The following is a 71,360-nucleotide window of genomic DNA, read 5'->3' on the forward strand; positions in this document are numbered from 1 at the left end:
AAAGCCTTGGAAGTGACACACCATCACTTCTGCCATATTCTGTAGGTCACACAGACCAACATCACATCTAGTATGACTCTTTGGATCACTGGGGCGTGTCATGGGAGTTGGCTGCCACAACAAAACAACCTGTAGGCCATAGGAAAGTCTCCATTTACCCATCCTTTTTGTTTAGAGACAAGGCACCATGTCCTTCTGATCTTCCTGCCTCCACCTCCTGAGTTCTGAGGTTAGAGTCATGTGTGACCACACCTGGCTTGTGCAGTCCTGGGGATCAAACTCGGAGCTCCATGCTGGTGGGCAAATAATCTACCACCTGAGACCCACCCACAACCCCCATTTATTCCAAATGGATAAATGGTCCCTAGCAGCTTGAAAGATTTGTGGTCTTGAGTCTGTGCTGAGTGTTGTAGGGCTAGTGCAGGAGGCTATTGTGGAAATGGGTATAGCATGGCTTCTAATTGGTCTTAATAAAAATCCAGAGTCAGACATAGGGGTTAATGCTGAAAGATCAGAGAAGCAGAGCAGCAAGCGCTACTAAATCCTCAGACCAAAGGGAAAATCCTGTGCCTACAAAACCTCAGACTGAATGCTCTCTCTACGAAACCTCAGTCTAAATCCGAGCTCTCGTCTCCTCCCGCCTAAGTTCCTGTCTCCACCCAGCCACATCTCCACCTCCCTAGTGATTGGATCAAAGGCGTGGAATCCCAAGTGCTGGGATCACCTTTGTGTAACTTCTATTTCTCTTTTAGACACATTCAATCTCACATAGCCTAGGGTGGCCTTGAACTCTCAGAAATTCACCTCTGTCTACCAAGTGCTGAGATTTAAAGTGTGTGCCACCACTCCCTGGCCTCTATGGCTAACTAATGGCTTAGCACTGCACTCTGATCTTCAGGCAAGCTTTATTTGTTAGATCACAAACAAGATACCACCATAGACGGGGAATATATAAGAGGCACTCCAGAGGTCCAACTAAGGCACAGCAGAGGACCAGGGTGCCAGCAACAGCTGCAGGCATCAGCAGGTTATGAATCTGAAACAGAGCTAAAGGAATTTCTGCAGGCTTGGGACATTTTTTTCTTCATTCCTTCTGAGTGATCTTGTCTGTTTCTCTGGTTTAAGCAAGCATTTCGTCAACATCACAGTGAAAGCCACAATGCTTTCTGCAGTAGATTCCTGGCTGGAGCTGTCTGACCCGTTCTGAAGCTCTGCCCGAGACCAGTGATGATGATTTGCCGGTCTGCTGCAGAAAGCCGGCCCTAAATTCCTGTACAGAGCCAGGTATCAAAACCCAAGCTTGATATATTGTCTTGTCGGATAGAATTAACCTTACCAACAACATCTGAGTTCAAACTCAACACTCAGTAGAGCCAAACGCAAGCCAATATTTCCACCGACACAGCTGCCATTCCTTTCCAGTGCTCCAGATCAGTGGGTGGGACACCAAGGACCCTCGCAGGAAATCTGATAGCCACGTGTCCTTCAAGCACCGAATCTTGCCTGTTTCTCCTGTGTATTCCTGAGACCTGACTTCCTCTGTGTCGAATGTTCTCGTCCATGCCTACAGAACCGAATGGATCTTGTGCACCATGTGAAATCCGACAGATCACGTTCCTCCATTGTTTTCAGTGGCTGTCCACCGCTGCAGGCATCAAGCCCAAGTCCCTCACTAACATGTCTTAGGTTCCAGTGCGGTCTAGTGTGCTCTAGACTCTGGCTGAGCCGGCCCCTCTCAAACATGTTTCTCAGCCTTATGTTTCAAACACTTTGCATTCCATGGACTTCCATTTCACCTCCTCTCTGGTGGCCCTGCTCTGACCTTTATGAGAAGTCTAGCCCAAGCTCTGCCTAGAACTGGATATGTAATACAGGATAGCCTGAAATGCAGAATCCTCCTGCCTCTGGGATCACTGATGTCCAAAACCATACCCATCCATTCCAGCCGTCTTGAGTTAGCCAAAGTGTCGTGGGATATTTGTACACTGTGTGAAGATATTTTGCTGTGATTGGTTTAATAAAGAGCTGAAGGTCAAGGAAGAGGTGTAGACAAGACTTCTGAGCAGAGAGAGGAAGTAGGAGGAGACTACAGAGGTGTGGAGAAGACACCGATGAGATGTGAAGAGAATAGAATATACAATATGAAATAAAAGTAAAAAATCACATAGGAAAACAAAGATTTTTTTTTAAGCAGGTTAATTTAAGTTGTAAGAACTAGTGAGGCAAACCTAAGCTAAGGCCATACTCTCATAATTAATAATAAGTCTCCATGCCATTATTTATGAGCTGGCAGTCAATGAAAGCTTGCTACACCAAAAAGCCAGCAAGGTCCTTACAAACTTCTTATGCAAGCTGCCCCACTGTAGGCCACCAGGCCACTGCTAACCCGTCTGCTCCACACCAAACATCTCCTCCTGTAGCCCCCAATCTCACACTGGCCACCCAGTGCCAGCTGTTCTTCAGACGGAGCACTGCGGTCACCTTCTCCAAGAAGCCTTCCCTAGATCCTCATTTTTGTCCTCAAAATACGCATGGAAACTCATTTGTCCTATCCTATCAAAAGTTATAAATTTTTCTATCTCCCCTTTATATTATTATCAAGTTCAGGGTCTAGGATTATGTCATACTTCCTTTACCTAATCATGTTCAAGACTTTTTACAACCTGCAGTACCCCCACCTCTCTCTCTCTCTCTCTCTCTCTCTCTCTCTCTCTCTCTCTCTGTGTGTGTGTGTGTGTGTGTGTGTGTGTGTGTGTGTTGTTGTTGTTGTTGTTGTAGGAAATACATATGTGACCTACATCATACTCACACATGATCATAAATGACTGTTACTAATTTGTGCATTGACTGGGATTTGTGTTTTCTCTGCTATTTTATAGCACAGTCATTCCATTGAAAAAGGAAAATCAAAAATGAACAATAAAAGAGCCTCATTCCGATCCTCAGGAGGATCCCAGAAGGTGTTATCAAGAAAATCAGAGCTCCAAGACGGTCAGTCCCCTGAAGAGCCTGGGACAAGATGAGGTGGGTGGCTGTCACCCTGTCCAAATTGGTCTGATTTGAATGTTTATGCTGTTGCTTGTAATATATATATATATATATATATATATACATATATTCAAAAAACAAAAGAAAAACACTTTTTTCTGCAATTGAGAAAACTGAGGCTTAGATGGGAAAGTCAGACCAAGGGTGCTGACTAAAACAGTGGGGTCAGTAGCAGAGGAGAGATGGGGTGGGGATGGAGTGGAGTGGAGTGGAGTGGAGTGGAGTGGAGTGGAGTGGAGTGGAGTGGAGGAGCCTGGTCAGACCAAGGGTGCTGTCAGTGGGGTCAGTAGCAGAGGAGAGATGGGGTGGGGATGGAGTGGAAGGGAATGCCACCAAAGATGCTAACAGTGGGGTCAGTAGCAGATGAGAGACGGGGTGGGGGTAGGAGTTGGAGTGGAGGAGAGGGGCGTGATCAGACCAAGGGTGCTGACCAACACAGTGGGGTCAGAAGCAGAGGAGAGATGGGGTGGGGTTGCGGGTAGAGTGGAGGGGAGGGGAGGGGTGTGGTCAGACCAAGGGTGCTGACCAACACAGTGGGATCAGAAGCAGGCAAGAGATGGGGTGGGGGTGGGGATTGGAGTGGAGGGGAGGGGAATGCCACCAGAGATGCTGACAGTGTGGTCAGAAGCAGCCTTTCACCCCCCATTCCGAGACCGGTATGTATGGACACACTTCAGAGCAGGCAGAGGTTAGGGCAGAAAGCCTTCTCTGCCTGCTTCTTTTTATGTTCTTTAAGAACCATATCTGTGCAAAATCATGGCTGTGTCAGCAGCCAGCGGGTGGGAGTGGGGAGGGGTCAACATTTTCGGAGGCCCCTGTCAAAAGTGTGACCCTAAGCAAGATTTCTCTGGATTCACCTATCTGTCGTATTCCCTTGAAATAGCTGGAACGTTTCCAAGGTTTCATCGTTGTTCTGAAAATTCTTAAGCAGGTTTGTAAAGTTTAGTGGCGTCACTCGGCATTAGTCTGCCTGTGTGCTGCAACAGAGATCCTCTTACCACGAAGATAAACAGGGAAGGGAGCCTCGGTCAATAACTAATTCTTCCCAGCAAGGGCTGGAAGGGCAGTGTCTGCTGTTTCAGTTTTTTTGAAGAAATCATTCCATTTTCTCTTCTGGTAAATAAAAGAATGACCCGCCACAGAAAAACACAGGAAGAGGTCAACTGGGGTCAATGACTCTCATAACAACTTCTTCACAGGTCCTACCAGTTTCCCTGAACCCCCAGCATTTGTGCATGGGAGGACAATTTCCAAGAATGTATCATCAAAATGACGATTGACCTAGTAGTCGCTATTATTTCAAGGTTGTAGACCCCTCTGAAAACTTGATAAAAATTATGAATTTCTCTGTGTTCCAAGGGTGGTGTAGAGACTACATGGATCATATGGAGTCTACAGCTTTTGCCTTCTGATATCTTTCCCTGAAGTGCCCCAGTAACACAGACTACCAGAACATATTGGGTTCAGCTCAACAGGGACAGTCAGGCCTAACTCTTGGTATGGTCCCTCTTAGCACAGGAAATGGGTGTGCTCAAGCAGACCCTGACCCCCACCACCGCCAAGTTCTAAGTACGCTTTATTCTGTTAATGTATGCGTTATTCTTTGTCTGCCCTTGGGAACCTAAGTTACCCCAGACTGCAGAGGTTTGACTTCTTTGTACCTCAATACCCCAACACTGTTTGAAAGAGAAATACCCAACAAATAGTATCAAATGAATAAATATGTCCCTCTTTTTCTTCTGGGTAAATCATATACATTTTTTTATTTCTAAGATTAGAATACAATTTCAACATATCTCTTTTCCCTTTCCTGCCTCCAAACACTACCACTCCCCATAAAAACACACACTCAAATACTTGACCTTTTTCCCATTATTACCACATGCATATATATATATATGCACATATATACATGAATATATATATATTCCTAAATATAACCAGCTTGCTCTGTATGATGTTACTTGCATGTTGTTTTCAGGGCTATCTTGGCACTAGGCAACTAATTAGTGTGCTCTTCCTTGGGGAAGACCACCTCTCCCACTCCCAGTTTTTCCTCGGTTGCCTGGAGTTCTCTGTGTAGGGTCTTGTGGGTTTTTCCAGCCCACTTTGGCATGCCCATCAGTGTTGCCCTTGTCCAGCTCGTGTTCAGGCAATCATGTTTGTGAGACTTTATGGGTGTGGGTTCTGACATTACTAGTCAGTCTCACAGCAAAGTCCCAGATCATCTGGCTCTTATAATCTTTCCTCACCCTCTTCTGCAATGTTTTCTGAGCCTCGGATGTGAGAGTATTTTGTATTCGTTGATACTGGGCTCCACAAGTCTGTATTTTGATTGGTGGTGGTCTATCCATAGTGGTCTCCATTGGTTCCAAAAAGAAGTTTTCTTGATGAACGGTAGAGACTAGATTTCTCTGTGGGTAAAAGAACAACCTTTAAGGATTACTGTTAAGGGATGATGATGCTTTAGTAAATGAATCGCCGTAGATTCTCCTCCAGTAACCATGACTTCACCACCACTGAGTAGGTAGCTAGGTTTTCAGTATGTGGCATGCTCTTCGTTTTGTTGAGTAGGCTCTTAGCTCCAGTTCGAGAGCATTTTTATCAATGTACAGTTATCCACTGTGTTTGATGGGTGATCTTCTACCTACTATTATCTTGAAATTTATAAAACGGCTCTGTCTGCGGGTTTTCCTTAACTTGGTTGAATTTAGTTATGTACTATTCTCCTGTTTGGTGCTTATTTATTTGTTTGTTTTTTATTACTGGTGAGGTGGCCTTACTATGAAGCCATGTAGCCCAGGCCTGACCCCAAATCTGAGACCCTCTTGACTCGGCTTTCTGAATACTGGCTTTCAGGAACGCACACTGTCTTAGTTAGGGTTGCTATTGCTGCGATGAAACACGGTGACCAAAACAACTGGAGGAGGAAAGCGTTTATTTAGCTTACGAATAGTAGGCCTCTGAGGGAAGCCATGGCAAGAACTCAAACAGGGCAAAAAAAAAAAAACTGGAGGCAGAAGCAGATGTCAGGAAGGAGTGTGGCTTACTCGCTTGCTCTTCATGGCTTGCTCAGCCCACTTTTTTATAGACCAGGGTGGAACCCCCACAATTGGCTGTGCCCTCCCCCACCAATCACTAATTAATAAAATGCCCTATCTGATTTACCTGCAGCCCAAACTTATGGAAGCTTTTTTTCTCCAATTGAGGTTCCTTTCTTTGGATGCATACAGGCTTGTTCAAGTTGCCCTAAACTATGCAGCACCCACCCCCAACCCCACTGCTTTCCCTCCTCTACTTTTTCTAGGTTAGTCCATTTTCTCACCCAGACCGACTGCCATCTCCTTGGCCAGTCCAGCTCTAATTACCCTAAGGGCAAAATGCAATCCCTGGCAGTGAATTTCAAAATAAACCTAGGAACACACAGCATCCAATAAACTTGGGTGAAGACAGAATTAACGCTGTTTCTTCAATTGACTGCGTTGAGGTAGCAAGCACTAAGTGTATAGATACAAATACTGACTGCTGAAATCTTAGTACAAATGAGCCTGCAGTTTTGACTGCGGTCACAGGAGCGTGGAGAGTCAGTGAGGTAGAGCTCACAGCCACTGTTTCCTCAAAAGGTTTGCATATGGCCTTGGCAGCTTGTTCTCATTTACATGACTTCACAAACCATTTCCTCAAATAGCAGCAAAGTCAATTTTAGCATATATGTGATTATCCCAGATTTCTGCCTTAGATGATGAATTAATGAAGTTGAATTTTCTTTTGCAAATCTGCATTCCTGGATATAGCCTAGGGCAGCGGGATTTTTGTTGTTTCGTTTTTGCTTTTGTTTACTTTATTTGAAGGTTTATGGCTCAATACACAGCAACATCTTAAAACAAGAACCAGGAAACAAAGCTCCAAAAATGTTTGAAAAGAAATATTTAGCACCAAGTATATACATTTAACATTCAGAATTCCTACTCTGCACTTCATACCAACAAATTGTCTTACCAGGAAAAAAAAGAAAAGTAAAAAAGCTGGCGGGGGGCCCTGTAGAAGCAGAAGTTAGGCATACACACCAAAGCCTCTACAAATTAATCACTATTGTTTGGGGGGGCTGCACGTATCTCCCTAAGAGTATGGCTCTTAGCCACGCAGGCACAGTTATTCATAGCCCGCACGGCTATGGGGACCATCCCCCTGCATGCACACTCACGCAGCCCATGTCACATGGGCTGGCTCGCTCCACATGTGTCATTAATTGTCAAGAATGCTGCTCGGAGCTGGCTGATCGGAAGATAGGCAGTGCAAAGGAACAGGATTTGAGACAGCCCAGGGTTTCCTCTTCAAGTAGGTTTAAAACATTTTTTTTCTCTCTCTCTCTCTCACTAACTTCCTTCCTGTTCTAACTGCCGGTACTCAGAAGTCAGAGTTGACAGGCAGAGGTACCCGACAGAAAACGCGAAGCCCTGAATGTAAGTTGAATGCCTGAGGTGGGGGAGGCTGCAGGAGGGCGCAGAGCCCACGCAGGAAATCTCGGAACCACGCTTCTGCCCTGCAGCAGATGAGCTCCGGCTGTTCTTAAGAAGGCTGGTTCTTTAAAACAAACTTCACGATAAGAAAGTGCTAAGGCGACCGACCGCTGGAGCAGAAAAGGGGAAGTCGGGGCTGGGACTGGTAGACTAACTGGAGGAGGTAGGCAAGTACCCTGCTGTGAGAATGTTCTAGAGAAGGGTTCTGGGAATACCTGGGATGGGGCGGGGGCGGTGCACTGAGCTGTTTCCTAGCTTGGCAGGAGCTGGAATTTGACCAAGCTCAGGAAAAGAAAAGCCTTACCTCCACGTTGATATGTACTGTGCTGGTGGATAATGGGTTGTGCTGGGGTGGGGTTATGCGGTTTCCTGTTTTTGAGCACACTTTAAAGAGAATGTTTGAGAAGAGAAAAAAAAATGGTTCCAAGCTGTCAAGTACTGAGGCATTAGCAAAAGCAGGGAATTAAATTCCTGCAATGGGATGGGCAGAAACATAGTCACGGTTACTGCCCAAAACAGAACAGCCTTTCACACCAGGGAGAGCTAAAGGGAACCCAAAGATACAGAGAAGGGTGCTGGAGAGAGAGAGGCTAGGAGAAGCTTAGAGGGCTCAACCATGAACAGGGTTAGTGGGCCTTCGGGCTGCCATGGTCTGAACTTTGGCCTCATTAGAAGTGCTTTCTGGATGACTTGATGGACCTTCCTCTCCTTATCACCTCCCAGGCAGCCTGTCCTAATATCCCCCTCTTCTGGAGTAAGTTGTGATGTGGCTGAGGGAAACCCTGAGCAGTTCCTCACTGCCAGTGAGAGAGGCAGACTACAGGAAGGCTCCCAAAGCGTCCGTTCACAAAGACAAGATCCTCCCGAAGTCAGGGTTGGCACATGGAATCCTCACATGAGGACTCAAGAAGAGATCTATGGTGACCTGTTAGCTGGGGACTGCTCACCGGCAGGGGCCGTTCATCTTGTCATTTCTAAGAGTATTTCCCTGCCAGTTTCAAATACAGCACAGGGTAGTGACAAAATGAGCTTATTCTTTTGGGAGGCCCGAGTCTCTGATAGACCGATGGTCCCCTCTCCATCTCCATGGCCCAGGCTCAGCTGATGAGGAACAACCATGGCTATGCGGCCTCAGCCTCATGGGCATCTCCCAACCCTTGGAATTTTGTCCCTGGCCATTTTGGGGACCATGGGTCTGTCCCTAGGGAGATCGACTCTGAGTAGTCTCACAGCGTTGTTTGCACTGGAAGCTCAGAACAACAGAGTTATTCTGAGGGGAATTTATGGGAATATAATGTGACTAACTTCAGCTAGCAGGAAGGAGGAGTCCTGTGGGGAGAAAATTATGCAGAGAGAAGACAGCCAGCATTGGCTCAGAGCCCTCTGTGTGCCAAGCTTGGTATTGGGAAACTCAACATTTTCATACTGAGCAAATGGAGACGATTACTAAGTCACGGAAGTGTTCGGTAGTTTGACTGAAGTCATGTAGCGGGTAGGGTGAAGGAAACGGTAGCCTTGGGAAACGTCCATGGAAGAGGGTTTCTCTACACCCATGTATAGAGTGCCTTCGTTTGTGGGGCAGCACGCTGTTATGAACTGTGCTGAGGGATGGTGGACTGGAGTCTCATGCAGAGCCTACAGTGGCAGATCCCAGGTCTCACTTGCTCCTGAGCCAGCATCAGTACTTTCACCCATACAGCAAGCTCTTACCAACTTGTTCTCTGTTGATAACGCTTTGATTTCCTCAACCAAGGCTGGCTAAAACTCCACCAGGTCTTTGAAGCTTCAGGAGTCCGATAACCTAAGTTCGACCGGCCATTGAAACTGTCTTTGACTTCTAATGTTTCATTCATTCAAAACCTTGGAGATATGTTGCGTTACTCAAGGCTAGCTTTTTTGTTTGTTTGTTTATTTTTTGTTTTTTGCCTAGTCATGGCTTCCATGGCACAGCTGACTTTGAAGACTGTTTTAAAGTATTATTTGGGAAAGAAGAGTGTCTCAGTGTGGGCAGTTGGAGAAGCACCGTAAATCTTAGTCTTATCTCCTTCTGCACCAAAAAAAAGGGCTGGAGAAGCATGCTAGGAATGCAGAGGCAGGAAATAAGAAGCCGTTTCCCTTAGGAAGGGAAAGGTGAAACTCTGTTTCTGGAGGAGCCCTGGCGCACACCTTTAATCATAGCTTTTGGGAGGCAGAGGCAGGGGTTTCTCTGTGACTTCCAGGACTGCCCAGACTAAATAGTGCGACCCAGTCTGGAAAAAAGGGAAGCCTGGTGGGGGGGGTGGATTTTTGAAAATAGAGAAATACAAAATTTGATTTAAGAACTATGTCCCATTCTGGACATAAGAACCTTCAGTGCAACGTACAAGAAGGGTCCCTCTCAGTCGCTAGCTTGGATCTTCGCATCTAGTTTTGAGTTTGGAATGTCCAAGCAGCTGACTGGGTAGAGAATGGCCTTTCAATGCCAAGGAAGGGCCAAATCTTCCATGCTAGGAATACTGAAGGACTGGGGGTGATTCCAGAAGCAACCAAGAGGCCTTGTGGATGTCCCGCGAGATAAGCTGGGGTCTCCTGAGACCAGGCAGCAGCATCAAAGCCTGAGGAGCCTTGATTAGCTGTGCAGTTTTCAGAGAGAAGCCAGCTTTCTGCTCTGGGCCCTACTGCAAGGAAATCCCCTGCTCCCATCCCTCCCCACCCCCCACATCTCTCTCCCTTTCTCTAGCTGCTACCTCTTCCTTATAGTGACTCAGATGTGCAGGGTAACACCCCAGGAGACCCAGCCTTTCAAGCTAGTTGAATCGCCCCTGCATTTTGCTCCAGAGCCAGAGGGAATTTCTCTGTCCACTGCTCTGCATCCACTGACCCATCGTTCAGAGTGAACGGGGGGGGAGGGGGGACTTTGGTCAGTCTAAGATGAAATTGTTACTACGAGGTATTTCTAAGGAAATACAGTAGTTATCTTTGTAGTTTTACATTAGACTCCTCTTATAAACAACCCTCAGAAGTCCCTGAACCTTGGCTCTCTTCCTTACTCCTCAGAAAAACAGACTACAAATTGAGAAGAAAGGGCTGGACATGATCAGTTTGTAAGCAGGGGAAGCTTTCGGCACTTAGGCACTTACATACCGCAAAACACACAGTGTTAGCAAGGCCAGCAAGGGAGGAGATGAGAAAAGGGATTAATGTTTATTAGTATGCATTAATAATCTCCTGGCCAGTTCTTCCCCCTTTCAGTGTTATGGGGGAGGACCAGTTTTCCGTCACTACTGGCTGATGTTAGAAGCTTGCTTAGGGCCTGTAAGAAGTTTGTTGCAGTAGCAGGCTTCGAGTTGGCCCACCTTCCTCGAGCCCACATTTTATCAAACGTGAGGGTCACGTCGCTAAGTTAACCAGGGGCAAGATTTATTTCCTACAAATGTAGAATCTAATTTCTTTTATGGCCAACAACTCATATGAAGCTGTATTAACAGCCAGACATGTGTGTATTGGCCTGAGGTTAAGCCATGTTTACTGTTTTCTTCTGTTTTTCTGTTTCTGTAACATGAAATTCCCTCACCGTGCCTGGTGGTTCCTTTCAATAGTCCATGGGCTTCACTGAGCGTGGAATTGCTAAGTTTGGACTCAGAACAGCCCAATAACTGCTTGTGGCTCTTTCTAGGATAGTCTTTGTGACACAAAGAGCTTCAGGTAAAGAAAAATGATTTACATCTGAGGGCGAGCAAAGCAAGTTATATAAAGTTCAGAATGTAGCACCTTGCAAAAAGTCATATGAAATTTAAAGAGTTCAGTGATGGTATTGTTCTCTCATGTTCATAGATGAGGTAAAGTTAGTAAAGAGGAGCTCAGTTGGCACACTGAAGGGAGATACCTCCAGGGAGAGACTGGAACTAGTGGGCCATTTAGAGACCATGTTCCCTGGTCCCCATCTCTCAAGTCAAGGAACGTAGGGTCCTCAAGGCTGAACTATGTGCCCACAGAGTTCACTACAAGGGAGGCAGAACCAACCTCCATATGTGATGGGGTTGCTTAATGTGGAGATAAACAGCCCCAGATCGCACAGTCTCAACAACAAGCCCACACTCATGAGCCATGGATAGTACCTGATGTCCTCTGCTTCTGGATAGCCAACATTTGGGGTCGAGAAGTTCAGTCTTGACTTTGAGGTCCAATCTCAAGGATCCGGCAGGGCCTCAGGGGGGAAGAACTTCCTCTATAGCAATTGACTGTACTGCTTCACCAGAAGTTATAGGGCCAAGGTCACATTTCCAACCTGGAGTTCTTAGACCGTGATAAAGATTATGAAGGCCAGCCCAGGCCACACAGTGGTGGTGTATGCCTTTAATCCCAGCACTCAGAAGGCAGAGGCAGGCAGATTTCTGTGAGTTCGAGGACAGCTTTGTCTACAAAGCGAGTTCCAGGGGACAGCCAGAGCTAAAACAGTGAAACCTATCTTGAAAAGTCAAACAAACTAAAAAAAAAACAAAACAAAAAAAGGTTATGAAGGACTTCAGAATCCATGATTCTATGGCCTAAAAAAATTTAAAAAATCATATCTTTATTCTTTTCTTCTTTGGACTAAAGACCATGTTTGTCATATTTTTCAAGAGTTGTTTATTTTTATTTGATGTTTATGACTGTTTTGCACACATGTTTGTATGTAGACCCCAAAAGCAAGAAGAGGGTGACAGACCTTCCAGAACTAGAGTTACAGATGGTTATGAGCAGCCTAGGTGCTGGGAATCTGAACCAGGTCCTCTGGAAGGGCAGCCAGTGTTCATAGCGACTGAATCAATCTCTCAATCCCTCCTTATCACATGTTTTAAGAGTCCCGTCATCTCCCAAAAGAGAAGGGCCACCAATCGACCATCTAGGTCTCTTGAGTGTGACGGAAGCTACCAGCTTCCCTTCCTTCCCTGCCTCTGACCAGCACCGTACATGCCAGTATGCTCCGAAGTGAAGGCCTTTGTAAGCCGTGGCTGCCCACTGACAAGTCTTAGCCTCTTTCTTGCTGAAAAGGCTTTGGCTGAGTGTTGCCTTTGCAGTTATTCTGTGTGTATTCTCATAATAATCATCTTTCCACAGTGAGGAACTTCAGATCAGCGGGTCTCGTATCTTTTTCTTATGCTATGATTATGTCAAATTATTGTAATTGGCTCTGAAATGCTCACTTTTATTGCACCAATTCCAGACACCGTACATTGTCCTCCCTTCTTCAACTTCTTCAAAAAGTTGTCTTGGTTTTATGAAATGTTTATGTTCGCAATGAATTACAAAAATTTAAATTTTGTCAGATTTAATAATAAGATGGAAGATGATGGAATGACGGAAGAATTGATTTGGCAAAGGTCACATAGTTAGAAGTTTACAAGTCTTATGGAGACCATCCTTCACCCCTCCTTCTCCCCCTCCCTCTCCTTCTCTCTTCCCCTTCCCACCCCTCACTTTCTCTTCCCTCTCCTTCTCTCTCTCTTTCCCTCTTTCTCTTACTCTTTTCAAGAACTGAAATCTAAAGCTGGAGAATCACAACTCTTGCAAGCTTACGAGGTCATCCTGAACTGACAAATGGGCTCGATGTCACTAACAGCCAGGCTTTCAGTGGGGAGCTGTTAGGATGGAATGATATTCCCAAAGGTTCTCTCCTGTGCGCTGGGCCACCCTTGTCCTTGTAAATAGCCTGCTGCTCTATCCAGTAGGTTGTGGACTCTCCACCATATTCATCTGCTAAGCTGCTATGGCCACCAGAGGAGACTCTGCCTCTTCCTGTTCGTCTTATCCGGCTTGCTCTTCATCTGCTTCTTGAAACTTGTCCTTAAATTGCCCCCAGATTACAAGATCCACCCACTGCATCCTTCTTTATTTTTCCTACAAGTTCATTCTATTTTTTCTCTGAATGCTGTCCGGGATATGAGCTGTATTAGTCATTATGCTTTCTCTTCTGATCTCTGGAGTCTTGGCGGCTGAACTCTAGAGTCTTGGCTTTGAGGGATGTGATGCTGTGGTTCAAGTGAGACAGGGTTATCAGAAGAGCCATCCGACTTGCTTCCTTTCTGTGCAGGAAACGGACCTGGGCATTGCAATGTGGCTTTCAGAGCTACTCAGGGCTTTGGTGTTTGCCCTGATGTTTTGCTGGAAGATGAATGAAGAGGTCCCTCGTGTCTTTCTCTCCCTTCCTCTGTTTCAACCTTTCCTTCATCCCCTCTCCATCCTCCCCGGCCATTTCTTTCTTTTGTTCCATCAAATTTGCTTTACTTCTTCTCTATTTCCAAATTATTTTTCTTCTTGTCATATGAGTAACATATTAACTGCTATCAAATTGAGCCATAAATTTCCACATTCCCAGAGAATTCCCGGACATCCACCGTGTTTTCACTCTGAATGAGATGTGTTACATAATGTCTTCTAGGTTTGAGACTATTAGAAATGAAGGCTTTGCCTATGAGCAAGAGGAGATGAGAAATTTGACATTCTTGCCCCGGCATCTCCCAGGCAGCACCTCCCTTTACCTCCAGGCACACACTGTTGAGTTCACCGCTATGTGAGCCACACACTGTCGAGTTCACCGCTACGTGACCAGGAACGAGTCTCTTAACCATCAGTTCTCAGTTTCCCAATGATTCAGTGAGAACTGGACTATTTTACCTCTTAACTTGGGAGCTGTGAAAATCTGTATCTACAGACGCTCATCATCACTCACATGAGGATAATTTTACTAGGTCTCCTCCTCGTTTTTCTTTACACCCCTCAAGTTAATGTAGACGATGATCAGAGAAGGAAAGATTCGTGGTCCATGCACAGGAGACCTTGTAGATGCGTCCAACCTGTTGACACTTTTATACAATGTCATCACGTGTAAACTCCATGATCGAGTCATACCATCAAGTTGAAGTTTTTTTTAAAAAAACAAATCTCATTATCTTTTAAGTAAGTTTATGATTTTTCTATTAGACCACACTCACAGCTAACCCGCAGTGTATAGACAGCACAGGATTACTAGAAATATAGAAAAATATAGTAAGGACTCAAAGAACCAGGGAGATTGAAGAAGGCCCCTTAGAACATATTTGCACATAAGATTTTGCCAAGAGGAATTTGAGTCCTTTGCTGCTTGGTGGCATGACCAAAGAACACAGGATACACAGTAAAATAAATCAATCAATGAAAATTATAAAATGCAGAGCTACATATGTATTATGGGGTGGGGATGTGAACTCAAGAAAAACCGAGGACCCAGTGTCTGCCCTCAAACCATAATTAGCAGTGTGGGATGGGGCCCATTCATATATCCCAGGCAGGTGTCAGAGGTCTGTGGTTCCCGAGTGTCACCTTCGAGATCTGACTGCTATTCAGTGAAAGAATAAGCTCATGAGAAGAAAGCAACCATCTGAGCGCAGATGCCCTGCTTGTGTCTGTAAGGCTCCGTAGCTCAGACTGTATACTGGGAACAGCAAAGGAGCAAAGAGAGCTAGAATGATTGGCCATTGGGGTTGTTCATTATGCTTCTTCACCCGAGTGTATTGTTCACAAGTGAGTTATTTATTTATGTAGTTTTGTTTCTGCAAAGAAAAATTAAGTCAGAGAAACAGCTGGAAAGATTATATGTTTCATGAAGTGTGCTGAGGGACAATTTGAAGATTCCCTAATGTGTGTAGATCTCCGATAAGGCAAGGGTGGCACCAATGGCAACCCGACTGGCTAACGGACCATCATCCTATCTCTGAAATAAAGAGAAATCAAGATGACCGAGAAGGACGCACAGCCCCAGCTGGAGGAGGGAGACGATGACCTGGACAGCAAGCTCAATTACAAGCCACCCCCTCAGAAGTCCCTGAAGGAGCTGCAGGAGATGGACAAAGATGACGAGAGCCTAACCAAGTACAAGAAGACACTGTTGGGAGACGTCCCTGTGGTAGCAGGTGTGTGCGTGCGCATGGGGAGGGTCAGGGCAAGGTCTCCGGTGAGACGTGCTCAGCTGTCACCCAGAGCTGGGCTACACGGTGAGGAGGGTGAGGCACTCTTCATTCATGCTGTCTAAGGTCGTCGGCTGTATAATTAAGTCTTCTCTGGAGACTGTGTGAGAGTCACAGGTGAGGCAGACAAAGATTACTCACCCACAAAAAAGCACTTAGAATTTCAGACCACAACTATATTATTGTATTCTGGTCTCCATCAGCCCCTATGATTGTATTCTTATCTCTTTGGGGGGTGTTTCATAATTAGTTCTTTTTCTATGTCTGTGTGTTTGTGTGTGTGTGTGTCTGTTACACACACACACACACACATGCACACACTGTCAGAACAAAATATGGTGACAAGGCCTGAATAGACAGTGTCTCGATATTTGAGACTTATAATTAAGATGAGTCTGTGTCTTAGTTAGCATCTTGGGATAAAGGGGTTGATTTATTTGGCTCATGCTTCCACAGTCACAATCTATCACTAAAGGAAGTCGGGCCAGGAACTCAAGGCGAGCACCTGAAGGCAAGAACTGATGCAAAAGTCATGGACAAAGATTGCTTACTAGCGTGCTCCTCCTGGCTTGTTCAGTTTGCTTCCTTTTCCCTTCCTTTTCCTTTTCTTTTTGTTTTATTTTTTAAGCTGTCCTGAAACTCACTCTGTAGACTAGGCTGACCTCGAACTCACAGAGATCCACCTGCCTCTGCCTCCCAAGTGCTGGGATTAAAGGTGTGTGCCTCCACCACCTTTGGTCTCTGCCTGCTTTCTTATAGCACCCAGGAGCAACAGTACCATCCATAACGAGCTAGGCCCTCCTATAGCAATCCTCAATGAAGACAATACACCACTGACTTGTCTGTGTGCCAGTCTGGTGGGGGCACTTTCTCAAGAGAGGGTCACTCACTCTTCCAAAACAACTCTAGCTTGTGTCAACTTGATACTAAAAGTATGCAAATTTCTGAATTAGAAAGATCACAATTCTGCCATTTCTATAGGGATCAAAGCTAAGCATAGCAAATATTTCTATTGCTACTCCACATAGAGAAGCCATTTTCTCTTTATAATCTCTTCCCTCATCCACAACTTGAAACACACACATACACCATATACACACACACATGCCTTTTCCATATACTTATGTTTTCTCTTTAACCCTACAGACCCAACAGTCCCCAACGTGACTGTCACCCGGCTTAGCCTTGTTTGTGACAGTGCGCCAGGACCAATCACCATGGACCTTACTGGTAAGTAAACACATCCCTACTGTTCAGAGGGGTCTAATATGTCACAGGGAAAACTCGTCCCCAGTCCTCTCTGGAGAAAATCATCAAGGTGGCCCTTGGAAACATACATGCTGAGATCAGTCTGCAAACCATTGCATTCTGGGTGTCCGCTGCTTGCCGTGCTTAATGAAAAATCCAGCTCCAGACTCAATGCAATGGAACGGCTGAGAGTTATACCCCTTTTGGCGTGCATATACATGTGTGTATTTGCGAACTATTAGGATCACAAATTCATGTACATGTGAAGAGTGCAGAGTGCGTGTGTGTACATCCGTGTGGAGGCAGGAAGTTAACCTCAGGTGTCATACATTGCTCGTGGTCTCTCCCTTGGGCTTGGATGTCTTGCCAGAGAGCCTCGGGGAAGGGATCTGCCTGTCTCCATCAATCCGGGGCTACCATGCCCAGCTTTATTTATTTGGGAGATTATTTAGTTCCGAAACTTTTTTACCACGGGTTCAGGAGGTTAAACTCGGGTCCTCATGCTTGCATGGCAAGCATGTCCCTGACTGAGCCTTCTCCCCAGCCCCCAGTTATATGTCTACTAGTGTGACATTTACCGCCTCTCTGTGTTCCCACATGGAAGAAGAAGCAGCTGTTCCCGCAGGAAAGACTGTGGATGGAAATATGGACACACACTGTGCCCGCCAGGGCTTGCAGTTTTCAGATGGTCTGAAGGCCAGCAGAGACTCTAATCCTCTCCCAGTTATGGTCTGAGGGGAGGAACAACTGAAGACCACCTGAGTAACAATAGATACTCCCCTGCTCAACACACCCAAAGCTTAAAGTTTCATGCCATAAACAAGTTCTCCTACAAAGAACAAACAAACAAAAGTGTTCATTTCCCCTTTGTGTTCTTTCCATAGGCAGGTCTCAAGAAGATGGACATAGACAGGGAAGGTGGGCTTCATGGAAGAACAGGCACCTGCTAGGGGGGTGAAAAGAGGGTCAGAAGCCAAATCAGGGGCATCAAAGGTAGATCTGCAGGGGGAAGGCTGCTGCCAGGTTCAAAGCTTCACCGAAGCAAAGGAAAGCACAATTCTGGGGCTGTCAGTTCAACGGCAGGAACTTCCCTCTCACAGGCCATGTGCGCTTTACCTTATATGGATTCTTCTGTCAGAGGGAGGAAATCAGGGCCAGAGAAGACAGGCTTCCTGTTCAACTGAAATCAGTAGAGCAGACACCACAAGCGTGCGTGCACACACACACACATACACACACACACTCTCACAGCCCCACATTGCTACATCTCTTTGGGACAAAAACAGGCTGTCTCTCACCCAGACTCAGCCCTGTGCTGTGTGGCCAGGTACAGCTGTCAGTTGGGAAGTGTAGGTCAGACAGTGCTGAGCTTGTGCCCAGAGGATGAGAACACTGCCTGGAAACTCTGTCTTTGAAACCCCGAATCAGGTTTTCTGTCCTAGGGAAGAAAGCTGCTGAGCTGAAGCCATGTAATCATGTGTGTGAAGTGAAATCCTTATCCAAAGCTGTGTGAAACACACACATGTACAGACACACATATGCACACGCATAGACACACACACATACATATGCACGCATACACACAGAGACTTGTACATATGCACATACATATATACATACATAAATGTACATACATGCACACACACACGTACATGCCCATAAAATTGAACTATAAAAAAATGTATGGAGGAAAGAACAAAGCATCACAGCCTCCCTAAGCAGGGCCCAGGGTTTAAAGTCAGCTATCAGGATCATGACCCCTACAGCTGTTATAATTTAAATGATCTTCCCTAAAAAAAAATAAGATGATGTGACATTGGAAATGCGAGTCCAATAAGCTTAAAATGAGAACCTAGTTAAATAATTATAAAATTTAAAAGTAGTTTTTAAAGCTGGAATATACCATATATGACCAACTGGCAATAATAATAATATCAATTATATGAATTGATGGAGGGAAAGCCTAATGAAGACATATGAATTTTATGAAAGCAATAGCTGATGCTCTTATATATTTTTTTCTCATATTTCTTGAAGAAAAACATTCAAATCTTCATCTGGCTATGGATATACATGAAGTTTTCAAGAGAAAGAATATTAACTCACCTTCCTTTAGGGTTGATTGACACTTTTTTGTTACTGACAAATAATAAAAAGTATTTGTCTTCATCAGGACTAACTGGAAGTTATGGGGGAAAAGGTTTATGTTCACAACTAATTATAAAGTTTGTATATTTTTGGCATTGGCCTCAAACGTTTAGGAAAACTCTTTACCATGTTTTCTTAATAACTGGACTATAAGATTCCAGGCAGTATAGGTGTGTGTGTGTGTGTATGTGTGTGTGTGTGTGTGTGTGTGTGTGTGTGTGTGTGTACACTAATCTCACTTGCTATCTAAATTAAGAACCTTTTGAATCATGCAACCCAGAAGGTCCCAGCAGAAGGCTCTGAACCTTGGCTTTCATTCTTTATGTAGCAGCTCCTGAGGATATTAACTTTCTAAATCCTCTTCTGTAGGTGATCTCGAAGCCCTCAAAAAGGAAACGTTTGTGCTAAAGGAAGGCATTGAGTACAGAGTCAAAATTAACTTCAAAGTAAGTATCTGCTACATGCGCTCGCTCTAACTGTCCATCTCTTGTGCGACTGTGTTGGTACTTTCTTGTCGTCACTACTGATATTGGTGATGGTTGCTGCTGTCTTCCTTTTCCCATCTTGGGTCTGAAATAACCTGCTCTCCCCTCTGAGCTCTTCCTGTGGGGATCCGCCCTCGCTTCCCGAACCTTTGCTGCCAGGACACCTCAGCCTCTCTGTCCTCCACCACCCTCTCTCACTGCCCTGACACTTCCATAAGGCACACACGACTGAGCATTGTGCCCTTTCCCCCTTACACAACCTAAGCAAGCAGGGGCAAGCCAAAAGTGTGCGCCTCTTCCTTCCACTACATCACGCAGCTTTGTTAGTGGTAGGTCTTTGTGGATATATGTTACAAATAAATGGTTCATTGAAAAGGAGAAGAAAACAGGATACTCCAACTGCTCAATTATCCTTCAGATGCAGGAACCATGGCCCTTACAGAGTGGCTAGGAATTTCAGTGGCATTTGTAGAGCAGGCGAGCAGATCATTTAGCAAAACTAAGCCAGAAGGAAGCTCCCAGCTCATGAATAGACATACATCCCAGTGAGTAACTACAGCTCCCAGAAAAATAACCTTGACTTTGGAAGTAAATAAACGAGAGACATACTGTTTTGCATTTCAGGGTTTGCTTGCCTTGGCTGCCACCCATTCCCACTCAGTCATGTTCTCCAGGGGCTCTCCATCTGCTCTCTCTGTTTGCACAGTGGGCCCACCTTTCTCCTGGTTGCAGGATATGATTCAAGGTGGCCAGACAGCCACTCTACCACATGCTAAAATGCTTAAGGTCTCTTCATCCTGTAAATATTTGCTAACTCCTACACAGCCATCGCTTGACCTGTGGATGGCATTGCTTCCTGCCATACTGTTTATTACCAGAGCCCCTGGGATGCTGGGAAAGCCTCATATCTAAAGCACCCAGGACAGCCTCCCATCAGTCCAGTGGTTGATCATTTGCACTGTTGTGCTGTTAGTTTAGGAAACCTGGGTTTACAAATGAATCCAACCAGTAGATTTTGACTGACTAAGAAGATGAGGGGAAGTCAATGGGTAAAGGTGAGTCCAGAGCTGTCAGGGTTGTGTATCAAGACACAGAGGGACCTTCGAGTCCAGCCCACTTCTGGTTTGCCCCCATTGCCGTCAAGATCAAGATCGCTCTCTGTTACTCAAGCAAAGGTGAATCCACCTATAGCCTGTCCCTGCTTAGAGCTGCAGTCGGAAGGAGCCCAGATCACAGTAAAGAGCACTTCAAAAGCAATTTAAATCTTTCCTGACATTTCATGGCAAACATTCAAGGGAAACGCATTTATAATACCAGTTACCTACAAGCCTCCAGTATTCTGTTTCTCTCCATGTTTTTTTTTTCTTATCCTGAAGTTGGACAATGCCCTAGAACCCCGACCTAGGGTGATTCTTTGGGTCCCCACCCCTGTACTCTGCCTCTTAAGGACGTGAAGTACCTCTGACTTCCAGTCTTCGGTGTCCTGTAACCAAAACTTTTTGCTTTAGGAGTTGGGAGATCCAGCGGAGAGGGGGCATGGGCAGAAGAGGGTACTATATAAAAATCCACCTATTTTCTTCCCTAAGTATGTTTCTGTGAAGCGGTTTCTCTGGGGAGCACCGAGGTGACGGAACTCACGTGTGCCTATCTCACCATCAGGAGAATGAACGACAGCCCTAGAAGTTTGGTTTTAACTATTGCGCCCTCCAGATGTACAGAGAGACAAAATTATTGACAGGGAAAATTATTGAAGGTCCTTTAATTTTTCTGCTGGTGAAAGTTCCCCAAGCCCTTCGGCTCATGACTCAGTGTCCTCTTTAACTTGTTTGCATAGACATGACCACTGTGAAAGACTCACAGGCAGCCCAGTTCAGGCCCAGGTACAGTGAGTCATGGAAAACAAAATGCCAGGCTGCCTACAGCTCCATTCCCTCCAGGGCATTTTCACTGAGCATCTAGGGAAAGCAGCAGTGTCGTAGATAGCGTATGTGGTGAGAGAACCTGGATGTGCCTGCCAGGTACCCGTGGGCTTCATCCACTATTTAGGGGGTGGGTGTTCTGGTGTGACCACAGCCTTCCCTGTAGATTCCGATCTCAGTTACACAGCCTCCCCCAGGCCTGACTTTCCATTACCGCTTTTCTGCCTGTTGTTTGTTTTTCATAGGCGAGGTGGATCATTTCTGGGGATATGGTGTCCACAGACTTACATCGAATTTTCCATTGGTATTTTTATAACCTTCCCTGAGACCAGGACAGTGTTTTTGCTAGTAGCATTAAGGAGAAAGGGCTAGAAATTATTGCCCAAGCCACTAAGAAGGGAGAGATATGGTGAAGAATACTGAGACAGTGTTTTAATTAGCATCCTCCCCAAAAGCAATTAAATCAAGAGATATTACATATTAAACATGCATTGGCAACTTGAAGTCTTGTGATTGGGTCTCTCCACTTTCTGAGAGAAACACAGTGACTTGATACAGGAGCACTCAATCTACTTAACTAAATGGGATGGGCAGGGAAAATGAGAAAAAAAAACCAGACAGGGTCTTTAATCTGAATTGTCTGGGGCTTCTGACCCACAGGTGAACAAGGACATTGTGTCGGGCTTGAAGTATGTTCAGCACACGTACCGGACTGGGATGAAAGGTAAGAGTGCCCAAACTCCTCACTGGTATTCCTGCCCCAGGCTTTGAACAACCTTCAGTTATAAGCTTACGAGAGGTGGATGAAAGATATAGGCCGCTGGCACGGCCACTCTAGGCAAAGTTACACAGGTACGTCAGGCCTAGACGTTGAGACCAGCATTTAGGATGCCAGGTTCAGGTCAGGCAAACCACTGGCCTTCAGCATTCAGAATCCGGAATTCAAGTTTGTTACTCATTCATACACGGGGAGGGTCACTAAGATAAATTGAAGCAAAGGCCATAAAGTGTTTGTCGAAGGTGAAGAAGTGGAAGAAACAACCCGGTCAGTAAAGTGTTTGCATGAAGACCCAAGTTTGAGGCCTGAGAACCCCTGGAAGCAAGCCAGAATGGTGGCAGGCATTTGTAATCCCAGCCTGGGAAGGCAGAGACTGGGGGGCCCTGGGCATCACTAGCTGACCAGCAGAGATTCGTTGGTGAGTTCGAGACCAGTGAGAAAGCCCTGTCTCAAACAAAACAAGGCTAATATTACCTGGGAAGAACACCTGAGGTCAATTTCTGCCCTGAGTGTGCGGGCGTACATACACACACGCACTCATACGCACACCAAATATTCAAAAGCACAAACAGTCTACAGTGTAAAACCATGACAGAAAGACAAGAAAGACCTGCCCAAGGACTGTGTGTTGGGGTGAGCCTCAGGGGTTCCATTGAAAGGCGGGACAGAGAGGCGGTGTATTGGGGTGAGTATTAGGGGCACCATGGGAAAGAGAGGCAGAGCGACAATGTATTGGGTGAGCCTCAGGGGTTCCATTGAGAGAAGGGACAGAGAGGTGGTGTTTGATCTCTTAAAGAAATGGGAAAACATTTCTTTCTAGGGCGGAGAAAAAGTAGTATAATATAATATTCCCTCTGCTATTCTTCTGGACACCCCTTGGGCAGGAACGTAATCCAGACACATCCACACACCTTCCTGACCTGTCTTCCTTTCTGCACCAGGCTTGTACACAAGATAACATAGCCTAGTCCCCCAAATCAACAGAGGAGCCAGGAGCAATTATTAATTTGATATGACTTCAGGACAGAAAAATCAGTCTATTAAATTCCAGAGAAGATCAAGGACCTGAGAAACACTGACTGGCTTGCTAATACCTGGTCTCATGAAAACCCAGCACAACTTGCTATTTCCTTTGCGCCCAGAGGCTGTGCTGAGTCACTGAGGCCAGCAGCCCGTGGCAAGTGTGCAGCTGGGCCTCCAACTGCGCAGCAATTACAAGGCCAGCTGTACCCTGCCCCGCAGCTACTTGCCGCTGGTTAAACTTCTCAAGTCCAGGTGTTCTGAACCCAGACCCCGCAGTCCCCTCAAACTGGTTCTTCAAGTGACCCCTCCCATCTCACATTTGAATTCCTAAATTCTACCTATTCTGACCACCAAATGGTACAGTAACCCCCTCCAACTAAAATATCTTTAGAATGATTTCAGACAAGGGGTCCTTAAAGTCCATTATATAGAGAAAGAAGGAAGGCCCCACGTGCTGCAGAGCTGGCGAGCTCCAAGGGAGACTGAGGCCTGACTGTCTGCCCATTTTTAGTGGTTCAGTCTGCTACGGCCCTGTGTGGAGATGTCACCCCCCCTCCCCACACTGACTTAAGTTATTAATACTCTGGCTTCATCATCAGAATCGACTCTGATACCTTTTAAAAACAGGTTTTTGGTACCCACAGGTTATTAAACCTTGATCTCCATTATGGGGAATGACAAAGTAAATCACATTTTTTTAAAGGAATGTTGGGGTTTTAAAATGCTTGAATAACTGTCTAGAGGGATTATTTGGTCATAAAGACAAGATCCTGGGCGCACAGCCAAACTTGGTCTTGAGTTCCTGACTCAACCTCCCTGGTTCCAGAAATGCAATCATACCTGGCTTAGTTCAAAACAAAAAATGCCCCAGGGACATTGCTGTTTGGCCAGGCTTGGGCACTGTTGCTTTGGAATTACACCCGTGTAAGCTGCGTTCTCAGATCCCCCATTTTCAGCTTGCTTTTCTGTTGCCCGAATCTCTCACTAATGGACCGTTCTTTCCTCCTAGTGGATAAAGCCACATTCATGGTTGGCAGCTACGGGCCCAGACCCGAGGAGTACGAGTTCCTCACTCCAGTGGAGGAGGCTCCCAAGGGCATGTTGGCCCGAGGCACTTACCACAACAAGTCCTTCTTCACTGATGACGACAAGCAGGACCACCTCACCTGGGAATGGAACCTGGCCATTAAGAAGGATTGGGTAGAATGAGCGTGTCTGCCCATTCTTCCGCTACCTTCCCCGCCGGAAGGATTCTCCCAGCCGTGACAGTCATGGTCTCCCTCCTTCCTCCCTATTCACAGCTGGATCCAGTCTATCACACATCACACACACACACACACACACACACACACACACACTCCTCATTGATGTGTTTTCTCTTACTCCATTCTTCAAGCGTGTCCCCACAGATGAGACTTAAAACCTAGGCTTTACCCCAGCGTGTTCCCTCAGACTTCCTTCCCCTCAGCAGGGCCAGAGTTCCGGGGTTCTCTGTCTCATTTAGGATCCTCCCTTTTCTTCTGATGTGAGTACTGAATGCCAGGGAACAGGCAAGCTGTCACGATGCTTTGCCTTCTGTTCAGAAGTTCATTCTTGCCCACTGGGTTCTTCTGGTTCAATGATTCCGTGGGGGCTCTTCTTTTGTGGGAGACACTGTAAACAACACAAAAGGAAAAGAATAAAGTGACTGTGCGACTGAGAACCTCATTTCCCTTCCTTTTTCCCTCAAACAAATATGGTACCAGAAGGCTCGCATCCTAAGTCATCTTACAGATGGGGCATTGGTAAGATCTGCAGTATAGTGCATGGATATATCCTTGCCAACAGGTTGTTACAATATAATGTAGTGAGTGTAGGTAATCAGAGTGACCATTCTAAATTTCATTTATTATATAATATTTGCTTAGAGTTCTTTCGTCCAACATTGAGACGCCCCACTATCTGTAGAACTCTCAGACTTGATCTGTGGGCCAGGTCAAACTCTGGCTCCTGCTTGGGATTCTTCCATTTGCTCTCAGTATCTACTGAATGAAGAAACGTCTATGCTGGTTGAGTCTATTACATAAAGGCCTGTGGCAAGACGGCCTTGACAATACTCTCTTCCTTCCCATAATTCTCAGTGACTAATGCTTGCTCACATCTAGACTTTAGTTCTTCCCGTGAGATCTCTTGTTCATATTGTCAGCTCAATAGAATCTAGAACCAGCCAGAAGGAAGGCCTCTAGGCACGTCTGCGGGAGCTTCTAGACTGTTCACTGAGGTGGGACAACTCACCCTGCCTAGGAGTAGCATCTTTTCATGCTGGGATCCTGGGCTGAATGAGACGGAGAAAGCAAGCTCAGCACCATCTCCGCTTCCGACTGTGGATGCAGCGTGACCGGCTGTCTCATGCTCCTACCAGCATGCCTTCCTCGCTGTACCCTCAAATTGGGATAAACCAAAGCAAACCCTCCTCCTCTGAAGTTGCTTTTGCCAGCTATACTATTTTGTCTTGGCCTATAAAAGCCGTATGTGTCAGTCATACATTTTGATGTCTAGGCGACCGCATGCACCCAAGGCTCTGCTTGTACTTGCAGGCAGACGTCCTTCATCAAGCCCTGTGTTGCCCCGATTGTTCATCATCTCTCTCACACAGGCCTCAGAATTTTCCCATGTCTCTGTTTCATACTTAAATCATCGATAATTTGAGCCCACCTCTCCCATCCGCCGTGTGAGCTGGGAGACACTGGATCACCTTTACAGCCTTATTTGTAGCTTCCTACTTAAATTATTAAGAGGCATAGAGTGCTTATATATTTTTTTATTAAATAAATAAACTAAGCTGTCTTTCTCCTGGTTGGATACATTCCAAAGCCCTGCCACTTTGAGTCATTTATCACAGAAGGTGAAGGTTCCCCGGGAGCCAGCTGTAAAATTCCCACAGTGCTAATAACCCACAGCCGTTTCACTACACCGGGCTGTCCTGGATCGGCACCCCCAAACTCAACATCTAGGGTTGGAGTAGGAGAACAATGAGACTGTCCAGGTCCAGATGCCTAATCCTTTCACTTATCCTCATATGCGGGCTGGTCCCAGAATGCACAGCAGATGCTGAAGAAGCCTCAGGTAAAAATAAAAATACAAACCAAAAAAAAGCGCGGGGGTGGGGAGGGTTGACAGTTTGGTTGCCATCAGGAAATGTGTCATGAGAAGAGAAGGGATTATGAAAATCCTCTGGGTGTTTTAATTCGAGCCTAGAAACTTCTCCAGAAGTTTCTGAGTAAAGGTGTGTGTTGCCTGGCATCTCCACCCGTCCTACTGCAGATGGTCTCAGCGCGACCCGGGAACCCATATGGCTCACAGACATCCCAGCTACCGAGGAACTCATCAATGCTGCTGAAGTCGCCGTCATAGGCTTCTTCCAGGTTTGTGGAAACAAACATTCTACTTACTACACCCTATGTTCAGGCATATTCTGCCTTAGGGTAGCCGCGAGAGCGATCTGCTGGGTTAGGGACACTGATCCGGAAGCAAGAACTCTCAGACCCTGCTGCAGCCTCTAATCTGAGACCCCCTCATTTCAAAGCAGTCTGCGCTATGATCAGGTCTTCCTTGGACTTGCCTCGGGATCTCTAAGTCTCCTGACTGGGTCTCCCTATCTATGGGCACTTTGAAATGAAGTGGTGTCTGCAGGAAGTCAGCCTCCGCGTCATCCCTGGCTGCTGTCCTAAACAGCCTCAAACCGTACCTAGGTGTCCCGCCAATAGGCAGAAGTGAACGCACATGCACTTTTAAATTTATGTTCTGGGATGTATTTGAGATAAGGTCTCATAACTCAGGCTGGCCTGGAACTCTCTATGTAGCCACTGCTTCCCTCAAACCCACAATCCTCCTGACGTAATGGGAATATGCTATAATGGGACTAGCCGGAAAGATAGGCTAAATCTATCTCCTGTGACCTGGAAACACTTTCCACAGGCTTTGCTAAACCAAATAAACAGATCCTCAGTAATCTTTCTTGCCCTCTTTGAATACAAAGGAAAGTGAAGAGGTCACTCACGTATTGGCTGTTGGGTAATGCAGACAGCTTTAAACAAGAGGGGCTCACTCTAGCCTTTCCTTCTTTCTCCGCTGATAGCACCTGGCAATCCTCAGAGATAACCCAGCCTTATTCTCTTACCTCAGACCTTGTATATGTTCATTCCTTGATTCCAATTCACAATCACCATGCCCATTAGGTGTACAAAACTGGAAAGAACCACAAAAATTAGAGAAGAGAACAGGAAGAACGAAGTAACATAAATAGCCACCAGATGGTGCCATTGGGTTCTTGAGAAATTCTAAAGTTTAGAAACCAGAGAGCCAGTCAACAAAGATCCACAGCTTCTAAATGAACAACCCATTTCCTTTCAAAAGAGCAACTTGTCAACTCCGTCTCGTTGGTCCCAGATGCAAGACTGGCAATCTTCCCTTCTCTTTACACACACCCCTAAGCTCAGTGAGGTGCAGGGAAAATGTGGCATACTCTCATGTACTGCCTAGAGCGTCTGCAGACGAGCATCCTAACACTGCACGGAAGACGGTGCCGGTGTCTGGGGAGGACAGCCGCCATCACTGATGAGTGGCTTCCCGGCTCCCTAACTGCAGGCCTGGGATGCCATAGATGCGTGGACCAATGAGTACCTTCACACACAAACTGAAGGACCCTTGGGAGAAGAGGACCTCAGTCTCCCGCACGTTCCCAGTGACCGTGCTAAGCACCTGTTTCTTAATTTTGCATCTTCCTGTTCCTCCACAAACTGTTCCCAAAACATTTACCTCCCTAGGTATATGAGTGGCTGTGTAGCCCAACTTCACAGACCTCCGGACACCAAGTCCTCCATGAACTACAAGTAGAATTCAGGCTGCATGATAAGGCCGCACAAAAACCCAGGATTAGACACAGTTTTCATAATGACCTATAAACTCACACAGCCGGGGAAACTAAAAAATACTACTGCAAGTATTACCGACGTGTGTAAGAGTGACTTTGGTTTTACTAGACCAAATCAAGCCTGCAATTTCTGGCGTGTGCATATTTTTCTTCCACGTCTCTTCTCTCAAAAAAAAACCTATGGGTCTCTCTCTCTCTCTCTCTCTCTCTCTCTCTCTCTCTCTCTCTCTCTCTCTCTCTCTCTCTCTCTGTTGTTGTATGTTTGTTTTGCTATAGGATTTAGAAGCACCGATAGTGTCCGTATTCAGCAGCATGGCACAACAGTTCCAAGACGTATCGTTTGGAATGAGCAACAGTTCTGAGGTTCTGAGCCACTACAATGTCACCAGAAACAGCATCTGCCTCTTCCGAATGGTAAGCTGGGCGGCAGCTCCAGCCCTCTCCTGGTTTCCCCTTGTGAGGCGGGACAGAATTCTGTGTCTTTAACACTGTTGCTGGTGTCAAATTCAGGGTCATAGCTGACAAGGATAGTGACTCAGATGACTCCAGAAGACAAGTGCTGGGCTGAGGGGCACAGAGGATGGGAATGCAGAGCCAGGTGTGAGACTAACAAACCTGCGAGGTCCCTTACCAGGCAGAGAGGGTGAGCGAGCCTCTTAGCGTTTGTTAATTTCAGTTCTTACTTCTATAAAATAAAAGGTCTGACCATATTATCTCTAAGGTCATACTAAACACTGAAGTTACACACATTCACACAAGCACCTGCACACAGAGAGAGAAAGAGAGAGAGAGAGAGGCGGCGAGGCAGAGAGAGAGAGAAAAAATACAGTTTTATGCTCTATAAATACATGTGTGTCTGAGTGTGAGTGCGTGTGGCAAGTTTTCACGTAGCTCAGGACGGCCACCGATACATAGATGATAATTATCTTGACCTTCTGACCCTCCACTTTCCTGATGCTGAGGTTACAGGTGTGTGCTATCATTCCCTATTTATGTCACACAGAGGAAACAAACCCAGAGCTTCATGTGTACTGGGCAAACACACTACCAACTGAGCCACACACCAAGCCCCACGATCTTACATGTTGAAAAGCTGACCTATGTTCAGCAAACGTTTTATTAGACAACTCTTGTGTAAGGTACTGATAATAACAACATATCGAATATACACTTTGTTCTCAGAACTTAAAATGTAGGAAAAACTATACCAAATAGACTAATAGAAAAACCATTCTAAAGCTAGGTCATGTGGAGCTCACCCTTTATTCCAGCACTTGGGAAGCAGAGGCAAGCAGGTATCTGTGAGTTAGAGGCTAGCCTGGTCTACAGAGTGAGTTCCAGGACAGCCAGAGCTACACAATGAAACTCTGTCTCAAAAAAGAAAAAAAAAATTAGAAGAAAACACTGTAAGTGGGTTTAAGAGAATGAAAATCATGTGGAAATTCAGAAAAATAATAGAAAAGAGACAATCGACAGGGAAGTATATGTTAAAGCTGGGCACTGGAGCAGAGAAACGTGGACAGAGGAAAACTGAAGGTAGTCAGGAATCCATGATGCCAGCTTGACTGGATCCCAAGGTACGAGTTACAGAAAAAAGAAAATACGACAGGGAAGTTTTATTAGACCATGTTTGTGCTAAAGCCACAGTGCCAGAGTTCTGTGTTTGTACTTAATTTGATTGGCACCAGAAAGCTCCCCAAAGCCTTTGGATCGGGAGAGTAGCGTGGACAGAAAGGAGATTTAGCAGGATTATTTTGGAAACAAAGACTAAGATGGATTGTTAGGCAGAGATGTGAGAAGCAAGAGCTCTTGGTAGCTCAGCAAAACAGACTATGTGAGACTTAAGAGTCTGTGGGGGACGGAGAGGTGCCAGAGCTTAAGAGCACTGGATGCTCTTGCAGAGGGCCGGGGTTTGATTGCCAGCATCCACGTGGCAGATCTCAGCTCCAGTTCCAGGGGCTCTGACTCCTTCTTCCCTCCTCAGACCCCAGGCACACATGTGGCACACATACATGTAGGCAAAATAACCATATAAGTATGTTTTAAAGAGACAGAAAGGGCCTGCTGTGGAGGAGCCGTGGTAGAGAATAAAGAAAAGGGGATCTGCCAAGCTTGGCGATGCAGCCCTGTGATCCCGGTGTAACACCCGATTTTGTATTACACCCTCGGTACAGTTCGCGCACCACTGTACCTTACGTGAGTCGGGCAAGGGCCTGGAGATTGAAAGAACACACAAAGAGACCTGGGTCATTCGAAAGGAGATCAGCCGAATGCCATTTATTCAACCTTGGGGAAATCCTTATATACCTAGCTGCTGTATAAGGATTTCCACCCAGGCAGGTGGGAAATTACCATACCAACACTGGAGTCAACAATGCCCTTCAGCTAAGCACCAGGCGGGGCAGGGGGAGCACAGGAACAAACAGGATGCTTAGTTAGCTGACCAGAAACTGTCCTCAAGATGCACCCCAGGAACAAGGGTTGACCCGGGCCCTACATCCCAGCACTCAGGAGTCTCAGGCAGGAGGACCAGGAGTTCAAAGCCAGCCCCAAAGGAGGCACTAAGCAGGCCTGACAGGAGCGTGAACTCTGCTTACAATGTATTCCTTATGAAACCTGTTGGTGGCTCTCCTAGGACCTTGCCTTAGCCTCTGTTTTATGTTGAGCGCTAGTGACAGCTCTCCTCCGAGCAAGGCTTGGGACTTGGGTGGACAAAATTTCTGTGCCGTGCCAGAAAGCAAACAGGCTGGTTTTCTGCCGATCCACTAGCAGTTCTGGGAAAGGTGGGAGACTTCTCAGGCCAGCTGTTGCATAAACACTTTTTCTCGGTTTACATTTTCAAACTTTGGTACATATCTTAATAGGAGTATTGTTCAGGAGTTCAGAATAACTTTAATAAAGAAAAAACTGAGACCTTTTTATTTTACACCGGGAAACATGAGCCTATGCCAAACTTTCTGGGACCTTCTTCCAACCCAGATCCACATTTTATTATTTGCAGCTTTTCCAAACTTGGTTTATTTTTATGCGTGTGTGTCTGTGTGTCTGTCTGTCCATCTGCCTATATGTGTCTCTGTGTGTAGAACTGTGTCTATGATAGGCACTATTAAAATCTCACAAACTATGAAGAAAAGAATATTATTCCTGCCAGGCAGTGGTGGGCGCATGCATTCAATCCCAGCACTCAAGAGACAGAGGCAGATGGCTCTCTGGGACTTAGAGGCCAGCCTGGTCTACAGAGCAAGTTCTGAGGCAGCCAGAACTGTCACATTGAGAACCCATGTCTCAAAAAATCCAATAAAGCAAAAAGAGAAAAGAAGAGAATGTTATTCCTGAATTTCCAGTAAGAGAATTAAAGTTCTAGCAGGTTGAAGCAGCTCTCCCAAGGTTCACAAGTGTAAAATGCTGCCCAGTTCCATGCTCAGTCCCCCTCTCTACTGCACTATAGTAGTTCTCTAACGCATGCAAAAAATTCTTTTTAAAACTAATTTAATGATTCTTTTACATTTACACACGCATCTCTGTGTGTCTGTGTACCTGTATGTATTTGTATGCTTTTGGGGTGCGGCAGAGGCCAGAAGATGGTGTGGGATCTGCTGGAGCTGGAGGTAGAGCCAGTTATGAACCACCTGAACTGGGTGCTGAGATCTGAATTCGGGTTCTCTGCAGGAGTCCTGCGTGTTCTTAATGACTGGGCCATTTCTCCAGCCCCCAGAGAAAATCTCTATCTTTTTTTATACTATTGTATTTATTTAATGTTTCTTATTCTGAAGTCTACATTTCAAAAACTTTACCCCAAACCATTCCCCTAAACCCCTGGTATTAATTAATCAAACACCAGGATTACAGCTCCGAATCTAGATACTATAGAGTTTGGTAGTGAAATGTCAGAATTTAGGGTTACTTTATTTCCAACAGTAAGAATATATTTAAAGATAAGATGAAATGATAATTAAGTACAAATACACTGACTCATTATTACTGAAGCAACAAAAACTATGTGGATCACTAGGATTTCTATTGCTGTGATGAAACATTATTACCAAAAATAACTTGGGGGGGGGAAGGGTTTGTTTGTTCTTACAATTCTGACGTTACCCTCTATCACTGAGAGAAGTCAGGGTAGGCTGAAGGAAGGCAGGAACCCAGAGGCAGGAGCTGAAGCAGAGGCCATGGAGGGGTGCTGCTTATTGGCTTGCTTCCCATGGCCTGCTTAGCCTGTTTCTTATATAACTTAGCCCGCCAGTCTGAGGGAGGCACCTAACAGTGGGTTAGGCCCTCTGTTCAACCGTTAATCAAGAAAATGCCCATCAGTCTTTCCTATCGTCCAGTCTGAAGGAGCCGTCTTTCCAACTGGCTCTAGCCCGAGTCAAGTGGACAGAAAGTGAGTCACTCTTCAACTGTGGCCTTGGCTTCTTGTCCACCCTCAAAATCTCATATTAATATCACAACAGAAAGCATAAATAACCTGAAAAGTCCCAGTCTTTAAAATTTCAAAATCTTCCAAAGTTTAGTCTCTTTAAAATATCCAAAGTCTCTTAAAGAGTTAAAAATCCCTCTAAAATAACCAAAGTCCCATGAATACTCCAAAGTCTATGGCCTCCTGTAATAATAATAATTTTAAAAGTTAAGTATTTTCTTACTCCAAGAGGTAAGAACCAGGGCACAGCCACAATTGAATCAAAGCAAAATCAAACTTCGGCAATATCGGTAGCTTGCTGCCCAGTGTCAGGGACTCCCTGTCTTCTGGCCTCCGGAGGTCTTGGGAAGCTCCAGTTGGCCCAGGCTGTGTCAGTCACAGCACACATGGCTTGTCTGGGAGGCTCAACCTGGCTCCACGCCACACCTGACACTGTACTTGGTGGTCGTCACACAGTCCTGGCTTATATATGCTGGGGTCTCCAGTGCAGCTGGGGGGCATGATCACAAACGACCTCTGTAGTGGTTTGAATAGAAATGCCCCCACAGGTCCATCGGGAGTGACACTATTAGGAACTGTGTCCTTCTTGGAGGAAGTCTCACTGGAGGCAGGCTTTGAAATCTCAGATGCTCACCCTGCACCCAGGGTGGCTTTCTCTTCCTGCTGCCTGCTCATCTGAATGTAGAAATCTCAGGTCCTTCTCCAGCACATGTCTGCCTGCACACTACTGTGCTTCCTGTCATGATGATTAATGCGCGAAACAATCCCACAGCAGTTAGGATTTAAAGGGGTATTTATTTTGGGGGGTAAAACTCACAAAGCACCAACCGTCAGGAAAGAGCCTAGTCGCAGGAGCAGGAGCCGGAACCAAGCGCTGGAACCAAGAGAGCGGGTCAAGGCTTGCCGCTCTTTTTTAAAGATAAATAGACCACGCCCCAGTGGGCTGGTATTTCAGCAGCTATTGGCTGAAGGAGCGGAAGGTCCTCCTGCAGCAGATGATAACGAACTAAACCTCTGAAACTGTAAGCCAGCCCCAATTAAATGTTTTCCTTTACAAGAGTTGTATGGTCCTGGGATCTCTTCCCAGCAATAGAAACCCTACCTCCTCAGCCTCTACTGGTTTCTCTTCAAGGACTTTAGCCTTGTCCCACATTGCCAAGTCCTGGTGTTCTCCATGAACCCTTCACACTGCCAAAGCCAGTAACATGTGGAAGAGTTTTACACGCTACCGAGTTCAGCAGCCAACATGAGATTCCGTCTTGGCCCCTCCCAACCATAGCTTCTGTGTGATGTGAAACACACCCTTGAGGAAGGGCTTCTGGAAGATTTCACCTCAGTGATGCTGGGCTCTTCTTGGTCACAGCTGATTCTCCAACAGCAGCTGACCAGATGTGCATATTCTCAATTTAAAATATCATGTTAACAGCCGCTCTAGAGTCTTTGAAGAGCTTCCCAAGCCAGGCTCTAACATCTGCATTGCTCTCAAGATTCTCTTCCTACCCCTACCCCACCCCCACAAAATAACTTAAGCTCTGAACTCTTGGCTTTTCCATCCCAAAGTTCCAAAATTCCTTCACAGTCCTCCCCATCAGAACGATGTTATGTCTGTCACAGCAATAGTCCACTGGGGCACCACTGTCTGTCTTAGAGGTTCTGTGACTGTGATAAAGACCGTTACTGAGCACAGTCTGGGGGAGGAAAGTATCTGTTTGGTTTAAGTCACAGTTCAAGGCAGGAACTTAAGGTGGGAACCAGAAACAGAGACCAGCTAGAGCAAGCCAGCCAGCAGCAATCCTTCCATAGTCTCTGATTCAGTTCCTGCCTCCAGGTTCCTGTCTTGACTTCCCTTGATGATAGACTGTCAACCTGGAAACCAAATAAACCCTTTCCTTTCCACATTGCTTTTGGCCTTGGTCTTCACCACAGCAATAGAAAGAAAAGTGAGATTGGGCACTTGCTCTTCAAAACTAGAGCAGGCTGACTTGTAGGAAGGTTCCCAGGAAGCATTTCGGCAAAATTCAGGGAACAATAAGAAGTCGCATGTGACAGTGCGGCTCTCAAGGACTCAGGTTGTCTGATAGAGTGACAGCAAGGAGACCCTCTGTCTCTGTATAGACCTATACGGCGTTAAACCTCCCAGGGATCCTGTCTCTGGAGTTGATAAGCCATGAGCGTGCCCTAATATTTGAATGTTTGCACTACTTTGGATTTTCTTATTCACTTCTATTTTAATGTAAGGTGGATATTCTTGTCATTTTACATTGTTTCTTACTGAAATTTTATATATAAATTATAAAATGTTTCCTCCCCAAAAAAGAAATAAAATTAGCCCAAGTTTGACCCAATGGAATATAAGAGAAACACAGTAAGTCTTTCTTGACGCTTGTACAGTCATTTTCGAATGTTTAGTGTGAGATGTACCTTACCAGGCATGGGAAGTCAGAAGAAATGACTGCAAAAATAAACCAGTAAATGAGAGAAGTAGTATGTGTCAAATCATCAGAACAGTTTTGTAATGTATGTGTGTAGCGGGGCGTGGAGGTGCACACCTATAATCCCGCCCCTTAGGAGACTGACAGGAATAACCATCCTTGGCTACACAGCAAAGTTAAAACCATTCTGGGCTATAGGAGACAGTAAGAAACAAAACTCTGTGTGTGTGTGTGTGTGTGTGTGTGTGTGTGTGTGTGTGTGTAAAAATACATGGCAACTGAATAGTGCATATACTATATATATGCATATATAAAATTAGAGACATGAAGGAATTGATTAAAAAATCATTTCTCAGTGCTACTTAAGTTACTTTATGACTGAACTGTGATAAAATACTATACCTGTAGTATAAGCTAAGATGAACAGGGCATGGTGGCACATGCCTGTAATTCTAATACTACAAGAAGTGAAGCAGGGAGTCAGGAGTTCAGACTCATCTTTGGCAACAAAGAAAACCAGTAATGAGCCTCACTTCCTGTCTAAAACAAATAAATAAAAATAAAACTAGGAAGAGCATAAATAAACTAAGGCGAGTTTTAATGCAGTTTCTGAAACAATTGTTAGAGCACTCACAGGAACGCGAGCACCCTCAGAGCAAAGGCTAGACCGTGCTGGGGTCGCTGCATGCTCAGAGTGTCCAAAACAAAACAAAACAAAACAAAAAATTAGTCACCGGAGCTCAGAGCCCTTCCAGATGCTCTTTTCTGCTTTTGGCATCTCTCTCTCTGGGGAGGATATCTTCCAAACACTAGCAAAATAGAGGTTTAAAACGTTCCCACAGTCTTGCTCTAGGATAGAGCTTTCTCTCCAGTGCATTATGTAAATGGTCCCTTTGGCTGACTGCAGACTTCCTGTTCTAGTGTCGCCTCCAGGATCCCTACACACGAACGAACGAACGAACACTCCTGGGTTTATTAGTTTAGGAAATAACTAAATAGTCGGGATGTTTCTGTGGACGATCTAGGGAGCCTGCAAGGGACGTGGTGGTTTAGGGCAGCGCTGTCACTGCCCAGGATAGGAACTGTATCCCTGCTGCGCACCCTCTGTCTCTCCTCGGCATTCCTGAGCCCAGAAATCCACCTGGAGTTCTTGGCGCCTCCAGTTCTCCAATTCTGGGAAACCTGAGGAACTGCCTGGAACCCGGGCTGGAGGGCAGCCCTGGCCCACGTGTGGCTGGGCCAGCTGCACACAGGAGCCAGGCCTCTGTGTCCTAGAAAAATAATCTTCAAGCATTTGGACGAACTCGGTATTAAGTGGGCTTTGATTATGACGATGAGGATCTGAGTGGTTGCAATAGCAAAGTCCTAAGTGTGAGATATCCTGCCAGCTGGCCAGCCCCGCCACAGGCAGCAGAGAAGATTGAAGAGAACAGCGCTCTCTCTCTCTTATTCTCTCTCTCTGTTCTTCCCTCCCCCTCATGTGTGTGTGTGTCTGTCTGTCTCTGTGAATATGTCCCTGTGTCTGTGTCTTCGTCTGTGTCTGTGTCTGTGTCTTCGTCTGTGTCTGTGTGTAGATACGTACCCCCATGAGAATGGGTGCTGGCAGAGACCAGAGGGCCCCAAACCCCTGTAGTTATAAACTACTGGGGGTCACCCAACCTGGGGTACTGAGAACTTAATTCAGACCCTCTGAAAGAGCATCAAGTTTACTTAGCCACTCTATAACCCCCTGGTTTAGTTTTGTTTGAGACAAGGTCTTGTTCTATTGCCCAGCAGGGCCTGGAACTTCCCATGTAGCCCGGACTGCCTTGGGCTCCTGGTAATCCTCTGCCTGGTCCTCCTAAGTGCTGGGATTAAAGACGGACCACCACAACCGCCTGCTCCTTATTCTTTAGTGGTTTGACAAGAATATTGGGAGTAAAAAGCCGAACAAAGTCCACGGAAACTCTACGTCCGTACATCTTCTCCTCAGTGCTCCTACTGAGCGTTTGGACTTTAAAAGAATTGCGTGTAGCAGGCGTCTTCACCCTCTTCTCACCCACTTCAGACTCTGTGCAGCAGAGGCACCTCGAGTTTCTGGTCCTCCGGCCTTTCCTTCCAGAATGCTGGGATTACAGGAATCAACATGTCTATTTCATGTAGCGCCGGAGATGAGACCTAGGGCTTCCTGTAAGCCGGGCAAGCCTTCTGCCAGCTGGTGTACACCTCTCCAGTCCCATTTCTGTGTGCTTGTTGCTGAGAATTGAACCTAGGAACTCACACACAGTAAGCAAGCAAGCACTCTACCACTGGCCTATATTGATGCTAGTACTTCACATTTTAAAACATCCAGTGCTTTGAGTGGGTTTTGCTCCCCCCAACAAGATTCTAATTTAAAAGTACATTTTCTATACATTGGCATTTATTATTTCATGTTTAATTGGTTTAAGATAATCTAAGGGTTTTTTTTTCAGTATTTTTATCTTTGTGTGTATGTTGCAAGGTTCAAGAGGGAGTTCTAACTGTCAACTAATAGTAGGTTCTGGTAACAAAAGCTATGTGTCACATAATGGCAGTCTTCAAAGGGATAAATAAAGCTTGAGCAACTCCCCAACCAAAGGAAGAAAAAAGGAATAATGGGACGTAACTAAATGAAAAATAAACCAGAGGTTAAGAAAATGGAATTCAGAACAGCTGCACTGATGGAAAATGCGTAATTCAATATATCAGTGATTATATTACATTTTTTAAAAAGCCCTTAAAAGACAAGTAGGGAAAAGTGTCAACGAGGGTAGAAAACTTCCGTCCTGTCTTTGGAGCTGTGCTCCATGCCCATCCTATAGTCAAATTCCGTTTACCAATAATCTCTAAAGATGCTGCAGGGGCCACTCGGTCCTTTATTGTGCCTTGTTTCCTTTCCTCAGGTTGATAATGAGAAACTGCATTTGGATGCTAAAGACATTGACAGCTTAGACGCCGCCAAGTTGAAGCAATTCATTTACGTGCATGGCCTCCACTGGGTGACAGAGTACAGTCCTCTGGTAAACACTGATTCCCTATGACCAGTCCTTTCTGTTCCTGTGTCACAGAGGGTCCTGGTCCCCACGGGAGATGTGTTCTCTCCACTGTTAGTGTCCGTCACCGAACACCTAGCGTGCTGTTGACACCCTTATTAACCCTTCAAGACTCATAGATGCGTCCCTCCCTACTCAACAAAGATGCAGCAAAACTAGATGACCTTCAACACAACTCATAAGAAAAAATGCCTAGAGTGCAAAGTGAAGGTATCTGGATCAAAATTTTCAGAATCTGAAGTCTTGTGTGAGTGTGCTCGGTGAAGGTCACTGGCGCTAAATCACCTTTCTCAAGCTATGACCAAGACTGTTTTTATTCATTGATTTTCTTGTTGCTGCTACAAAGGCAGCTTAGGGAGGGAAGGCTTTATTTTGGCTCACAGTTTGAGGGGACACAGTTCATCGTGGTGAAGTGTGCAGGCAGGAACATGAAACAGCTGGTCACAGTGCATCCATAGCCAAGAAACAGAGAGATGGATACTGGTCTTCAGATCACTTTCTCCATGTTTATTTTGTTGTTGTTTTGTTTTATTCTAGCCAGGACTGAAGTCCATTGGTTGTTCTACCCACCTTCATGGTGGCTCTTCTCTCCTCAAGCCCCTCTGGAAACACCCTCACAGACATGACCAGAGTGTGTCTCCTAGGTGACTCTAAATCCAATCTAGAAGCGGCTTAAGAGTGGCCATCATAGCTTTCTTTACCTAGAGATTCACTCCTGTCTCTGCTGTGCCCACAGAACTGCATGTGGACTCAAGAAAAGATGGCCCAATGCTTCCTGTGCACATGACCATGGTGTCATAGTGTCCTAGATGCAGGGCAAGAACACAAATTCCTGAGTTCTTAGGTCTGGCCCAGCGCTCACCTTACAGATTAACTTTGTGTCTTTCTTAAATTTCACATTATTAGGGACAACCAATCCCATCAAGAGAAAGTCAGGAAAGAATCTCTTTAGAGAAGCATGCTTAATTTTTATTAGGACTTTCACATCTCAGAAGTAATCTCTTCTTGTTTGGAGCTGCCCCCTCGACTGCTGCTAGGTTTTGTTCAGGCCGGTATGAATATTTGCCCTAGAAAGACTGGGCAGAAAGTCACAGCCATGCTCTGCTCCTGCACGTACACCCAATGCACACACTCTGTGTGCCTTTGCTGTGCAAACCAGGCTGTGCCTGTTGAGATGAAACCAGCTACTTCCGTGCTCCCATCCCTTCGGTAAAGAGAGTTCTGCCTTCTGACTCCTTAGCTCTCGTCTCTCGACTCTTCCCAGGAGTTTCTCTGCTTTACAAGAGCAGATGCCACGCTGAATTGAAGTATCGTGAATCTGTTACTCTAACTACCAAGACTATTATAGCAAGAATCAATTATTGTCCATTCTGTGTCCCGAATGTAAGCCGAACCCATTGATAAGGTCCAAGACAAAGTCTGTAGGAATATTTCATCTGCCCATATTGCCTTGCCGGTGGTTCCTCTGTGGCCAGCTGCACTAGAAAAGCTCACCCAGATCCTAGGGGTCAGCCAGTGGGCAAGGAGTGGCTGGATGTCTCTGGAGAGATTGCAGGCCTTTGCTAGGGTGACGTCATCTGCAGGCTTCACCAAGGCTGAAGCAGCTGGTTGAAAGAAGGTTCACTAGTGTGGCCAGCAACCTGTCCCTGCTGTTGCCATGTAAATCCATCCTTAGGGCTGCTGTTGCTATGTAAATCCATCCTTAGGGCTGCTGTTGCTATGTAAATCCATCCTTAAGGTTCCCTGACAGCTCCTTACTGGGCTGGCTGCCCCCAGAGTGAAGGGTGTAACAAAGAGCTATGCATTTTATGGCTTAACCTTGTACTTTCTGTCAAGCCCACAACTGTCCTTTCAGCTACTCAGTTTCATTATGTTTAGTGAGGGGTAGGGGATCGACACAGTTGTCTGAAGACTGGATGGTTGTATTTAGTTTTAAGATTCATTTTTATTGTTTTTAACTATGTGCATGTTGTTTGTCTGCGTGTGCACCGTATGCATGCCGGTTTCTTGCAGGAGCCAGAAGAGGGTGTCAAATCCCTTGAAGCTGCAATTAAAGCCAGTTGTGAGCCACCCAGCTTGGGTGCTGGAAGGAGAGCCAGGTCCTGTGCAAGGATAGTACATGACCTCAACCCCTAAACTGTCTCTCCGGCTCCAAGATAATTGTACTTTTTTAAAAAAAGATATTTATTTTATGTATATGCATATGCACCTGAGTAAATAAATATATGTGCACCACATGTGTGCATGAGCCGGAGGATGCCAGAGGAGGGTATCAGATCCCCTGACAGGCAGCTGTCAGCAGGCACCATACGGATGCTGGAAACCAAGCCAATGTCCTCTACAACAAGGATTGATGTGCCCTTAACCCCTGAGCCATCTCTCTAATAGCCTGGTGATTTTACTTGTTAAAAATATTTTTATTTATTTTTTGATAATTCTATACATGTATAAATGCATTTTTACCACATTCAAGGGGGCCGAACTTTTAAGAGGCATCGTAGAGGTTATTTGCATTTATTCTGTTCACTGCATTGGCATATCTATGTATCTCTGCCCCTCTGTCTCTCTACCTCTCTGTCTCTTTGTATCTCTGTCCCTCTCTCTTTCTGTATCTCTATATATCTCTGTGTCTCTGTCTGTCTGTGTCTCTCTCTGCCTCCTTGTAGCTCTGTCCCTCTGTATCTCTGAATCTCTGTGTCTCTGTCCCTCCACGTCTCTGTCTCTCCCTCCCTCCTTCCCTCCCATCCTCCCTTCTTCTTTGTCCCTCTTTGTATCCTTCTTCTAAAACACATTTTAATTTCCCAGATTGCAGCTGGCTTGTTTAACGCCATGGTTCGGACCCATCTGCTCCTGATAATGAACAAGGCTTCCGCAGAGTATGAAGACAGCATGCAGACATACCGGAAGGCAGCTAAGCTCTTCCAGGGAAAGGTGAGTTGGGAAAGGTCACCACCACAGGAAGATGGGGCTGGGGAGAAGAAAAATTGTGTGATTTTTAAGGATAAGAAGAAAGGAGTGGGAGGCAAGAAGTGAAGATTTTGGAAATTAAAGAGACTTTATATTGTCATTGTGGGAGACAGTAAGTATAAATACACAGAAACCACATCATCTAGTCGGCGTCTGTTTCCTCATGATAACCTCTGAAGGCCGGGACAGAAAGCAGAAAACAATTCTCACGTGAGTTCCTACACAGCACCTGGAGCCTACCTCAAGTGACCACGATCCTTTCTCTCCCTCCCCGCTCCTGGGTGCACTTCTCTGAAACCACCACCCTCATCTACCCCTGCATCGCAGACCCCAACTAGAGGCCTTTCTACCGAGAGCCACCACATAAGCTGTCTTGGGGAACACTGGTCCCCTGGTGTGGGGTGCACTAAGTACTCCTGAATATTCAGAAGAGCACAAGGATTTCCACCGTGTCTAGACGTAGCTTAGTAACCACCCCTCCACTCAGCTCCCCTGCTCATCTGGGGTTTCCTTCTCTACATTTCAGTTACCCAGTCAACTGTGGGCTCAGAGTAGTAAATGGAGAATTCCAGAAGCAAGCAACCCATGTGCTAACAGGGCTTTCACTGCCACGTGTTATTACAATGGTTTGGTTTTGTTATTAGCTATTATATTCAAAGTGTGCACATATAGCAAGAAAGAGCACTATCCATGACTCTCGGGAGCCGCCGGAGTGGGGGTTCTTAGAATATGTCTAGAAAATAACATTCACCAACGGCATACGATGTGCCACAATTACTGAAGGCACCATCCCGTTTCATCTCCGCCCCCACCAGTACATTTTACAAATATGAAAACTGAGTCTCAGAGAAACTAAGTTGCAAAAAAAAAGCTAGGAAGACAGAAGCAAACTTAACCCCATCCTCTGCCTTCAGACACCATGCTAGACTTTCTTGCTTAGGGAGTCATCAATCTTCAAAGTCAGAAGACTTTTTTAAAGATTGTTTTTATTTTTAATCAGGAGGTGGGGAGTAAAGATGCCCAGAAAGACTATAAGAGAGTTTTGAATCTCCTGAAGCTAGAGTTACAAGGGGTTGTCAACTACCTGGTGTATTATTAACCTCTGAGGCATCTCTTCAACCCCAAATTCCAATTTTTATTTTTTTTTTTGTTTTTTGTTTTTTGTTTATTTGGTTTGGTTTGGTTTGGTTTTAGTTTGGTTTAGTTGGTTTCTCTAGATAGGGTTTCTCTGTACAGCCCTGGCTGTCCTGAATCTGGCTTTGTAGACCAGGCTAGCCTCAAACTCACAGAGAACCATCTGTTTCTACCTCTCAAGTGCTGGGATTAAAGGCACGAGCCACCATGCCCAGCCAAAAATGTGTAGCCCAGGCTGGCCTTGAACTCACGATCCTCCTGTGTTCTCCTCCTCCTTCAGCAAATCCTACCAGCCACCACAGCTGGACAAAATTCTTGTAGTTAAATTCAACTAAAGGATAAATTTAATTAAAGTTAAATTTGAATAAAATACCAAAACAACAAAAATAAATTTCAAAATCATTTCATTTTAATCAAAATGTGTTTATATGAGAAAGGGTGGGGTGGATCTTATATAGCCAAGGCTAACCTCAAACTTGCTGACTTGTTATAATTAAATGTGACTTTGAACTCCTGGTCCTCCTACCTCTGCCTCTCTGTTGACTGATGTTCCTGTCCTTCTTGATCCTGCAACTGTTCAATCCCAAATCAATACACAGAGGCCTACATTAATTATAAGCTAGTTGGCCTATTAGCTCAGGCTTCTTACTAACTCTTATAACTTATATTAGCCCATAATTCTTGTCTGTGTTAATCACGTGGCTTGGTACCTCTTTTGGTGAGGCAGTCACATCTTACTTCCTATTTGTCTGGATGATGACTGCAGACTGACTCTTTCCTCTTCCCAGAATTCTCCTGTTCTGGTTGCCCCGCCTCTACTTCCTTCCTGGTCACCCCACCTCTACTTCCTGCCTGGCTACTGGCCAATCAGCATTTTATTAAAATACAAGTGACAGGATACAGACCATTTTCCCACAGCACCTCTCAAGTGCTAGAATTTCAAGTGTGCTCCATCATGCCAGACTTTAACTTAGACTAAAATCATATTATGCAAACCGTAAGTTCAGTCTGTGTAGTGACAGCCATTACTAGTGTCTCGTTGTCCCCAGGCTGTCAGCAGGACCTTTTTCTTGAATGTCTCCCCAACTACAGGTTCTCTTCGTTCTGGTAGACAGCGGCAAAAGGGAGAATGGAAAGGTGATATCCTACTTCCAACTAAAGGAGTCTCAGCTGCCCGCTCTGGCCATTTATGAAACCGAGAATGACAAGTGGGACACACTGCCCATCACAGAAGTGACAGTGGAGAAAGTCCGGGACTTCTGTGACGGCTTCTTAAAGGGAACCCTGCTGGTGAGTGCAGCCGTGAGATAGAGCACTTGGCGCCCTCCTCGGTGTGAATTTCATTTCCGAGCAGGGCGACTTTGAGGAGATAAATGGGACGGTGTTAGCTAGTGACCATCACTTGCAAAGGGTTTGTATAAGCAAACTCAGTTTGGGATTCCTCCATTTTCTATTCAAGGATCAATGGGAAATAACTTAAATCCACACTTCATTCACAAGTGGTACGTTGGTGTCTTAGGCAGGTAGACTGCCACAGTGTGAAGCTAGCTTGGGGTATGTAATAAGTTTAAGTCCAGCCTGAGCTGCGTAGTGAGACCTCTTCAAAACAAAAACAAAACAAAAGCCGCATCAACAACAGAAGAGCTCAGCAGTTCAAAGTGAAGCTGGAGTTATGGTTTTTCAGGAAGAATTAAGTCTGCGCTCTAAGTTCAGCATCACTGTGTTTTTCAGAAAAATCACACAGCTGAAGAAGATGCCAGGAAGGAGGAGCTCTGAGTGTTCCCTGGTCCCTCTGCTTGCTGCGATCACGTGTCTATCCTGTGTTGAATAAAAAGGGGCACCAAATCTAACCTCTCAACAGCTAACGCAGGTGTTCTAACAAGGGGCGGGAGGTCCGCCATGCTTCCTTTGTGTCTAAACGTCTCCTTTTCTTACCTCTTTTGTTTTCAACTTCCCATCCTCTCCTTCCCACAGCCTAGTTTCCCACTGTGAGTGAGTTCTGAGGAGAGAGGGGCTTTAGGAACTTGGCATCTCCCTGAAGGAGAAGCGTTCCTAGAGAGAGGCTCTTCTGGTGCATCACTGACATTGACTTTAATACCCTGCACAAGGCTTGCACAGCAGTTCCTATCCCTTTGGGGTCATCCAAGGATAGAAACCTCGCCCTCCTCATAAGCACATATCCTTCTCTGGCTTGGAGCCAAGAACAAAAAACATGTTTGGTTTTTTTTTTCCCCCTTCAAAAGTTAAATGATGTCTCCAAGTTTCTGAACACATCTGAAGCAGCATGTTATAAGCTACATTCATTTTGTGATTGCAGCTCCCTGTGCTAATCAGCAACCCATGAAATAAATAAAATCCAACACTGTTAAAAGAAGAGTAACATCTCTCCAAAGCCACACCCTTTGGAGGGAACCCAGCTGCCCAGCTCAGCCGTGCACGCCCGCCCTCCAGGGCTCTGTTTCCCTTTAGGTCACGATCCACTGATGTGTTGTTCCTTGTGTGGGTGGGATGAGTGGTGGGACCCGACCATCCTGCGTGAGGACTTATACAAATGTGGCAAGAGAACCAGGGAGTCAAGTAGGTAAAAGGTTAGGAAGAGACAGAGGGGGCGGGGGCATTTGGCGCCAAAGCATGTTGGGGCTAACCATGGTTCCTGGCAGGAAAGTGTGCGGTCCAGCACACCGGGGATGGGGATACAGGCTGTTACTGTCAACACACAGATACTACATTGTCGCAGCCCTCCTGCCCGCTCCGGGCCTTGGCTCTAAAGAAAAGTGCCTAAGTACTAACTAAGGAGCTGAAAAACTCACCGCTGAACAGGAGGACGGCTTCAAGTGAAGGACAAGGAGTGAAAGGGTTGCTTGTTCCTTTCTGCGGGCTAACCCCATGGCCCCTGGGCGTGGTCGGTAGCTGGAAAGAAGACTGTGAAGGCCAGTCTTGCAGTTACACAGGAGCCAGGAGCTTGAGGGTCACTGGGTCCGTCCAAGGACCGCACAAAGAAGCACAAGAGGCCCATCTTAGAATGCTTCCGACATTTTTGACATTTCCATTCAGGAATTCTTTCTAATGGATGATCCCCTGCTGAGTGACGTTTCCGACCTCTAGGGATGTCTTTTTCTTACAACTCTGAAATTTCTAACGCTTGCCTTGGCACCATCCCCTAAGGCAGTGATTCTCAACCTTCCAAATGCTGTGACCCTTTAATACAATTTCTCACGTTGTAGCTACCCTCAACCATAAAATTAGTTTCATTGCTACTTCATAAATGTAATCTTGCTATTGCTATGAATCATAATGTAAATATCTGATCTCAGGATATCTGATATGTCACCCCTGTGAAAGAGTCTTTCTACACTCTCAATAGAGTTGAGAACCCTAAGGGCACCTTCAACTCCACGTGTTTTTCCTTTTTGGTGCTATTAGGAATTGAACGTGGGGCCTTGAGCATTCTGGATGAGTGCTCTACCACTTAGTCACACTCTCTGGCCATCTCCTGGTTACTTTTAAGCCCATTCACATGGTCTCCTGTCCTCCATACAACCTAACCTGTTATCATTTTCATTTCCAATGTATTTATCACTTAATCATCTTCCTTCTTCCCCTTTCCTCAATTTTCTCTATTTCTTGCTTAAAATAGTAGTACTTCAAACCTTACTAAAGCTCCAAAATTATATTTAATAATGGGCTGATTTTGTCATTTTATCCTAACATACCCTTCCTCACATGCTGATAGTCAACACAGACTCCGTAAGTAATAACAAAACGGCAGCTCGTTTTGCTGGTTGATGGCATTTTTTGTAGCAATTTTGTCAGATACTATCTCATATGCTCATGTTTGTGTATTTGTGGTGTTGAAGCAAATTATTTTTATCAGCTCGAGGCTCTTCAGAACTGCCAGGAATTCTCCATATCTTCGTCAGTGCTAATCCTGTTCTTTGTAACTTTGAGGTCTCAAGACCAGAGAATGAAATTCCTTGAGAGAAGAGATTTGGGTTATTTCTGTGTCTATTTGAGGCCTTTGTGTTTCCTCCCTGTGTAACCAGTTGGTCTTAAACTCTAGACTTTCCTGCCTCCCAGTGCTGGGATTAGAGGTGTATGAAACCAGAGTCGGCAGAGGAAGAGCTGGGGCCTACTATAACTTCTGCCACTTCTAGATGCTTCCTTGTCTTTGCTTAACCATTTCCCAAGACTCTATATTCATTCCCTGAGACGGCGCTCTTGGCGAGGTTTCTAGAAGCCTCTCAGATGTTTTGTGCCATGAATTCATTCATTAGTTCTCATTGGTAAAACCCACCCCTTCTTTGAGGCACGAAATATGCTGTTACCCCTTGGAACTAGGAAGATATTGGCAGATTTAGAGGACGATGATGGGGCCATACACACTGGAAGAACAAAGCATAATAGGAAAGTTTGGATTTGACTTCTTTCTGGACTTTTGGAGAACCATTTGTTGTTGTTGTTGTTGTTGTTTCTGAAGGTTAATTTAAAGTTTGTTGAAGATAATAAAGTAGTTTACAAAGGGTGTTTTGAGATTCCAGGGTAATGACACATGTTATGGGAAGCTGCTCGTTTGTTCCTGGCTGCTTAGACCTGAAATAATCACTCAGGAACTATATTATTTGCCATACTGTTTGGCCAATAGCTTAAGCGTATTTCTCTCTAGCTCTTACATATAGAATTAACCCGTTTCCATTATTTTATATTTTACCATGAGGTTCGTGACCTACTGTCAAGGTTCCATCTGGCAACTCGTGTCTTTCCCCTCTGGCAGCTACATGGCATCTCTTCAACTCTGCCTTCTTTCTCCCAGCACTTAGTTTAGTTTTGCCCACCTAGCTCTACCCTATCACAGGCCAAGGCAGATTCTTTATTCATTAACCAATAAAAGCAACATATAGACAAAAAGACCTCCCACACCAGAAACACATCAAGGAAACGTCTAAAACCCTAGACACCATATTGCTTCTCTACGTTACATCATTTCTCCAATTGTCACACTTATGGAAGCAGAGAGGCCTCCCTTACTGAATTCCTAAAATTTCTTAAATTAATGAGACTTCCCAGTAGAAAATTTTGGAGATGACTTGGGTATACAAGGGAATCATTTCCAGCATTTAGGTGGTAACTTGAGCAACAGGGCTGTGTGGGCAAAGCCTTCACTGTGGTTTCCATGAGGAAAATTGGCTAGGAAGGGGGAGGGTAAGAAGCTAGATGAAGAGTATGCCCAGGATCCCAGGTATAGGCACTGTCCTTAGTTGCCTAGACCTTGGCTCTGGGGTGAGTAGGATAACAAAACAGTAGTTAGAGCATAAGATGCCATCGGGAAGGAAGGCAAGGTAAGGACTCTATATGAGTTAGTTTGTGTCTGAAACATGAACAGCAGATGATTTGTTTGATATGTCTAGGAACTAGCCAGCCATGGTTCCCTTGGATTCCATGATTCCAGGAGCCATCCATCTCCTCAGATAAGCACAGAGACTTAAGTAGGAGCTGATCTGTTGAATCAAAGGCAAGAGCTGCTCTCTCAAGGAGGGCAGGACACCTGCCCAGCAGCCAAGTACCTCTGACTCTCTGGCATTAGGAGAGAGACTTCACAAGTTGAAGGAAAACTTGAGCCAATCTCAAGCACATTATTATGGAATTCCTTGAAAACTGAGGAGATATTTCTAGGATCAAGAGGAAAAGAAATGGTTTTACCAAACATGATACTTTCAAAACCAAAATAACAGTTTTGGTAGGTGCATGAGTTCAACCGCAGCAGCCCTGGAATCCACAGGTAACTCCGTGTTAGTCATGGCTCTCTAGCAGATCAGAGCCTCCAGAATGAATCTCTCTGTAGAAAGGGAGTGTATTAGAATCACTTACAGGCTATGGACTAACTAATCCAATAGTGGCAGGGCTGTAAATGATAAGTCCACAAGTTTAGAAGTTGCTCAGTCCACAAAGCTGTTCTTCAGTAGACACTGGAATCCTGAAGAAGTAAGCCCTAATGCCAGTTAAGAAATGGACTCGTCTTAATAATAAAAACCCAGAGACAGATACAGGAGATAATCCTGAAAGATCAGAGAAACAGAGCAGCCAGCCACTAGCTGAATCCTCAGACCAGAAGGGCAATCCTGTTCCTGCAAATCCTTAGACTGGATGCCCTGATCTCCTGTCTCCTTCTACCTTACATTCCTCTCTCAGCCCAGCCATATCCCCTCCTGTCTCCACCTCCCCAGTGCTGGGATTAAAGGCATGTGATCCCAAGTGCTGGGATTAAAGGTGTCAGTCACCACTGCCTGGTCTCTATGGCTAACTAATGTAGTTGACTCCACTCTCTGATCTTCAGGCAAGCTTCATTTGTTACAACACAAACAAAGTGTCACCACAAGCCAGGGTAAGAGCCAGCATTAAAAAAACAAAGTCTTTCCTCCATGTCCCTATAGACTTCCAGAAGGTGTGGCCCAGATTAAAGGTGAGTCTACCCACTTCAAGATTCAAGTTAAAGATAGACGTGTGCCCTCCTTACTTGATATCTGGATCATAGGTGTGTGACTTCCTCCCTCAAAGGTCAGACTAGAAGAGGAGTCATCCACTGCAAATCAAGCAAGAAATCTCTCACAAGTGTGCCTTCTATTTCCAGATGTAGTCAAGTTGACAACAAGGATAGTCATCACACTCTCCCAAAGATAAGAGCACAGTACAACAGGAGGACATTAGAACGGGCTTAGTAGAATTATTATATATTCTCCTACGCTCAGATGAGGCCATCTCAATCAGGTTGAATTTAGATCTCATTGCTCTTGGTCTCTCTGCCTACTAAGGTTCCTAAGGGCAGACTTTCTAGGCCAGTAATGTCTCAGAAATCAAAGCATCATATTTATAAACTATCCCATCATGCATTTGTCATGGAGCTTTTTCCCAGCTCACCACATGAGGTCGTGCCTCAAAGGAAGACTGTGCTCATTAAATCTGCATCAATACAGATGTTTGGGGTAGATAAAGGGTAGAATGGGTGTAATGCAGTCTGGGAAAGCATCATTCATTCATGCACTCTATCATTCATTTTGATACTTATTAACTATGAAGGTACCAAGCAGGACTGCCTCCTGAAGGAGAGGAGTAAGCTCGACCTTGGATGAAGAGCCTCTGAGCGGAGAACTTTCTGTTGTAGTAGAACATAGAATCCATCAGCTGTGTGTGAGCCGTGGGCAGAGATTGGCAGAGCAGAGAAACCGGGAAAGGAGAAAAGTTTTGCTATGGGGAGCAAGTCACAGGAAGTAGGCTATGGCCCAGGAGTCTGCAGGGATAGAGGAGGAGCTGCAATAAAAAATCTACCAGAAAAGGGAAAAGGCTCCCCTACGGACACATCATATTTCACAACTGAATTTGGAGCCAAGCCTGTTTATTTCACCTTTCTAAAAATACCAGGTCCTTTAATAAAAAATAAAACAGGAAATGGAATGGGCCTGACCCATGGTTCCTAACTGAATAGGCTTTGCATGGAGAGATGGAAGTGTGGAGAACATGAGAAGGTTGGGACTAAGCTCCAGAGTCTTTGGGGATCTGAACCCCTGAAGAAAAAGAACCATAGGAAAAAAATCAAAGAAATAAGTGAATTTTAAAAGCATATCTACAAATATGAAAGATTTATCTCTCTTCACCATTTCCTATTGTGGAACCAGAGTTCAGTATTATTATGAACATGACTATGAAAAGGCTGAGTCATGGCAGGAAGGTGTGGGTGAGAAAAGAGCTAGGCAGGGTCAGGTTACTTCTGTAGAATAAAAAAAAAATAGAAACTGAATGTTAATAATTAACTCTCCAAATAATTACTCAAGTCTTCATGACAGGATTCAATTTCTACATTAGACCCAGTGGTCCGGATATAGCAGCCTAGTGCTAGCCTGGGTTCAAGGAAGAGAAGCAAGAACATATTTGACATAATTCAAGCTGTGGTGAAGTAAGAATTTTAAAAATAATAAACAGGTTGTACTACAGCTCATATTGCCCAGGGAGAAGGTTAAGAGACTAAATTCCCTTGCAGGAAGTTTGCTGGGGACGCTCTTGGGAGTTGTACTGAAATGGAAGTAGAGCTGGACAGAAGGAAAACACAATAATGTCTTAGACTGTCCCATGGGGACCTTGATGCTATGATGTCTTAAGAACTGCCCCAAGTTGGAAAATGGGCCCCACGCCTTATTACCTCAATACTGATCATCACAGGGAGATGCTCTGTAACTCATGAACACAGGATGATTTTATTTAATATTTTTGAGAAGAATATAGAGCACCTCATTGATGGTAGAAAGAGGAAAACATGTCTTTGTTATCATTACAGAAAGGACTGGAGGAGGGCTATGGATGTACCTTAACCAGTACAATCCACACCACCGTGAATGAAATGCCTTTAACTCTGGGTCTGATCACCAGCACCACAAAAACCAGACACCGTGGCTCACCCCTGTAACCTCTACACTCAGGAGGTGGGGGCAGAAGATTCAGAAGTTCAAGATCATCCACATCTGTCTAAGGAGTTCCAGACCAGTGTAGGCTCCAGGAGACACCATGAGACCGTGTTCCCTAAAGCAAACAAATAAATAGAAAAGGACTAGAACAAACTTCTAATGGCAGAACGGGAGATGTTTCCAGCTAGTTCCTTGGGCAGCTGAGGAGAGGGAACCTAAAATGGCCCTATCCTATAACCATACTGATGAATATCTTGCATATCACCATAGAAACTTCATTTGGCGATGGATGGAGATAGAGACAGAGACCCACATTGGAGCACTAGACTGAGCTCCCAAGGTCCAAATGAGGAGCAGAAGGAGGGAGAACATGAGCAAGGAAGTCAGGACCGCGAGGGGTGCACCCACCCACTGAGACAGTGGAGCTCATTTATTGGGAGCTCACCAAGGCCAGCTAGACTGGGACTGAACGAGCAAGTGATCAAACCGGATTCTCTGAACATGGCTGACAATGAGGGCTGACTGAGAAGCCAAGGACAATGGCACTGGGTTTTGATCCTACTGCATGTACTGGCTTTGTGGGAACCTAGTCTGTTTGGATGCTCACCTTCCTAGACCTGAATAGAGGGGGAGGACCTTGGACTTCCCACAGGGCAGGGAACCCTGACTGCTCTTCGGACTGGAGAGGGAGGGGGAGAGGAGTGGGGGGAGGGGGGAGAAATGGGAGGTGGGGAGGAGGTGGAAATTTTATATATATATATGAATGAAAGTGGGAGTCAGGGGTTCAGGAATTGTTACTCACTCTTACCAGCTGGTAACTGGGAGGTAGAGGGTGGCCATCAATAAGGCTCCATCTTGACAGAATTAAGCTAGCCAGACCATGTGCTAAAATGCTGATTTACTAAAGCTATCTTTTGAGACTGTCAACAGGTTCTAATGCTCCACTTCCACCTCTGGCATTTCTGGCATTTCTGATTTGCCGAAATAGAGAACCCTCAAGTTCTCTGGGATGCCTCAAGGAGAAAGCTGTCTCTCCCCAAACTGGGTGATTTTCATCACAGCTTGGTTTCTTAGTGCAGTCATTTCCAAAAAGTTAAGCCACTCCGTGCACAGCTTCCCAAAAGTCTGGTTTAAGCACAATGTTTCCAACTTCTGAGCAGAGAGAGAGAGGTCTTAGGACTGAAAGACGCTTGTGCTTCGATAGCCGGGGAATGTATATGGGAAGTGGAGATAGCCATCAGACAGGCTCCCAGGAGGAACATTTGGGAAAGGGCGTGTGTTAGTAACAACAGATCTTAGTCACCAAACAGAATGGAATCCAAACCACAGCAAAGACTGGTGGGTCTGCGGAATTAATCTCAAGTTCTCATATTCCTCTGCAAATTCCCGAGTGGGTTCCTGAAAGGAGCACACCCCTTTAAAAAAGATATTCAAAACCCTTATGATTAAACATCCCGGTTTTCTTTCCTGCAGGGAGACTGAACCTCTGGTGTTAGAGTCAAGTTCACAGTTGTCTGAAAAGGAAGTATTTCAAGGGAACGGAGAAATTGCCTAAGAATAAAGTTACTTCTCCAGCAGTTCTTTCCTCCACTCGACTCTCTGAATTTCTAGACTTCTGTGTCTGTCGCGGAAAGATGGACATTAGAAGTCAAAGACAGTGTTCTCATTAACAATAGTTATACATATGTATAGAGCATAATTTGCTGTTTTATTCACACACACATGTAAAGAGGAGGGGAGAGAAAGAATAATAACTGGATCGATGCATAATCAGCACGCCCATCATCTTAAACAAAGATTGTTTTGCTCTGGTATGTGCAGCCAAACTCTTGTGTTCTAGCTATTTTAAAATATATAATATCTTTTTTTGCCACAGAAACCAGAACACCTCGCTCTTATTGAAGACTATACCACTGCCAACGACCTTTAAATGGCCTGTCTTTGCTCTCAACATCCACGAAACCAATCGATTTTTGGATCCCACAGATGAGGGAAATCATGACATCATGAGGGACTTGTCTTCCTCTGTGACTTGTTTCACTTAACTTTAAGGCCTCCAGGTGCACTCATGTTGTCTGGCACAAGGTTGCATTTCGGAGCTGCACAGAACTCCACAACCATGTCTGCTGCGTTTCCTCCTGATCCACTGACCGGAGGACCAAGGCTGACAGTGCCCTCCCCATGGTCCTGCAGTGAGCACCAGACCGCAGTTTTCCCTTTGGTGAGCTGATTCATGGGCTGCCTTGGGGTTGTACACAGGAACGGGATTGTCGGAACACACAATTATGATGTTTGCATCTTTCCCAAAAGACTCTTACTTTATTTTCCACCCGGCTACAGTAGCTTCCGTTTCCACCATCATCCTGCCTCCGGATAGCAGTAGTTCTGGCTGTTTTAACCAGAAAGAGGAGGTATCACCCTGAGGTTCGACTGGTGTTGGGAATTTCTTCATAGATCCATTGGCCATGTATTCTTTTTTCTTTCTTTCTTAAAATTTTTTGGGAATTACCTATCCTGTTCTTAAGCCTAACCAAATTAACCAAACTTTTATTTATTTATTTGTGTTTGTGTGTGTGTGTGAACACGTGTGTGCCACTGCACATGTGGAGGTCAGGGTCAGCTCTGTGCATCTGTTCTCTCTCTCTCTACAGTCAATTCCAGGCACCAAGATCAAGTCACCAGGCTTCTGGGGAAGCCCCTTTGCAGCTGGCTATCTTGCCTGCCCTTAAAACCACTTTTAGAGTATTTGATTTTTTTTTGCTGTTCATTTGTTGGAATTCATTATAAATTCAGAATAGTAACTCCTTGTTAGATGTGTGATTCGTGACGATTTCTCCCCACTCTACTGTCTCCCGAGTCTTTCATCTCTTTTGATGCTCAAAAGTGTCTTAGTTGACTGTTGGCCGTCATCCCATTTGTCAGGATTTGCTGATGTTCTCTATGTATATATACACACAACTTTGCTTAAGTCAGCGTCCTGAAGTATTTCCCATATGCTTTCTTCTCGTAGTATTGGAATTTGTAGTGTTACATTACGCCTTTAATCCAGTTAAGAGTTGACCTTTGCTTCTATGTGAGATAAGGATCTAGTTCCATTCTTCTGTGTGGACATCTGGGGTACAGTGTTTTTCAGAACAGAAAGGTCTGAGAAACCTTTGGCTCTGTCCTTTTCTCCTAGTCAGTGCAAATCCTAAGCAGAGTCCAGCTAAAATTGCCATTGCGACCTCATGCTACACCTCCCTCAAACCCAGGGTGTCAAGACACATTAATTTAAAGCACCTTTTGCAAAAATAACCACAAAATATTCATTACTTTCTGTGTTTATTCACCGAACAGCTTTCCTAACTCATTCTAATGGAGGGAACTGGGGAAATGCATGACTTGTCATAAAGAAAACTAAAGCGAGAGGGATCTGGGCTCAAGTTCCATCTTTCCCATTAGCCTTAGCTTCGACTGTTGTGCCCCATTCTTCCTCCATGTGAAACAGAGCTAAATGACCCTTCCCTCTTCCCGTGTGTACATAGGGGACAAAAGGAAATGGGGAATGGGAAATATTCCAAGATATAAAAATCCATGCTGTCTTTGGCCTGGGCTCAGAAATTCCAAGAAACTACGACTCCATAAACATGCCCTCTCTGGTGCCTAGGTCCTGAAGGGATCCTGAAGATACCTCAAACCAATTCAGGATGAGGAGAGAGAAACTGGATAATCTGCAGATGCACCAGTTCATGGAGGACGGGCTCCATGACCCTAGACCCCCATGCGTGCATATGAAATTGCTCCTGGGCTGATTTTCCCAGCCCAGAGGAGACAGAACTGGATCTCCCATCTGAAGGCCCTGACAATTTAGGGGTGGACAGTTTCTCCAATTTTCATCTACACAAAAAAGTCATGAGAACATGACCATAAAGTTTCATACTAACATTCTGAGTTTTGAAAGTTGAAGGGAAAGGAGAGTTGAATAGATGGACTTGCCCAGATGTTCCATCTCTCCATTGTCCTCTGCTCATGAAAACAATTTCAGTTCACTTAAGGTCAAAGCATCTTTAATCTACCCCTGGTTTAGAGATCGGTCTGTAGACTGCACTCCACAGCAGCTGACTCTATTCCTGTCTGACTTTCCATGCCAAAACCCAGCCCCCAGTTTATTTGGTTTTAATAAATTTATTCTGTTTTGGACATTGTGTAAAATGGAAAAAAAAAGTCTAGACTGGTTTCAGTTCAGGAAGTTAGGGCAGGGTCTTTATTACAATAAACATCCTCCTCCGGCTTCCTCTTCGGTCTCTCTTGCCAATCTGCTCCCCAAAGCTCTTAGGATCTGGGGCTCCAACATGTGATCATCACCGGCGATCATGTTCAACACCGGACCCCTCTGGAATGGCAAAGCTGAGAATAAAAAAAGTTAGTTCTTCAGGATCTTTAGTGCTGACTAAGAACTAATTACCTGAGCATTCACAGGACCTTTGGTTTTCCTTTTACGCAAGTTGGCACCTCAATTCCAGGGAACAAGCTGCGTTTTTATCTGAGTCTTGCACTGTCTTTTTTGGTCTTGGCTCTCCTTCTGGCCTGTTGGTATGGCTCTCCATGCAAAGGCACACAAAGTCACACACACATGCACACGTGCACACAAGCACAAATGCACACATGCAGAAGCATAGAAAATTTGTTTGTTTACCATCAAAAGTGAACTTAATAAAACCCATTGGCTTTCTCCTCTAAAAAAAAATTACTATGCAAAGGGCCACTTCTAAGAGTCAGAGAAACAAGGAGCTTGCTGTGAGATTGTGTCTCCTGGAAACTTCAGAAGGTACAACCATGGATTCTCACCAGCATGGCTGTGTAAACATAACCCACAGACCGATGCCAATAGACATGCTAACGTAGAGGAGGGTAAAGCCCCAAAAGCCTTAGCTTTAGACAAAGGACTGTGGGCAACTGTGGAATGCTTGGAGTGGCAGAAATAGTTCTCCCCTAGGGAGGAGCACACCAATGGTTACCCAGTACCAAACGACCAGCCCTGAAACAAACATACGAGTAACATTATACAGACTAAGCATGCTGTGTTTATGCATTAGTAAATATATACATATGTGTATGTCTCTATTTCATTTGTCTGTGTAGACATATGTATCAATGATTAAAGAAAAAGAATGGGAATACATGGGAAGAATGGGAGAGAAAAGGGAAGAGAAAACGATGTACTTGTAATTTCAGGGAAATTTGTAAAAGTTACTTTTCAAAAGACTGTGTGTAGGAACTGGAGAGATAGTTCAGTGGGTAAGTGTGCTAATTAGGGACCCAGCACTCATGTCTCTCAACTCACAATGGCCTCTAACTCCAGTTTCAGGGGACCTGAGGACTTCTTGCGGCTTCTTTGAGAACTCACAATCATGTGTGCTAATGCACACAGACACAGACACAGACACAAACATACAAATTAAAATAAAATAAAAATTTTTAAGTCGTGTGCGTCTGTGCCTATGTGCTTCCCAGAATGATCATACAAACTAGGCCCCTCAGAGCAAATTGACATTTGAAATTTAACTCGTGTCGCAAGTAGGCTTTCGAAGTGTGTAAACAGCTTCCACCAAACAGTCATGATGAGAATCATATCGGGGGGAGAGAGTTGAAATATAAGAAATTATTTGTACATGAGTGTTTTGCAAACAAAGAAAAAACCAAGACTGATAAAGAGAACGCAAGTACAGACAAGGCAAAGACTTGAGGCTTTGTTTCTTTCCCTTGTGAAGTGAAAAGGAGGGGGGTGTTTCTCCTCCCTCTCCCCCAATCCCGCTCTCCTTCCTTGTAGCCTGATTCTAGAGATGTTCTAAAGCCCTTCATGATGAAGACTATGGATTATATAAACAACAGTGGATTATATAAGCAACAATATATATTATTGAAGTCAGCAGTAATCTTAAGGTACCCTGGAGTGTGAAGAGCATTCAGATCTGAGTTCTGATCACAGCCTTAGCCTTCCATGAGTCTACCTAGGAGCCGATTAAGCTTTCCGAGTCTAAAGCACGAGCAAGATCTCTATCCAGAAGTTTTTCCATGAAAATTAGAAATAAATTAGGTGTCTGGAATATAATAAGCACCTCAGTGGTTTTCAACCTTCCTAAAGCTGTGACCCTTTAATACAGTTCTTCATGTTATGGTAACCACCCCAACCATAAGGCTATTTTCATTGCTACTTCATAACTGCAATTTTTCTACTATCATGAATCATAGTGTAAATAGCTGTGCTTTCCGTTGGTCTTAGGCAACCCTAGTGAAAGGGTCATTCTACCCCCCCCCAAGGGGTCGTGACCCACAGATTGAGAACTACCCAATTAAATGCTAGTGACTACTGTTATTAGCTCTACAAAATATATAAAATAATATAAAGGAAGTATGATTTCTAACTTAAAGCGGACTCCCAGAAAACAACCATGTGGTGCATGACATTTTAAAATGTGACTAGTTTAGGTATTTATTCATTTCCTAAAGACGGCTGGGAATTTTTAAAAACTAGTTAACTAAGTGTATCTGATATTACTGGGGAAAGAGCACCATGCTTAAGAACCATGAGGACGTTCAAATGCCCCTTCAGAAATAAACACAGCTTAATGCTTTGGCATTTTGATGAGGAAACAGATTTATACCCAAATTGTGTTAAGGACAATTAAAAAGCTTATCAGCAGTCACTTAAGAAATAGGACCTCTGCGGGTGCACAGAAAACAGGAAAGATCTGGGCGAGCAGAGGAACACGGTTCACAAGACTGCATTGGTGAGAAGCAGAGACTAGGCTCCGAATGGCTCTGAGGCTTTAGACGCCACCCAACACCTGCCCGGCTCTGGGGGAAGAAACGCAGGACATCTCTGTATCCGCAGCCCATTTAGGGGTTTCCTTTCCTGGACTCCTTGTGGTGAGCTGCTGGCCTCAACTCCCGACTGCCCACACTCCCATCTACAGCCTCATGCCCTACCTGAGAACCAGTCACTGGGCTTGCTCCTATCGTCTCCTTCATGGACAGCACCTTCAGTTTGAATGTTCTGGTCCGCACAGATTGTTCACACTGATTCCACGAGGCTGTTTTGGCCAGGGTTCATGTCAAGTTCTTGGTTTCCAGAAAGAGCATGGAAAATACAATTTGCCATTAATCTGCCTGAAGCAGAATATTAGGGAAGATATGTGGGGTTTTTTTTTAAGGACAAAAATCTTTTCCAAAATTATACAGTTCTTTCCACATTGCCCCTCGGGGGGCGGGGGGCATTCCATATTAGCCAAATTGCATTAGCCAATGAGCACACAAACACGAGTGATAGATTGAAACTTTGGATCTGAAGTCATGCCAAGTCACTAAACTGACCTTTGTAGTTGAGGTCAGCCTCCGGGCTGGGAAGGACTTTCTCTCGTCTTCATAAATAGGAACACAGACTCAATTAGAAGTCGTTCCTCAGAAAGCAATCTAGCAGGGTTTTCAGTGTGCCTTTGCCAAACAAGGGTGTCACCCCGCAAGGACTCATGCGTCTTAATTTCTCTCTATTTAACTCAATTTTGTTGAAACTCTGCAATATTTTGTCTGGTTTTATTATTGTTATTCATGAAGGAACAAGAAGAGCAAACAGAAGCGACGGTCATCCATGAGAGTCATCATTTTACCCATTGTAGGGAAAAAACACTTGATGATTCTACAGGAGCAAACAAGTGGGGACCCACTCAGGAAGAGGGAAACATCCACTCGTGTTGAAAATAGATGTGTGTGGTTTTTTTGGCATGAACCAATAATCCCCAAGTTTATATTTCTGGGTCAGATCCAACACTGAACCTCAACGACTTCGTTTATTTTTTAGAACTTCATACATGAGTACTGTATTTATGTCATGCCCACCCTCCCCTCTCCCTGACTCCAGCACCACCTTTGCCCTCCACAACCTCTCAAATCTGTGATCTCTTTACTGTTGCCTTATAAGTGTGTGTGTGATGTGTGCGTGTGCACATACGCACACGTGGCCATGTGCCCCCTGCTGAGTTCACTTAGTGTTGGGCATTTAACATTGTTCATGTGTGTGTTTATATATGTTTAGTCCTGGCCACTTGGGGTTGGATGACCCATCAAGGGTCTCATCCCTAGGATTGATTCTCCATCTCTTGGTAGCCATGAACTGACTGGAGCTCTTCATCTAGGAGCGGGACCTAGTGAGGTTTTCCCGACGCTGGCATATCAACTGGTGTTGCCATTATGGATGTCTTGTTTAGGAAAGCGTATTGTTGAGAGTTCAGGAGTGTAGCTTCCCTGTTCTTAATAGAAGACACCACCTCTCAGAAGGCATCCGGGGTCCCCTGCCTCTCATAACCTTTCTGCCCCTCTTCCTCCACACTCCTTGAGCCTTAGGTTAATGGCTTCTTTTTATATCTCTAGCGATCAGAAAACAATCTCAGCTCACTACATCCATCTTCATGTCTCCTTGAAAACCCAGCTGCCCTGGATTCTCACTTACTGTAGGGTACAGAACTGAAGGCACCGTCCTTGACGCCAGGCATTCCCTTCTATGCCCACTGAGTCAGCATGGCCTCCTGAATAAATGCCACTCGCGTTCTTCCTCCCTGCACCATGACGCCTGACTGACTAACATCACCTGTCCCAGGCCCCTTCCACCCCTCAAAGGTCTTCACTAACTCCTGCCCCTCTCTAATATATTTCCAAAAAAGCTGCCTAACCACTTACAGAAACTGAAATAAAATTGTCTCTCTTCTCCCTCCTGAAGCTATTCGGGGGTTTGCAGTTCCTTTAAAGTTTCCTTTCAAAGCAGGGCCTTGATATTTTCACCCAGTCCTACCTAATTGACCGTCACTGTCAAAGCCTCATTCTGCCTGCAACCTGCTACTCTACACTCCTTCGGCCTTCCAGACTCTGCTCTTCCCCGGCTTCTGCCCGTTTACCCATTCCACTCATCCTCATAACTGAAACTGTGGACTGACCATTCTTCTTTTTAAAGTTACTTTCAACCCTACCCCTGCAAACTATATTTGGATCCTCTGACGTGGACTTGTTTTTAACTGTATTTTTCCTTCATTGATTTTATCAAAGTTCATAATCATGCATTCTTACAATGCCCTAGTCATGTTTCCCCGTGGGAAGCGACACCCCGCTCTCGTTCACTGGCTTAGCCCTGTGCAACGATGCTATCAGCTGAGGGTAGATGGAGGTGGCCTGTGCAACGATGCTATCAGCTGAGGGTAGATGGAGGTGGCCTGACCCTGCAGGGCGTCCAAGTGGGAAGACGTGAACGGGAACTCACGTGACATGGGCGCAGGCTTTCAAAAGTTGTTTTTCCACCTTTCCCTTTCCTTTTCTGGGAGTTTTCTCTTATCTTGTTTGCTTAGTCTTTATCTCTTCTACTAGTATCCGTCTCTGTGAGAACAGAATTTTGGCTGCCTGTGCATAAATCTGCTGTACATAGTAAGAAGGTCGAAAACTTAGATGCTTTGAAAAGTGAGTGAAAGTGAATGCTATATTAAAATGGAAAAAAAAAACTTTATTGTACTATTTCCAGAAAATGGCTCTTATGCTAAAAAAAATGAACTTGTGACTAAGGAAAGAATAAATAAGGAAATGAATGAATGATTTGATGATGGAGGAAGGTCATTGGCTAATAAAAACAACTGCCTTGGCCCATCTTATAGGTTAGAACATAGGTGGGTGGAGTAAACAGAACAGAATGCTGGGAGGAAGAGGAAGTGAGCTCAGACTCGACAGCTCTGCTCTCTGGAGCAGAGGCCATGCTCCCCTCTCCCGGGAAGACACATGCGATGAAACAAGCCGCCAAGTCAGACATGCTGAATCTTTCCCGGTAAGACCGGTGCTACACAGTTTATTAGAGATGGGTTGATCGGGATATCAGAATTAGCCAGTAAGGGCTAGAGCTAATGGGCCAAGCAGTGTTTTAAAAGAATACAGTGTCCGTGTAATTACTTCAGGGCATAAGCTAGCAGGTGGCCGGATTACAACAATTTGAAAATTAGAATAAAATTGTAAGGATCCCTGGACCTGGAGAGCAGAGCTCAACACAAGGACAGCCGCAGAAAACCCTGCACGCTGGAACTTCATGCTGAGGCCTGTGGCCACATTACATAAAAGTGTTCTTATATCTCTTCCATTATAATTACCATTATGTTCTTACAAGAATGAGAAAAAGTGACTAAAAACTATCAGCCAGAAAGGAAGGTCTAGAAGAGAGCTGCATCCCCATGCATAGGACTGACATGGTGGAAAGAGATAACCAACTCACACAAGGTGTCCTCCGGCCTTCACATGCATGCTATGGTGTGCACATAGGCACACACGCACATGCACATGCGCGCACACACATGAACACATGCACACACATAAACAAATGGACTAACATTTTTGAGCTGGGTATGATGGCACAAACCTCTAATCCAGTATGTGGGAGGGAGAAGAATGTGGATCTCTTCAAATTCACCATATTAATACAAATAATCGTACTTACTAGGTGGGATTTTCTTTCTTCCTTTTCTCTCTTTCCATGATCTATCTCAAACAAGCTTCTCATCTTTGCAACATGGTCATGATCATGGCCATCTATGCAACAAGGAACATTTTCTAAATTATATTAACATTTTTTTAAATTTCTGAGACTTTCCTATAGTATAGTTTGATTTTCTTCAGCCTCTTCTTACCAGCCTCACTCCCAACTTTGTGACTTCTTTTTTTAGAAGCCATCCTTTTCAATTGATGCTGCACATTGTGCTCCTGTGGAGGCCATCCACTGGCCTTGGTCAACTTCCTAGAGGCCAAGGCACAACTTTTAAGATAAAAGGAAAAATACAAAGTCATTGTCTACAGGCAGCTTACAGAGAGTTATTTAAAAGAGGAAAGCATGGGTCTCCCAAAGTTCCTCCATTCTTTATGAATGCATGGGTTTTGTTTTGTGTTTTTTTTTTCAATCATACATTTACTAAGTAACTGGAAAGAAGAAAACTCTGCCATCTTTTTCCTTTCCCAAGAATCTGTGGTGTATTTGTTGGAACAAACTTCAACACTTCTCATACCAGCTGCCAAAGCCATATGAACTTTCTCACAGGGTCAGGACCGGAGCTGGAGACTGCTGAGGATATGTGCTTCGGAGCCAGGATCCTGGGAATAAGAAGAAACTCTGGTACAGATGCTGGCTGGTCTCTATACCACAGTGATGTCTAAATGCCTCGTGTTTTGTTGCCAGAAATAAATCTAATGGTAAAATAATAAAAATGTTCTTGGAACAACCGGGAACCTACTCTGTCCTTAGCTAAACTGGCAGCCTAACACAGATTTCTCAGCCCCCACATCTGATCTTTACAACATGTTTTGTATTGTGCTCACACCCCTTCTATGGTCAGGCAAAGGGTGGTAAGGATTTTTCCTGTGTAGGCTCAATGTGAAAAACCCAACTCACCTGTTGACAGAAGGAGAGTAACTGCAGGAGGTGGCAGGAACAGCCTGGTGAGTCTGACTGCTCTTCCAGAGGACCCAGGTTCAATTCTCAGCATCCATATGGCAGTTCACAATCATTGGTAACGCCAGTCCCAGGGAAATCTGAAGCCCTCTCCTGGCCTCTTCAGGTACTGCATGCATGCGATACACAGATAGTAGTACTTGCAGGCAAAATACCACATATAAAAAAACAAAAGGAAGGAAGGGAGGGAGGGAAGAGATCTTAATTGTATACATCAATTATCTAAAGGGTAGGGATATCTTCAACTAAAGTTAGGAGACTAACTTGGTGTGGTGGAGCACGCCTTTAATGCCCGCACTCAGGACACAGAGGCAGGCTGATCTCTGTGAATTTTAAGCCATCCAGGTTACACAGTGAGTTCCAGAACAACTATGGATGCATCATGAGACCATGTTTCAAAAATAATAATAAGACACTCTTGCAGCAATGTTAAGGGTAAGGTTATTGAAGTTTTGTGGTATTTAATGAATATTCAATTTGCAAATTGGCTTAACTCAAGAAACACAGATGAATACCTATTGTGTGCTAGAAGAAATATCAGAGATAGGCTACAAAGAGGAAGCAAACGTAATTCTGACTTCTCTTGAGAAGCTTAAGATCCAGTGGGACGCAGCCATGAAAGCAGGCAGTGTGGATATTCTGCAATGAGTAGCTACAGAAAATGTCATGGATTTAGTACAAAAATTCACCAGAGGCATTTAACTCAATATGCAGGTTCAGTAAGCAGAAATATATTCAGTCTTTTCAGAGGCTATGATTTCCTGCATAGTGAGCCAGCACAGAGATAGAGCCGGGCATGCAGAGGAGAAAGGGGACAGGGTGGTTATACCACCAAGACCCAGGATGAGCATGGTGGCAAGAAAAACACAAGAATGCTTATAATGGGGGCTAGAGAGATGGCTCAGAGGTTAAGAGAACTAATTGCTCTTCCAGAGGTTCTGAGTTCAATTCCCAGCAACCACATAGTGGTTCACAGCGATCTATAATGAGATCTGGTGCACTTTTCTGGCGTGCAGGCATACATGGAAGGAATGTTGTATACATCATAAATAAATAAATAGATAGATATCTAGATGGAAAAAGAAAAGCGATGCCAGGAAAGAGATAGAACCCAGAGCTAAGATGGTTTTAAAAGAGAGAAAGCAACATACTGAGAAAGCTTAAATTAAAAAATTACATACCGGGTCTCATTTCTGCTAATTTTTAAAGACACCTGCAGGGTGGGAGATGGCTCAGTGGTTAAGGGCACTGGCTGCTCTGGCAGGTGACCCAGGTTCTTTTCCCAGCGTCCATATGCCAGCTCAGAACCATCTATAACTACAGACCTGGGAGATCAATACTTTGTTCTCTCTCTTCAGGCACCAGACACACACATAAGGGAAACAAGGTAGCCACAGAGATAGAGAAACAGAGGAAGAGGATGATTCCTTTTAATGAGCAGAAGTGAGACAAAAAACACAGAAACATCTGCAGAGAGTACTTAGTCTGCTTGGAGGATGTGTTCCAGGAAGAGAAACAGTAAAAGGAAAGGGTGGGAAGACAGCTGGGCGTAAGAGGGGGACTGGCGTTTCACAAGCACTAATCATGGTGCACGCTCTCGATAGTTGACAAGGTTCATCTCACTGAATCATTACAATGGTTAACAGAACAATAGACATCCACATGCTACAATCAGGATGTCCCTGGAGTCGCATAATGATCCCCATTGGCTTTTGAATTTGAGTCACATTGGCCCCCAGGTGTTTGAATACTTGGCGTTCTAATACAGCTTGGTTAACCCGCTTGGGCAGGGCTAGCAAATGGGACCTTGTTGAAGGAGGTGTGTCTCTGGGAATGGGCTTTGAGGCTTCCATTCCCATCCCAATGTGCTCTCTGCTTTGTGGATCAAGATGTGAACACTCAGCTGCTGCTCCAGCACCATGTTTGCCTGCCTGCTGCCATGCTCCCCACTATGATGGTGATGGAGTCCAATTCCCCTGGAACTATGAGCCTTAAGTAAACCCTTTCTTCTGTAAGTAGCCTTGGTCACAGTGTTTTAGCACAGCATTAGAAAACTGACTAATAACATGACTAGTTAGAAATAATAATAGCTACTTTCATGAAACATTCTATAGATGTATTGTCTCCTTTTACCCCCACTACAACGAAATGACCATGTTCTTCCCATGGCCACCTCCATTCTTCCAGACAAAAATAGTAAAAGAAGCCGGGCAGTGATGGTACACGTCTTTAATTCCAGCACTAGGGAGGCAGAGGCAGGAGGATCTCTGTGAGTTTGAGGCCAGCCTGGTCTACAAGAGCTAGTTCCAGAACAGGCTCCAAAGTTACAGAGAAACCCTGTCTCAAAAGCCAAAAAAATAATTAATTAATTAATTAATTAATTAATAAAAGAAATAAAGAAACCTACGCATGTGGATACATCCCAATAATCCCAACACTTGGAGTAGAGATGGGAAGATCAAGAAATCAAGGTCACTTTTGGCTACATATCAAGTTCAAGGTCAACCTGGTCTTCAAGAAACCCTATCTCAAAAAGCAAACAAACTCATAAAAAGGAGGAATTGGAAATAATGGTAGAGAACAGTTAGTGGTAAGTTCTGCTGAATTCGTATTGGATCCTTTGACTCCAAAGCCCCGGTTCCTTCAGTCTCGTTACGCCATCACAGAGCTGAGAACCACATCAGAGTGATGCTACCTTAGTTCAGAAAACAATGGGGAGCTGCTGTGTGGGTGCGTGTGTTTTAAGATAAATAAGATTTGTCATGGTAGTATACATCAGCAATCCCAGCACTTGGGAGGCTGAGGCAGGAGGATTCTGAGCTTAAAAACAGCTTGAGCTATGTATCAAGGTTTTGTCTCAAAAAAAAAATAACAAATAAATAATAAATAAATAAAAATGGATAGAATCAAGAGGCTATCTTCAGGGAACTCACAGTCTGATAGAACAATAAAAATCAATAAATATCCATGTCAGACTCTCATTCACACCACCATGACCCTTTGCCATACCTGTTCCACAAGCCTTTCTCTTGCTGTCTCCAAACAGAACACATAAATAAAGAAATCGCATTGTGTCTGTTCCATTTACCTCCCTTCCCTTTGGTCTTGTCTGGCCTCCCACTCATGTATCTCCTACCCAAAGAATACCAGCAAATACTTACTTGTCTTTCAGTAACTCAACAAAACATAATTTTCTTCCAATATTTCATTATGCCAGGAAATAAATAAATAAAGGGGGACAGAGAGAAAACGGGAAAATCAAGGAATGATAAATTAGAAGAATCTGAGCCAGAATGGAGGCCAGCCAAATTCAAATGAACAATGATAATATGTTGTGGGATTTTCCTCAGTATGCTGTGAATACCATTGGTTAATAAAGAAACTGTCTTGGGCCTGCACAGGAATAAGAGGTAGGTGGGGAAAACTATACTGAATGCTAGGAGAAAGAAGGGAGGGGTCAGAGAGAAGCCATGGAGCCTCCACCGAAGACAGACATGCTGAAACTTTGCTGGTAAGCCATGACCTTGTGGTGATGCACAGATTAATAGAGATGGGTTAAATTAAGATGTAAGAGTTAGCCAATATGAAGCTAGAGCTAATGGGCCAAGCAATGTTTTAAAGAATATAGTTTCTGTGTGATTATTTTGGGGCTTAGTAGTCGGGAACTAACTAGTGGCCCCTCCTAACAACAGTAATAGAATTCTCACGCAAACTCCAGAGGGCAGGGCTGTAACAATTCTCCACGGGTCAACCTAAACCCACTTCTCTGCATTATCCTCATCAGAGTTCTATCAGCAAGACATCCAATGTGGAAACACTCTTCTCTCAAGGCCTGTTTACTTCTCAGTTGAATCAGCAAGGTGCCCTGTAGTTTACCATTCTTAATATTAACCTCATATCATTTCCCCTGAGCCTTCCCTTGGCTTCCTCTATGGACTCCATCTCACCTCTTGGTTTTCAATAATTAGACTATATAGCCAAGGAGACAAATTGCAGAGTTTTGGATCTCTTTTGTGTGAAGGGTTTTGTCTTAGAAACCAAGGCCTGGCTGCAAAGAGTGTTTCTTGTAGGACAGATTTCAAGTCTGTCAGTCAATTGAGAAGTCAACAGTGGAGCGAATGTAGAGGCAGGCAAAGATCTGAATGGCAGGTCACCTTGCTACTGGATTGCTGGCTGAGGTGTGGACATTCAAATAGAAGTCAGCCCATAAAGGACCTTGAGAAACTGCATTAAGAACTGAGTGTTCCTTCAGGCCTTGGCTCACAGAATTGACTCTCCAGCTTGTTTATCCTTTCAAGACTGAATAATGTAGAAGCTCAAAACTATAGTGGTCTAACCCAACCTTCTGTTTACAAACACACATGACTTGCTCGGGACTCACATGGCCATGCAGGGGCAGTGTCAGAACAAAGCAGGCTTTTCCAGAACCCACTTCATTTCTTATTTCACAAGACCTTGCTGATTCCATGATCCAGAACTACATTTTGTACTTTTTCCTCTGTTTTGTTTATCTCCAGTGGTCTGTTCCCCAAGTACTAAAGAAGAGGTGGGGGCAAAAGGGGAGGTGACTCTTGATGGAGTTGAGCAAGTGGGATTTCTGTTGTTGTGATTGTTGTTTTAGTAATGCTTGCATGCATGCGCGCATGTGTGTATGTGTATGTGTGTGTGCATGCATGTTCCATGCTATCTCATGACAGACAGCCTTTAAGCTGGTAACTCTTTATTTGCCCAACATTCTTCAGAGTTGCATTTTATGAGTGCCAGTTGTATCCCTAAGAAGCAAGGGGCTCTTGAGTTTGAATAATGTTGAATGTCGTACAGAAAGCAGAGGGATGAGCCAGGATCCAGGTCCAAATCCAAGCTTTCTTATCTCCCAAACCACATAGGAGGTTTTACTCACTGTGAAGCCTGTCCCTCAGGGTCCAGTCCCGCTGATGTGGTGGCTGTTTTCAGAGGTACCAGAAGTATTGGTATAGGCAGCACGATGGGGGGACGCCAGAGGACTCTCCCCCTCCCAATGTCGCTCTTCTTTCTAAGGCTATGTCTTGAAGCTGCTTTCGGTCAGCATTATTTGAAGTATTATTACTTCCATCTTGTGTTCTCCAGGGCTGTTTTGTTGTTTTGTTTAGGCCCAGCCTAACTCTGTAGCTCTGGACTTTACCTCACAAACAGTCCATCAGGGTCAGTCTCCCAAATACTGGGCATATATACATGAGTTCTGTGTATAGCAGTTGGGTGAGAAGATGATCTTCTTCTTCCTGGCTTTATACGTGGGGAACACAGTCCCGTCTGTCTCTACATCCCTCAGTGAGATGTGCTGTCATTTTTTTCTTCCAGCTGCCCGTCACCAAGGGTACCACCTCTAACACTCCCAAGTGTGTCTAGTCATCAGCCCCTCTTCAATCTCTGCAGCTCACTCCGTTCTCTGGGGTGATGGATTTCTCCAACAAAGGAGGGAGTATTTCTTAGTGAATTGAAATGGTGAATGAAGGCCTGGGGAAGTAGCAGAGACAGCAACGACAGCAAAAAGCTTATATAAGAAGCCTTGGTCTCCAGCCAGGACCGCAGTTCCATAAGGAAAGATTCCCCAGACTTCATCTTCGTCACCTCTCATCCAGAAAAAACAGCTAGGGTCGAAAGAGTAAGCAGAAGGCTTTCCTTACCTTCATCCCTAGCCAAGAGTGGCAACAGAACACTGCTGTGTGTTTTGCTTTGACTTGAAAGAGCATTTTGTAAACTAAGTCTACATTCCCCCTTTTCCCCTCCTTGAGGTCTTAGTAACTGTGGAAACTGGCTTTATAGGAGCTGGGAACAGCTGCCCGAGAACACCAACCAGAGAGCTAGGATCAGATGACAACCAGCAAACATGAGTCCCAGACTGGGAGGAGACACAGGCAGTGATTCCTGAAGTGAGCTGAAAGGTTTTTGGAATGTCGCATGCTTAAACTGGAACATGTTTGGGCAGACAAGCCAGGGTGCTGGGTGGAGACATGGGGCCAGGATCCAGCGCCGACTTCACCCCTTTCTGCTTCAGAAGTCATTTTAGCTTTCTGGGTTGCCATGGTAATGGATAAGACTCTAAATCCTGAGGGTTTGTTTTAAAAGATACATGTACATCTTTGTCTTTGGTTTTGTCTTTAGCTCTGTGGGCACAATCTGTGGCTCAAGCAAATGTCAGAAACTTGGGGGATAGTGAATGATTATTATCTATAATGAAAGCCATATTTTTGAGTCCCTTTGCCACGTAGTATGTGACCTTACGTTAACTGTACAGACTCAGATTTTCTCCTTTCATGTACAGAAGATGTTGATAATAGTCGATCAGTTTAAAAGGTCAATGACACAGTGAATAAACACTAAGAGGGAATTCTCAGCACAGATTCACATCAGGCGGACGGTGGAGGAATTCTTATTTGGTATTTCCTATCTGTGTCGGCTAGTTTCTCTCACTACCACAAAACATCCGAAATTCTCACCTTGCAAGGAGTTCATTTTGAGTCACCATTTCAGAGTTTTCGGTCTGTGTCAACTGGCCACGTTTCTCTGGGCCTGCAAGAAGGTAAAAATCCGTGGCGGGAACGTGTGGTGGAGGAGAACAACTCTGACAAAGGAGAGAGTGACCTGACAGAGAAAGGGCGGAGTCTCCCACGCCCCGCCCACAAGGACACCCCCTGTGACCCACGGAAGTTCCCGCCTCCTCTCACTGGTATCGCTCCAACAACCAAGCCTTTTTACTTTTTACACGGGCCTTCCTGCAACACCACCACCCCACACACAGCACCGTCATTTCTGAAAAATGAAATTTTCAGTAAGAAGCACACTGTTGACATAATAGGAGGTAAAGAAAAGGTACAATTGTCCCACCAGGGCCTCCATAGCTTAAAACTCTCCCTGGACACTTCTGCCCATGCTCGTTCACAGATCCACCTCTTCCTTCCTTAGTTCTGCTTAGAAACATCAAGAAAAGGAGTAAGTGATTCTATGTCTGAAAAACTAAGTCAATTAAGAACCCGGAGAGTTCTTATCCAAGAACTTCCGTTCAAGAAACGTCTGTTAAAATGTTAGTTCTCTACAAGAGCTAGTTCCAGGACAGGCTCCAAAGCTACAGAGAAACCCTGTTTCGAAAAACTAAAAAAAAAAAAAAATGTTAGTTCTCAACCTGTGGGTCATGACCTTTCTAGGAGTCTAATGACCCTTTGGTGGAGATCGCATGAGACCATCAGAAAACACAGCTATTTATATTACAATTCACAACAGTAGCAAAATTACAGTTATAAAGTAGCAATGAAAATAATTTTACAGTTGGGGTCACCACAACATGGGGCCCTGTATTAAAGAGTAGCAGCATTTGGAAGGTTTGGGAAATACTGCATCAAAAGAATAGATTTAAGAGTATGTAATGTTGGCCCCTTTCCATTTCTCAATTCATTGTCTTTTAATGTCCCAAGTAATGACGTCTGTTTTATCTTCAAGACTTCTGCTTGCTAAGTCTCTTCTCGTTGATTTTTTTCCTTTACTGGAAAGAACAATAGTTTTTGTTCTGCCACAAAAAAAATACATTCATAAAACTAATATTATGCATATAAAATTGGATCTCGTGGGACAGCAAGATTTTTTTATTTTATTTTATTAGGACAAAGAAAATTTCTCAGACACCAAATGCTTAAACATCTCGGGGGGGGAAAGACTTTTTAGCAATGGATAGGCAAGAAGAGAAAGTGAGGGCGCAGGGTTGGTAGAGAAATCTTAACTTTGTAATTTCTGTATTGTTAGTATAGTGGAGATAAGACTAAGTCTTTGGGTTTCCTTCCAATAAGCTTTTCTGGAAAGCGTCTCCCCATAATAGCAGCTGGCAACTTTCTTCCACTCTCTCCCTGATCTTACCTGATTGTCATCACCACTTTTCTTGCTGTTCTGAATACAGAGATGCACCTTAATAACACAGAAAAGGTCAGCCCTGTGGTAAGCCATCATATTACATGGCCTTCTCTGAGGCCATCCAGCTGTAAAATAGGCTCTAAATAAAAGTAGACACTAATTAAATCTGTATCCTGTAAACTCCTGACTGCACAAGGACAGGAAGCATGGTAGTACTTTTTTCCCCCTCACTGTATTTTAATCTTAGAATTGCACATCAAAAGTGCACAATACGTTGATTGGGTGGTAGGTACAAGGATGGATGCATGCATGCATGCACAGATGGATGGATGGACGGATGGATGGATGGATGGATGGATGGATGGACAGAGGGATGGATGCATGGATGTATAGATCGATGGATGGATACATGGACAAAAGCACGGATGGATGGGTAGGCAGCTGATGTGTGGCTAGAGCATGCTGTTTTGTTTTCCTCCTGAGAGTGGGATTGGGAGGTCTTTTATTCTTCTGTGACCTCTGTCCCCTGGCCACCACCCTGCCAGTGTTGCTCAAGAGAATTCTGTGCTTTAGAAACATCACACTTCTATGGCTACCTTACACTTTTGCAGATGCCCCTGAGGTTGTCCTATCATTCTCTCTACTAAGTAGAACTTCCCTTGGGTTAAGAAGAAATGACTCTGTAGACATTTGTCATAATTACTTAAATCCAAATGTAAGTTGGAACTTTGAATGATTCGGAATTTACAAGTTAGATCTTATGAAAATGGATGCTGTCAGCATCCAAAATTAATCATGGAACATCAAATAACTCCCAGTGGTTCTCAAAGGATAATTTATCATTCCAAACCATCTTATCAATAACCAAAGTAGCTTCTCTGACTTCCTCATGCCTCATTTTCAGCACATCTCACACTTCAAGGGTATCTTGGAGGTTTTCATCTCTATAACACAAACTGTCTAGAACTCCAAATCTCCAAAGATCTACTCATGTCTTCCTCCCCACTTTTCCACTTCGGTTCTTTTCTTCTTTCTTTATTCAGATGAATCAGTCTGGCCCCTTGCAATGCAGAGGCCATGCCTGCTCGCAGGGTGGGCCACGTACTCTTTTTGAGAATTTATTAGGGCCTACAGAAATAGATCAGTACTCACCAGACAAGCTTGAGAACCTGTGCTGGGTCCCCCAGAACCCATAAAAACAGTCAGGCACACTGTTGCAATGCCAGCGATGGGGAGACAGAGGCAGGAGGATCCCTAAAGTGTGCTGGTCAGCCACTTAAACAAAACTGGCAAGTTACAGCTTCAGTGAGAGACCCTGTCTCAAAAACTAAGGTGAAGAGTTATTGGTGGAAACACCTAACATCAACCTCCAGCCTACACGCACACACACACACACACACACAGACTCGCACACACACGCACACACATACCTGAACATATGCACAAACTAATATACACTATATTTACACATATATGAC

General features: G+C 44.8%; 2 protein-coding genes across 5 annotated transcripts; both read left to right on the top strand.

Moving 5' to 3' along the window:
- Positions 1–7,291: 7,291 nt before the first annotated feature.
- On the top strand, positions 7,292–24,835 carry Arhgdib (Rho GDP dissociation inhibitor beta). Of its 3 annotated transcripts, none has more exons than XM_075982468.1 (6): positions 7,292–7,386; positions 15,291–15,478; positions 16,679–16,762; positions 19,298–19,374; positions 21,993–22,056; positions 24,143–24,537. In XM_075982468.1, the coding sequence occupies exons 2-6, from the start codon at positions 15,301–15,303 to the stop codon at positions 24,340–24,342; spliced, it is 603 nt and encodes a 200-aa protein (XP_075838583.1). In that variant the 5' UTR covers positions 7,292–7,386; positions 15,291–15,300; the 3' UTR covers positions 24,343–24,537. The 3 variants fall into 3 exon arrangements, with proteins under 3 accessions (XP_075838583.1, XP_075838581.1, XP_075838582.1); XM_075982466.1 differs by lacking the exon at positions 7,292–7,386 and adding an exon at positions 7,423–7,511 and having other exon boundaries at positions 24,143–24,835; XM_075982467.1 differs by lacking the exon at positions 7,292–7,386 and adding an exon at positions 7,596–7,731 and having other exon boundaries at positions 24,143–24,835.
- A 1,236-nt stretch (positions 24,836–26,071) lies between these two features.
- Erp27 (endoplasmic reticulum protein 27) lies at positions 26,072–44,332 on the top strand. Of its 2 annotated transcripts, XM_075981926.1 has the most exons (7): positions 26,072–26,238; positions 26,437–26,537; positions 28,322–28,459; positions 37,801–37,917; positions 40,756–40,881; positions 43,144–43,341; positions 43,783–44,332. In XM_075981926.1, the coding sequence occupies exons 1-7, from the start codon at positions 26,145–26,147 to the stop codon at positions 43,825–43,827; spliced, it is 819 nt and encodes a 272-aa protein (XP_075838041.1). In that variant the 5' UTR covers positions 26,072–26,144; the 3' UTR covers positions 43,828–44,332. The 2 variants fall into 2 exon arrangements, with proteins under 2 accessions (XP_075838041.1, XP_075838042.1); XM_075981927.1 differs by lacking the exon at positions 37,801–37,917.
- The last annotated feature ends 27,028 nt before the right edge of the window (positions 44,333–71,360 follow it).

Source organism: Microtus pennsylvanicus, chromosome 8 (assembly GCF_037038515.1).
Source record: "Microtus pennsylvanicus isolate mMicPen1 chromosome 8, mMicPen1.hap1, whole genome shotgun sequence".
NCBI classification, from domain to species: Eukaryota; Metazoa; Chordata; class Mammalia; order Rodentia; family Cricetidae; genus Microtus; species Microtus pennsylvanicus.

Coding starts and splice junctions, on each gene's coding strand:
- Arhgdib (XM_075982468.1), top strand. CDS start 15,301: ATGACCGAGAAGGACGCACAGCCCCAGCTGGAGGAGGGAGACGATGAC. Junction 16,763..19,297: donor AATCACCATGGACCTTACTG/GTAAGTAAACAC, acceptor CCTCTTCTGTAG/GTGATCTCGAAGCCCTCAAA. Junction 22,057..24,142: donor GTACCGGACTGGGATGAAAG/GTAAGAGTGCCC, acceptor CTTTCCTCCTAG/TGGATAAAGCCACATTCATG.
- Erp27 (XM_075981926.1), top strand. CDS start 26,145: ATGAGACTGTCCAGGTCCAGATGCCTAATCCTTTCACTTATCCTCATA. Junction 26,239..26,436: donor AGATGCTGAAGAAGCCTCAG/GTAAAAATAAAA, acceptor GTCCTACTGCAG/ATGGTCTCAGCGCGACCCGG. Junction 37,918..40,755: donor TGACAGAGTACAGTCCTCTG/GTAAACACTGAT, acceptor TTAATTTCCCAG/ATTGCAGCTGGCTTGTTTAA.